General features: G+C 36.1%; 1 pseudogene; it reads left to right on the top strand.

The window, feature by feature from the left end:
• The first annotated feature begins 53,704 nt into the window (after window positions 1–53,704).
• LOC106027254 (large ribosomal subunit protein eL21-like) lies at window positions 53,705–71,676 on the top strand (annotated as a pseudogene).
• Window positions 71,677–72,089: the final 413 nt, after the last annotated feature.

Raw genomic sequence — 72,089 nt, 5'->3', positions numbered from 1 at the left:
TTGTGGTGTCCATCTCCTCCTCTTTTATGCCTGTCACTCACACAACAGGAAAGGTGAGCCGCACTCTGGTCTCCCCATTCTCACTATCAGTTATAACCAAGTTCACAGGTCTAACTATTAGTTGTGTTTTCAACTCTTCCTTATAATTAAAGCCACAAAAGGGATTCTGATAAGCTTTTATTGTAAACCAATCAGATACACTCAATTGGTTCGTTTTCCCTCCATTTTGGTGCCAATTTGTTTATCAAAAATGAAAATCTGACATTCCTATTGATTTAAAAGTGAAACAGGAATATTTCTTTCAATGCTTACTAGAGAAACACATTTTATAGCAGATACACAAATATATAAGAATTTACAGGATTGGTTTGCAGTAGCCTGGGTGTGCAAGAGTGCAAAAGTTCTGTCTGGACACTGGGGATTTGAACGATCCAGTTGAAAGCCTGGCATTCAGTGCAGTGCCCCATGCACTTTGGTCTGTATCAGGAGACCAAATGATCTGCCATGAAAGCTGAAGGGTCAGTGTTGGAGGTGGAAGAGTCTGCACCAGAAGCCAGGAGGCAGTGTCCAAGGTGAAGGTGAAGACTGGAGCTCCTCCAAAGAAAACACAAGCAGTCCCTCCTTCTTCATTTCCCCTTTATACCAGTCTAGTGACAGTCCTCCTTAGGGTGGGTCCTCCACCCCCGAACTACGCTAAACCAATTTAGTTGCAGATTTCTTAGGTTGACACAATCAACTACCACAAGCAAGAACCAAGTTTTCAATACCACTGTTCCCTTTTCTTTCTTCACACAGTTCCATCCTTTCTATCACCCATAGGGAGCCTCTGTGTGATAGAAATCATAGTCAGTTACAAGGCAAAGGCTTTATGGCTCTATTCAGGACAGACTTGCTTCCCCTCGCTCTTGTTAAAATGAAAATTCTGGGAAGGATTTTTAATGGTCCAGCCTAAGGTGGCAAAACCTGAGTGGCTGGGAGAGGTCAAGGCCAGAAAGCACAGGCACAGTTGCAAGGGACCCATCTTTGGGATGACGTTTCCACTGCCTACAACCACACCCTGAGCCATCCATGCAACATGAGTGCCTGAGAGCTAAATTTGAGTGAACTGGGAGAAATCCAAACATAGTAAGAAAGATGAAAAAAAATGAGTCATCAGATTTAAAAGGTCCTAGGAAGAAATTCTGAAATCTCACTTTCGTCATATTATAATATTTCCAAATTTCAAGAATAAATGACAAGTGAACTAGAAGAACACAGCACTAAATTTGGACTATGGAGAGCCGTTCACAGAATTATAAAGAATTGGTACCATATAAGACGTGGGAAACATGACACTTTTGGACATTTAGAGATTCTGAGAAATGTACCAACTATGTTTGTTTTGTAAAAACAACAAGCACAAACAAAGAAAAAATCAGCAGCAATAGACATTGCCATTCAATCAGGCAAGTAACAGCAACAAGAGATAGGTGAGTGCAGAGCTCAAGAAAAGCAAAATAAAGATACCATAATGAACAACGTAATCAGTAAAATATATAATTTGGTCTTAACAATTCTTTTTAATGGAGTTGTAAAGTCTAATGCTGTTAGTAATAATGAATTAAGTATCCTGAGTTAAAAGTAAAGTTGTATTTACTTTAGTCTATTTTCTGTTGTTATAACAGAATATCTAAGACTGGATCATTTACCAAGAAAACGGATTTTTAAGCCTCAATTTCAGTGAAGCCCTATGTCAAAACTAGTAGAGGAAATAAAATAAATGAGGAAAACTTGTCCTATCCTTGAAAAAAATACACTGGTCAAAAGAAAAAATCAGCACATACATGCATATATAAGTTAGTAAATAAAACATAATGTATAAATGATGATGAAAAAGCAAGATACGGTAGCACAAACCTGCAATCCCAGTTACTTGGGAGGCTGAGGCAAGAAGACTACAAATTCAAGGCTAGCCTAGGCAACTTAGCAAGACTGTCTCAAAATTTAAAGAGAAAGTAGAATGAAGCTAATAAAAATAAAGGAAAGGAAATACCACAGTAAGCCACAAAAAGAAAAATATCAAACACAATAATTTCCACTGATAATATAGATTTAAGACCTTTTATAAGCTCTATTTATTGATAAGCAATATTTATAAGCAATATTTATTGATATTTCCATTAAAACTTTTTTCTGTATCAAAGAAATTCAGAGATGTAATTTAACGGATACTGCATTAAAATTTATAGGTCAACAGCAAATTAAACAAGGAAATGAAGACTCAAGTGTTTACCGTAGCTGTTAAGGTGAAATGTGAAGTTCTTTCAGCCTCTAACCTCCCTATGATCTTCCCCTAAACAAGCTCATTTCTGAGCCTCTCTGCTATGCAAGTTGTATTCCAATGAGCCAGACCAGCTCTGACATACCAAGCTCCTCACTGCTGGACCAGTCGGCTGCTGTGACCCTAGCTGTGACCTTTCAAGCCAGTGTCTCCAGCAGGCTTCTCTTGGGTCCCACACAAGGATCCATTGCCTCATTTTAAGTCTCTTAGTACATTTTATTTTTTCTCTAAGGCATTCCTCAAAGTTTGTAAATATTCAGCATATAGTTCATTATATGTTGTAAACTCTGAGAATGGTGACTATATTGTATAGTTTTTAAATCAGTGGCTACACTGATCAGTAGCCACTGATTTAAAAACTGATGCATACACTACACATTCAGTAAGTTTGTTGTTGAAAGATGCCAAGCATATGGTTACTATATATTTTCATGATTTATTTATCATACCAATACCTTAAGATTTCTGTTGTAGCATTTTTCGTATGTGTTTATAGCTGATAGAGTAAACACATCCCACTAGTCCTTTTTAAAAATTCTCTTGATGACTGTCATATTTAGAACCAACTTGTCCAGTTCCAAAGACAAGCAAACAGAAAGGACAGTTGGGATTCTGATCATAATTGTATCGTGTATGTCTATATGCATCTGGGACAGAGTAATATTTGTATCGTGTTGTTTCCTGTCATAGCCAACCAGGATGTATTTTCTCATGCAGCAGTAACCTCCTGGGTGTATGTACAGTATTTCAATGGCTGAGAAAATTTAGGGACTTGTGTTATTCTTATTGTAGAAGAGAGACAGAGAGAGCAAAGTAACATCGTTTCCAAGAACAAGGCACCAAAATCCCAAGGAGTGGGGTAGGGGGCGATGCACCTGGTCTCAGGAGAGTGCTACCTTCTTCCCATTCTGTGCTGGGAGTCTTCTCATTTTTTCCCGTCCTTGTGACCCTGGTACCTGATGTGATCTCGTCACTCACACACCAAAGCATTCGTGTGTTACAGGGGACGCATTCAGGCCAGGCCTCTGATGTGCTACGTGCACCCCCAGGTAGGGGAAAACTGGTTTACTTTGCCACCTGAAGTTTTATCTCCAGAGGGCTGCAGCGCCCCTGGAAGCAGCCCATTTTCTTAATAATGGAGATTCTGTAACACAATTAGCCAGGAAGAAAGGCAGTAAAGGAAAGGCAGATGTCTGGCAGTTCCAAGCATTCTGCCTTAGGATGCCTCCAGTAATGAGTGGAGGAGGGAGCAGAGTTGGACAGTTTTCTGCTTCTTTTTAATCTATTGCTCACTTTATTTTAATACTAGACATCCAAATATTTAATAATATCACAACTTCAAACTCAATTTATCCTTACCCAATGTCCTTCAGAAAAACTGAGTGCCACAGAGGAATCTTTCCTTACCCCACCAGTTGGTTTCCATTTGAGCCAACAATAGTTTATAGTCAAAATAATCTTTGAGAATACTTCAAATTACTCTAGAGTATACAGTTGCAGCACCTTACATTAAGTTCAAGTCACTTTTTTCCTGCAATATTGAAACAGACTGTTGTTTCTTTTCCATATTTTTATTAGTGTATATTTAATAGTGTAATTTAGATTAATGGTTCTCATTTTAATATCAGGTTGATGTTTCTTAAATTGAACATCCAGGGAAGGGGTTGCTATGTATTTGGGAGCTCAATAATGAGGTGCGAAATATATATATATATATATATATATATATATATATATATATATATGTAATATAGACTTCATGGAATTAAATATAATTCAAATTGTATATGGTAAACAGATGTATTATGTGGTTCCAATATTTTTATGTATATCTTATTTTCTTATTAAATTTATTCCCAAGTACATTACAGTTTCTATAGGAATAATAAAAATGTCTTATTTTTATTTGAATTTTTGCTAGTTAGCATTAGCGGATAGGAAAGTTGTTCATTCTCAAGTAGTTTTTGGTACTCCTAAAGCTTAAGAAATTCTGTAAGCTTTATTAATAGATTTAATATTGACACTCTGGTATTTTTTAGGTATACAATTGTAGAGTGATATCAGCAGTCAATGATAATCCTCTTCTATTCCAGTATTTATGCTGCTCTATTTTGTTTTCTTGTATTATGGAATTTGCTTGAAACTTCAGAATGCTAGAAGAGAACAATGCTAATAATCATATTGTTTATTAATCTAATAGGAAATATCTTAATCATTTTTCCACTATTGTACTTTGTGCCCCTGCTTTCTGCTACTTTGCATCCAAATTATCTTCATCACACTCAAAAAGTTCTCTTCTCTGCCCTATAATACACATAAATTCAATGTTTCTTTAGAATCGTGAATGACCACTTTTTGTTTAAGAAACCTACACGAGGACAGCTAGTGTATGCCAAGAGTTGAAAAAGTATATTGATTAAATTGTTTATTTGCCACTTTCTTAGGGTTTCAGAAGATACACTCATGTTATTTTTAATAATAGAGAGTTATTTTAGGTACACTCAGGAATACAAAATAGCACAGGGCCTCAACAGTTACTCCTGTGAATTCCCAGGCTGGGACAGATAGCTCCTATCACGAGGACCTGAAAATATCTTTTAGAATTTCTCGGAGTATAGACTAATTTTAATTTCTTTCACCTCCAAAAGTATTTCTATTTCTTGAAAGAAGATATGATGGGAGAGGTTTCCAATCATCCAGTACTCAGCAGAAATTTATTGCAGCCAAATCAGTTGATTGCTCTCTTTCATTATGAAGTTATGAGCTCATGTAAGTATGGTCTGTGATTAATACTCAAATCCCTGATCCAATCAATTTAAGTATAGCCAACTTATGTTTTTCTCAGAGATAGTGATTTATCAAAGTTTGGGCAACTTTTTAAAGAGATGTGTGCACGGCAAGTTTGGGTCTTCAGGAAGTAAGCATTCTGCCCACTGTGTTAGGCTGGATGACAGATATTATATAGGTACTACAAACAGGAGGTTATGAGCTGGACATTTTTTTAAAGAAAATATTTTTTTAGCAATTTATTGAATTGTGCAACAAGTAATAGTTTTCATAGTTACTTGTTTGATGGTGTATTGTCTTTTAAAATCATCTTTTGAAGTTAATTTCTTTTTATTAGTACATATTTTGATAAATAATTATATTCACCTTGGGGACTGGTACTTATACATATCACATCTTAAACGAATATTTTAAAATATTAAACTAAGTATTGAATTAAGATAGGTATTTACCATGTGGACTAGATTCCCATACATGAAATGATTTTAAATGACATTTAAATTACAAAACTAACACTTTTTGATTTAGTTGAAATGTATAATGTTCTGCCCTTTGTTGCATTTATTTATTTATTTATTTGTACCAAGAATCAAACTCAGGGCCTTGTGCTTGCCAGCTTTGTTGCACTTAATATACGATGTGTGATCAAAATATACAGTTGATGTTCACATAAAAATTTATTATAGTAAATGACATATGGCCATTAATCAGTCTGGAAGCAATCTATTTCAGACATCTTTATTTCACCATTCTTGAGTTCTGAAAATCTTCTTTCATGAGTATCCTTCCATGGCAGCCTTGACGTCTTGACTTGATTTAAAACATACATGACATTTTTTTTTCAAATACAATTGTTGTAATGGGTCCTCAACCTTACTCACCGAATTTGACACTATGTAACTTGAGGTTTTTTTCTAAAGATAAAATGATCATAGAAAGTAAACGTTTTGAATCAGTTGAGGACATCAGGTCAATCTGCACAGCACAATGGGCTTGCAGAACTGCTTCTGAAAGTATCAAGAACAATAGGATAAGTGTGTTCAAAGTGAGGCTGAGTATTTTAAGGGGGATTAATGACAATGCACCTTTCACAGTAACATTTTTAATTATACATTCACTACAGGTTGTGATTACATTGCATATTATATAAAACTAGCACACTGAGATATTTTAAAAATCTATCTCAGTTTCTACGTCTGTGCCATTTTTGTTACCAGTGATATATTTACTGTCTCTCTATATGTTTTTCAAAATGCTATTTAAAGTAACAGAAATACAATAATATGCATAATATTAATCAAACAACCAAATATCTGGTCTCTATATGTAACAATATAAATATTCTTTTAGCATTTATAATTATATTCAATGTGTAAAGATTTCTTACCCCCAATCTTGTTCTTTTAACTTATTTGAAAGGTTTGCTCACTGATTTCAACAGTGTCTTATTTTTCTCTTGTTGCTGAAACAAAATACTTAACATCCCAAGTTAAGAAAGGAAAGCTTAGGGGCTGGGGATTTAGCTCAGCGGCATAAGCACCTGTCTTGCAGGCAGTCTTGAGTTCAATCCCCGGTACTGATAAAAACGAAAAAGACAAAAAAAGAAAGGAAAGCTTTATTTAGCTCACAGTTTGTGGATGTTTCAGTCCATAATAATCAGCTGGCTCTAAGCCAGAGTGGCATAGCTAGGGAGTTCAAGGCAGCAGAAGACAGCAAAAGCAACAAGAGCAAAGAAAGGGAGGGGCAGGTCAAACCTCTTTTCCTCCCTTATATTATATACTGGCTACCACTGGCCCTGTGGCTGGTGTAGCATGCACACCATCTCCATGCCCTCCTCTTGTACAAGTTCAGGATGTTTACATAATGAGGACCCTGGCCCACTGCTGAGTCACTTAGTTAGACTTCTAAAATTAAGTTAGCACAATGTATCAACCATTATAAATCCCAAGGAAAGCCAAATTTAACACAGTACATTTCTACAATCTCTAGATCTTTACTCTCATCCTTAAATCTACCATGCAGGAAAGTGAGTTTTACTATACCCTAATCATTAAGGACCACCACATGACCAGAAAATGTGACCTGAATCATGAAAGCACTGTAACCTCAGCACTAGAAAAACAAAAAACTGCAGAACTAGGGAGACTGAGCTTTCCTACCTTGAAAACTGCTACTAATTGCAATCCAAAACCAACCTCATATTCTTGTTTTTTAAACCCCCCATCACACATTGCTACTTCACTAACCTGTAATCTTTTTCTAAGGTGGAACAAGTGACATTGTGTGTTCCTATATCACTAATGACTAGTTGATTGGTACATAGACTTTGTTCATTTTAATATCATGGTCATGTGTAAGGGATCTAGATTTGTGATTATGAAGTAATGTCTACAGAACTGAGTCAACTCTGTCAGTCCACTGCTCTGCTCTTCATTCAGGTTACAAAGCTGAGTTTAAAGAGTGCAAGCACTTGGTGTTCTCCTTAGTTAAGAGTCCCTCTCAGTGACATAGCATATTCTATTTCTTCCATCTAATATTTCCTTCTTTCATTAACATAAAGATTGCATTGAACCAAAACCATCCATTAATATTCATTAAAATCTGTAGACTTTCTTATGTAAGACTTTGGTTGAATTCTCTTGGTGACTATGCATATACCTGAAATCCTGCCTTCATTTTACCGTTAGCAATATTATTAATACATATATAATGTTATTAATTCATCTTTCCTCCCATTACTACTTACTACATGGCCACTGAGGCAATACAAGGTAAGACTTTGGTGAAACCATTGTTCTCACAGTGGACAACCTGGGTATATTACTTAAGGTTTCAAATTTAAAGAAAAACTCAGAATAAAATTGTAACACATGTCATATCATGTAACAGACCTTCATTTATAAATCTAGTTTGGAATGTTAAAATAAATTTGTTGATAGTCATTAGCAGGTGTTACATGATCAATGATTCTAGGTAGTAGACAATAGACAGCACATGGCACTCAGTCTTGAGAGAAGGGAAACAAAAGATGTGAGACATACAACTGTCTCAGCTAATGTCCCAGAGAGTGTACCTGAGCCACGTGAAGGAGGAGGATGCTGGACAGAGGCTAAGGATCTCCATTTGTTGAGGGATCATTGTTGATAGTTTAGGAAGGTGCAGAATTCTTAGAACAAAAAAAGTAGAAAAAAGAGAGTATACATAGAATTGTGGAACTGGAAAGAAAATCCTATTGGAGACCACTACGAAGCAGCTCTGAGCAGAATTTAAAATTAACTAATTGGCTTTCTGTGTTAATCTGTGAGTCTGTCCTAGACCTCTGTCCCTTGCCTGGTGACGGGAGCTGATTCATAGTAAGTGAACCTCTATGAATCACTGGTCCTGGCTGAGGCCTGTGGTGGCCTGTGAGGCCAGAGATACCTCAAAGGGCAAGAAGGCCACAGCTGCGGACACTTGGCTCAAACATCAATTATGTAGATAAAGACTGCAGCTACAGGAATTATTCCTACCGTCTCACTCCTACCATGTCTTCATGATAAGACAGTTCTACTAAATTGACTTGATTCATCCCTTGGAGATGTCCTTGAAGTGACTCCCAAGGTCCTGCTCATTGCCTGGGCTTTCCTCAGTTTCCCCACCCCTTGTTGGACCTATATAAAGTGGATGGTCTAGAGAAGTCTTTGTCTTAGCCCTTGGAGTCTTGAGCTCAGCTAAAGGGTTTTGACCCTTCTGGAACCCTAAAATCATACCACTTGTCTCATTTTATTTAAACCTCCACCATACATTGGTTTGGGAGATCAGGGATCTAGGTCAGAACACAATAAATTCTTTCACATCTTCAACTGCATGGTAATCAACACATGCTCCTAAAGATTGGAGAAAACTGCTAAAAAATGTTAAAAACTCATACCAACATAAGAATTTAAACTGCAGCACTGTCATTTTCCGGTCTTGTGATCTAAGACTGTTCTCTGTACTTCAGTTCACCAACAAAATGGATGTACAATACTACTAACATCAGAGAGGTTTGATGGAAGGAGGGAAGGAGAAGAAGGGAAGGAGATGATAGAAAGAATTAAGATGTTTTTGTACATGTACCAACACTCCACAGAGACTATAATTATTATGTACTGCAAACATGCACAAATAAAAAACTACCAAAAAAAAATTGGGGCTGGGGATTTAGCTCAGTGGCATAAGCGCCTGCCTTGCAAGCAGACAGTTGTGAGATCGATCCCTGGTACAGATAAAAAAGAAAAAGACAAAAAAAAAAAAAAACTACAAAAATAAACACACTGGAAAGTAAGATCGCAGTATGCTCAGATTTAAGCAGTGGCTACTAAAAAACAGAAAAAAATATGGGATGTTACTCTTACAACTCCATGAAGAGAAATCGATAGGGACTTTATATCTTTGATCAGATGAAAAAATACCAATGTCAGTGTGTGGCAAATATTTCTTAAAACTTGTTCAAGTATTATTTTGATCCATTTTCTGTGGCGTTCAGTGCAACAAATCTTTGTAATTTAAAAAGTAAAAATAAATGTACACACATAGAATGAAAGTAAAAAGCATATGATGGGACCTAATAATTAATAGGTGCTCACCTGAAGAAAAAAAAAAATCTCTCTCACACAAGTACACACCCCAAAATAATGTAGAAATTAGAATAATTTATCATTCTATTAGCCAGAGTCAAAAAACATAATTCATGGGGCATTGCATAAGGTATTCAAAAATATATTGCCTCAGTGGTGAGGAAAAAATAGATCTACATTAAGTGCTCTTCCAATTTCACAAGATAAAGCTTAAAACCAAGCCTTGAAAGATTGAAATAGTTTTAAAGTAATTTAACTAAATCCAAGAGCACAATTCAAGAGTATTTATAGAAACATAAAAATAGCCTATAACCACTAAGGTAAAAGTAATGATCCAACAAAACATTACTAGGAATACAAAGAAGGAGGAAAATATAACCCATAATGAGAAGAAAATAAACCAACAGAAGCAGATTTTAAAATGACACAGATGATAGGAATAGAAAATAACAAAATAATTATATGCATATTTCATGCATAGAAGAAAAATAGAGACTGTTAACTAGAGACATGAGAGCTATAAATATCCAAGTAGAATGACTAGAAGATTACAATCCTTAAGAAAGAAATGCATTGAATGAGATCAACAGTTTTTCAGAGAATATAAAGGATTAGTAAACGTGAAGACAAAGCAATAGAAGCTATCCAAAATGAAATACAACAGGATAAAACAAATGAATCAGTGAGTGGAAAGAATTTCAAACAGCCTACAATACATGTAATATCATGTCAAGAGAATAGGATAAGGAATAAGAATTAAGAAAAATATGTATGTTTTTTAAAAGCTCAGTGGTAGAGCATTGCCCAGCACACTCAAGGTCATGGATTCAATCCCAATACTACCAGAAAATACTAAACAAATAAGCAAAATAAAGTTAATTTTTTTTTAAATTTAGGAAAAACCAGAGATTCAATTTCAATAGATGCCAGGGAAAAGTACCTCAATTTTAAGTAATATCATAGTTAAGTTATTAATAAGCAGGAAACCAGTGACAAAAAGAAATGTAAAAAGTAGCAAGAGGGAAAAACTTATAAAAAGGAACAGAAATAAGAATGACAACAAATTTCTTGTCTGAAACAATGCAAGTCACAAGTCAATGGAGCAGTATATTTAATATCAGCATCAAAAAACTGTTAACCTAGAAGTTTTTACAAAAAGATAGAAAAAGAGACAGAGACTAAGACAGACAGAGAGAGAGGGAGGGAAAGAGAGAATACAATGGCTTTCAAGAATGAAAGTAAAATACAGACTTTTGCAGACATACAAGATCAAGAATTCACCATCAGCAGGTCTGTCCTACTAAAAACTGTTAAAGAAAGTGCTCCAGACAGATGGAAAATGATAAATGATACCAGATGGAAATTTGACTCTACACATCTACACAAAGAAATGAAGAGCAATAGAAATGGTAAACTTGCCAGGCGGTGGCTCAGGCCTGTAATCCCAGCACTCAGAAGGCTGAGGTGGGAGGACCTTTGTGAGTTCGAGACCAGCCTAGGCTGCAAGGTGAGCTCAAGGCCAGCCTGAGCTGTATAACGAGACCTCATCTCAAAAAAGACAAAAAAAAAAAAAAAAAGAAAAATAAATGGTAAACTTGTGGCCAAATCTATAAGATTTTAGGAGGGTTACTTTATAGAATGTCTTTAGAAGGAAACTATTTAAAAATAGAGACAGTATAATGTAGTAGCTATCAAATATGTAGAGGAAAATGTATGGCAAAAATAGCATACAGGCCACAAGGGGGAGAAGGACATGTAAAAGTCTAATGTCTTTATACTCTACACAAAATGGTAAAATACGAAAGTAAACCGTGATAAATTAAACATTCATACTATGAACATTAGCCAGCCATTATAACAAAAAAGAAAAGGGTATAACAAACCAAAAAATATAAAGTGGAATCATAAATAATCATTAATCAAAATAAGGCAAAAATGGTGGGAACATTGAACAAAGCAGCTGGGACTGGTGTAGTCCATTCTAGGGACGACTCCGAAATCCAAAAGTTAGAGACAAGGGTGTTTACCATGGCCCTATCTACAGCACCATACTGGAATCGGTCTGACCAACTATAGGGAAATGGTTCATAGGTGCGAAACCAGGGGTTTGTGAAGAAGATGCAGCAACACAGACAATGCTGATATTTAAAGGTGGCCTGAACTGAAGAAAATATAAACATTTCTATTATGCAGTACCTCAGTTACAAAAGTCATGATAGGGAACGAGTCAAGAAAAAAATCAAATGGTGCAACAAAGGTAACCTTTTTCTACATTTTTAGAATTCCAGAATAAGCTTTATCCTTGCATAGTCTGAGTTTTTTTTTTTTTTAAAGTAAAACTCTTAAATGTTTTACTTAAAAGATCCTGTGCTAGACCTGATCACATATTATCTCTCATGCCTTGCTCTAACAGCCTTACAAAAAAGAAATCTGTCCCTATGTTTTTTAGCTAAGGAAATTTAGGCTCAGTGAGTATGTGCATGTTATGGCTCACAAACTAACAATTACTGTCAGAGTGTTGGCAACCAGTGCCTAGATTTAACTCCTTCACCTGTGTAACAGAAGCCAGGTAATCTGATTCCACACATGAGAAGCATTTATCTCAGAGCTAATAATTTGTAAAGATATGTAATTCTCTTGTAACTCTCTTGGTACGTTTACTTTTTCAGTTTGGAAAATAAAAGATGTATAAGATTAACTGATAGAACTCATTAAATTTTTTTACAGTGCCAGATATAAGATATAGTTGGTAAAATAGAAAAATAGCACATCTAATAACATGAAAAATGGCAACCATAAAAAGTTTTATAGGCATTATCTTCTCAAAGAAGAAAAGATCTTAATTGATTTAGAACATAAATCATTTGGTTGATGGTATTTAAAGCAAAAACACTTTACTTGTAAAACAATAATAAAAAATAGTAATTTGCTGTTCAGAAAGACCCTATCTAGGCAGTCTTATAAAATGCCATCATTAGGACATTTGCATACTGGCATTCATGTTTACTAAATATGTGCAGCATTGATTGTTACCCTTGATCACAGAATAATGTGATATTTACACTACTGTAATTGAAACTAATATGAAGTACTTTAACCATTCATAAAAGCAGAGAAATCTAGTTTTAAAATAGGGATCAAGCTAAAAAGAATTAATTGTGTTCCAAGTTGAAATGACCTAAAGAAACGAGCTAATGATGGAGATACTGTAACAAGAAAGCCCATTTACACTTGAAATTTATTAATATGTCGAATCTTCTAGCTAAAGAATTCTGGTCGGATGCAGGGATAAAGCAAGACATTGTGTTTGTTTTTGTTTCTGAACACTGGCTGCCTGGTGAACAGACACAATGCTTCCATGCCTCTGAAAAATCTGAAGCTACAAAGATGATTTTCAAAATTAAGGGCAACTCACAGCTGAAAATTATACCTTTGGGCAAAGGGCCAATTCGGGCTGCATTTCACTCCGATTTGGAGCTATGCCAAAGCCCCTCATTCCCATTTGTTCAGTTTTATAGTTAACAAACAAAAAGATACAGCAGAGCATCACTGAAGTACGGCTGTGTAGAAGTCTGTATTTAAGGTCTTGCTAAGATGCGTGTTAACATGGAGAGGTGCATGGTGAGAACAAGGATCACTGGCCATTTTCAAACAACAGAGCAGAACCTGGCTGCGGCAGGCATGCTGCGTATTAGTGGAGCATGTCAGGGTCACAGGGCGCGCAGTCCGCGGGCAGGCAAAAGGAGACACGAAGGGGTTGGCAAAGCCAGGCTGAACAGGACCACGTTGTGAGGTTTGCAAAAAACAAAAACAAAAATAAAAAAACCGCACAAGATTCATTAAAATAGCCTCAGAAGGTGACAATACCCATTTCTAAAATAAATGCATGGTATAATTTCACCTGATTACCATCCTAAAATCATGGGTTATTTTCACCTAGTTCTTGCATAACTGCAAAGGATCAATGTAATTGGGTTTGACAGTTTTCACAAATAAAATCACCCAAATAACTTTATTAATACTACCACTGTTTTGCAGGCTTTGGAAAAAAATACATATTGGCTTGATTTTTCATTGTGAACCTAATCAGAGGGAAAAATTAGTGTTTTATTGTTTTCAAGTAAAAGGAGGTATTCTTTTTGAAATGGTACAAATTTGAAACAAACTAGAAAATACCAACAAGACAAAATTATTCTGCATTAGTCATCCTTAATATTTTATGGTGTCAATATCATACCATTTATATATTTTCATATAAATATTAATATGCAAGAATAAAATATTTTATATCTACATGTCAGGCATAACAGAATATATAAAATATGTTATATGCAAAGCATACAGAAAGCTATCTGTATACATACAAATATAAAAAGGTATTTTTCAGCAAAAATATATTGTTCTACTTTGTATTGTATTTTGTTTCACTCAGTCATACACTGGGAATAACTTTCCATAGGACTACTATTTTAAGTGTTGGTTAAGAAAGCCTGAGTATCCCCTTTTGAATAGACCTTAAATGGAATACCAGTAACACCATTTTAATGGAAATTACTTCCTCCTTTAAGCACTAAACGTAATTCTTAATACAAGCACCATACAAGAAATTTAAATGTCTGTTGTCCTTGCTATATGTAGCATGGTTATTAAAAATATCCCTCTATGGATTGATATTTTCAGATCTATGTTGGAGTCTCAGTTGTACCGTTGCATGATCCTTGAAAAATTATTTAACTTTTTTGAGCCTAAGTTTAGACTAAAATTTTATAAAGTCTAAGCCAGGTAATACAAAATCCCATGCAGTATTATTGACAGCTAGTACCTATATATTCTGTGCTATTTTAAAAATCACTTTATTGATACTGTATATTCTGAAAAATCTCATAGGGATTTTTACTTGAAGTTGTCATCAATCTGGACCATAATTGAGAGAGATTGTCCAACTTCATGGTAGTTTTCCCTTATTGCTTCAAGAAACCCTTCATATATTTTGGAGAAATAGACTTAATTCAAGATTCTCCCAAGTCTCATGCAAGTAGTAAATATTCCTTATTGGTATTTTCTCTAGACAATTTTTATTTGTAATAGTTTAAGAAGGAATATTTTCCAATATTTTTTATGCTCATAATTGGTGGCATAGAATAAAGTTAATATATTTTATGGGCCCTGTTAGTTTACTTAAGTACTAAATTGGTTCAACATGGTCTCATTGATTCTCTTGGTACAAACCCTTATCACCTATAAATAATATTTATTGTATTTCCTCTTTTACAACAAATTTTTATGTTTGTTTTATTTCTACTACACTGTTAGACTTGACAAAAATGTTCATTAATACTACAGATAGTGAGTACTTTTGTCCTAGTCTTGATTTTAATGATAATACTTGTGTGGACTTAGCGTTATTGGTTTTATCAGGTAAAGGAAATTTCTCATTGTCTCTAGTTTCTACAGAATTTCAAAAAATCAGCAGAGGTTGAATATTTTCAGTTGCTTGTGTGAACATCCATTGTGAGGGTATTGTGTTATTTACTTTCTGATCTTCGGATTTAATGAGTTAATAGATATCTTAACACTAAGCTGTTCCTTGTGGAATCAAACTTACCTAACTATGGTGTATGATGATTTGGATAGATCCGTTCCATTTGGAAATATTTTACTTATAACTGCTTGAGTTGATATTTATAAGTGCAGTCATTCTTGTTTGCATATTTAACTATCAAATTTTCTACTAATATTATCTTAGATTACATATTTTATAAGTGTATGTCTGTGATAAGTAATAATTAAAAGCATATATCTTAGTTCTTAAGATGATTTAGAAAGTTCTGCATCCTTTCATTTGACCTGGAAAGGTAAGTAATTTAGGAATAGCATATTCTTCAAAGGTTATACACAGTCTCCGGGTTGTGACTTTCTTAACAGATGTTCATCTCATTACCATCTCGATTGCTTTTATGCTTATGCTTATGTGCTCAAATCTTCTCTCCCCGCTGCTCCTGTCTCCTTCTCCTCCTCCTCTGCAAGTTTAAGCTCTGCCATATATTTCCTGCCTTCCTTTTATCTGTAGCTCTAAAAAGTTCTTTTATTTGTCTTTCTCACCTCATTTTCTATCTCATTATATTTATCTTTCACCTTTCTCCCAACCATGCTTCCTCCTCCAAAGTTTTATACTTCATTTGTTTTCAGTGCTTTCTTTTCTTTAGATTTCTGCTTGTAGCAGGCCAGCCCCAATGCTGGGGTCATTTTCCGTTTCGCTGCTGTGTAGTCCTCCTGAAGTTCTTTGAAGTAAGCCCTGTGGGTAATGCATGCACCTGGGCTCTAGATGACCAGAAGTGTCTCTGTTTAATCCTCACTTTGGGCTGAGGAGAGAGTTCTGGGAGAGTTCCCTCATTTTCTCATAGCACTGTTGTCCTATAACATCTGTTGCAGCTGCTGAGATGTCTAATACAAATCTGACAGTGGTGCTTTACCATCTCTCTCTTTTCCCTATGGCAGCTTTGCCAGTTTTCCCTTTGTCTTAGATTTTCTGCAACTCCACTGTTACACCAGTTAAATACACTTTGTTTTATTTATCCATGTGGAGCTGTCTGTTTCATCACTGCGAAAGCTCATGTTTTTCTTCAATTACGGACAACTGTCAGCCATAATTTCCTTCAATGTGGCTTTTGCTTACATTCTAAAGTTTTCCTTTATAATGCTACTGTTCTCTAAATTGAATTCTCATTTCTCCATGGCTCTTAACTTGCCTTTTATATTTGAAAGTTTGTTTTTCTCTCAGAGTTGTATTTGGAATGATTTTCTCAATCAGTATTGCCATTCAATAGTTCTATGTTCAGCTGAATTGAATGAAGCTCCTTTTGAACCTCCCTATTGAGTATTTTTAAATGATCTTTAGTAAATATATTTTTCTTCTGTAATTCCTATTTGTTTAATATTCAGATTTGTCTATCTTTTTTCACATAATCTAAATCTTGCCCAGAGGTTCTATTATCTCTTTGAAAACATAAATATTTATTATAAAATCTCCTTCTATTTTGCTTTCTGGAAATAATCCTGAGGCTAATCCTACTGATGTAGGATTTTTTCCTGATGCAATTATCAAGACAAAAATACTTTAGTCTTGTTTTATCTTTTTAGATAATGACATGATTCATGTGAAATAAATTTAAAATTAGTATTTAAATTCATGGCTACTTTTAATCATTATGCATTTTCTCAAGCAACAAATGTTAAAAATTAACATCTACTATAGTTATGCTCTTACATCTTCTTGCTTCAGTGATGGGAGATGACCCAATTAGTCAAGACAGGTACATACATGTAATGTGATGGTGTGATACTGCTGGTGGTTTTACATTGCTGACATTTTGAAGTTTTTTGGTTACTACCACATGGCCTAGCTGGGCTGAAACAAGTTCTACAATGCCTGACCTGAAAAGGAACTTCTCGTATTTGAAAAGTTTGTAAGCTATTTTTGGAGGACCAAACAGCCAACATGGTCTCCAGAATCCTAATGGGGGGGTCACTGGGGATATCCAGCCTCCTTGGGTGCTCTCTGGTCCCATTTAACAAAAACTACTACAAGTCCTTCAAGAATATAAAAGATCTTATCTTTTGTTTGGGTCTCCCATATAACCCTGAGTATTGGATTGATTATCAAGTAAACATACCATAATTTCATTTAGTTTACATGAAACTATATGAAACATATATGAAACATTATAATGTTTCATAAAAGCTTTGAAATATTTTACATCCAAATTGACCAAAAGCAAATGAAGCAGAACTATAAAATTAGGGCTACTGAAAAAAAAAAAAAAAAACACATGAATTGCAAGTGTACTGATACATGTAAAGTCCCAACTCCTAAACTCAAAATGGTCATTTTAAATTGGTGATAAAAAGAGAAATGGGACAAACTTACATTCACTTTTTATGACAAGCAGGCAATATTCCAGTTTCTTTGAAGACCAGCTGGTGAGGTAGAAAAACATTTCACAAGTTAGAAAAGAAGATAAAACTAAGGCAGAGAGGCACTTTACCTTTATTTTTTGTGTGTGTCTATAGCATGAAAATGTGGAGGATGTGAAGATCCTATTAGGCTGCCTGACTCAAGCACAGGGATCATTGGAAAAAGCCACAACTATGCATATCCCACTATGAAATATTTTTTATTTGACTTAACTGTTTAATTCTGATATAAGTCAAGTTCAATTTCCCTTCTTCGCTTTTTCTAGTACAAAATTGACAAAGCAAATTAGGAAACCTTTATGTTAATGACAGCTGAGCATTAAAAAAATAAAGCTCTGATCACAGGGGCTCATTATTTCCCTGGCACATATTACAATGAGAATTGCTATAAAATTGCAGTGCATAGCTTGTCGCTAGTATTTGCGTGTGTATGTATGCGTGTGTGCACATGTGCTGTGTTTTAATGGAACTGGTTAAGCTATAAACAGTTAGAGATGGTTTAAACACATTTTTTAGGCAGAAGTCATATTCTTTTGAACAGCATAAAAAATTAAGAACATTCTAAGAAATGAGAATGAAAGAAAATATTAGAATAGGATAAAGCAATAATCAAAATACATCAGATAGAATAATAATAGCCAACAAAGCAGAGTAAAAATTAAATAAACAGAACCAAAGCTTCAAATCATCACCATCTAGTTATCCAAAAAACATAGCCTGAGTATGCACTCCACCAGATACAGTTCTGGTCTCCAGGGATAATGCAATGGACAAAAGAGATGAAAATCCCCTTCCTTGAGGAATTCATGTTTTGTGAGGTTGAAAAGGAAACTAATGACAGACTTTCTATTGTAGAATACATTAGAAACAGAAAGGAAGAATGAAGCGGAGAGGTGCTTCGAGAGTTGGAGGATGTAATTCGTCCTCACATCCAGAGCAGCTCTTGGCACATGGAGGAGAGGGTAACAGCTAACACCTTAGGCGCGTGCGTGAGTTTGACATGTAAAGTGTCACAAACTTGCTGTTGCCTGACTTGCAGCAGCACTTCTTGGGTATAAGGCATAAAGACAAGGCCCTTTACCTCAGAATAAAATCTTGACTTATTTAGTTTTCTGGAAGTGAGTACTTGAATTGAATGAGCAGCTGCTGGCTAGCAAAGAATTAGCTTCTGCTTTTTTCCCGCCTTTTGAATCTAAGGGAAATAGTATTTGTACTCTAAGGGATATAGTGTACTGTTTTTGCCCTCCTGGCATTCTTTCATCCGAGTTTTATACTCACACTTTGATGTCTTGTGAAGAATACATAACTGACTTATGTCAACATTGGGAGGGAGACAAGTGACCTACCCTGGTAATGATTTTTCCGTTATTTGGCCAGAAAACTTAGCTCAGGTATGCTGATCAATGTACCAGAGAACCCCCAAATTCTGCAGGTGCTATGAGAAAGATGTGTGTTCTCTGCTCTGCGTGTTTGGATCTGGCATGATAAAAGTCTAGTGATGTCAGGGACCAGGAGGGAAAGGTCTGCTAAGAAACGAAGCCAGCGAGAGAAAAGCAGAGCTGAGCAGTGGACAAAGAGGGTGACCAAAGACTCTGTGTGGGAGCTCAGTCTAGTTAGGTATGAATTTATTTATTTTTATTTCAATAAGCCAACAAATTCCTTGTACTTCTTAAATAACTTTTCTTAAATAAACTTTTTAAACTTTTTCTTAAATAAACTTTTCAGTTTATTTACTATTTTATTTTTCAGAAAATATCTTCTAAGTGCCCACAAGTACTTGAGGACTGTTTTAGGTGTTGGCGATGTAGCGGTGCATGCAGCAAAACCTTGCCCTTGCGGACCTTACATGGGTGAACAGGTAACCCGCATGCCACTGAGCACTCACTTCTGTGATCGGGCCCATTAAGGAGAGCAATACAGGGCAATAGGATAGCAAATGTTGAGGAGCAGCTTAGAAAGGGAAGCCAGGGAACGCTCTTCCGAGTAGATATCTAAATAAATGAGGGATGAAAACGGCTCTAAGTATTTGGGGAAGCAGAAGGACAAGAAGTTCAAACTAAGGTAGTAAAGTGCTTCATATATTTGAGGCAGATGTGAGGAAGCCAATGTGAAGTTGATAGAATGAAGAACATTTCTCCCACTGATTGACCAGACTCAACCTTCAGATAACATAGATAAAACTTAGGGAAACACGGGGCAAGACAGAGCCATCCATGGAACAAAACGATCATAAAACTGTCTCCATCTTTAGTTTTACAGCTAAATCCCAAAACGAGCGCCCTCATCCAGTTTTGCCTGCCGTGCTGGAGAGTTCTGCGGAGGCCACTTTGGCACACTGTTTGATGAAATAGCTACCGCCAGTTTTAACTGCCTGTTTGTTACACGGCTGCCAGTTTAGTAACTGATTTTTTAAGCCACTTGTTTATTCATCCTTTTTTTTTCCTTTGTCACTTACCTATAAAATATCAGAAAACATAGTATTCTCAGAAGAGAATTTAATCTTTGTTTTTTAACTTTAAAATGAAAGAATAAAAATAATTATAGAGAATCTCAAAACAGCATCACAGATTAACAATGATTAATATATTGTGTATTGTTGCCTTCAAAGTAGTTGCTCAGATGATAAGATACATGCATAAAAATGATCAAACTATGAAAGCACAAGCAGTTCTTTTTGATGAATTAATAGAGATCAAATAATTACATATATGATAGATAACTACCTATCACATACATACACACACATATTCTTTTCCTCAGAAGACAGTTTGGCAGACGTATTCTTAAGAATTTTATGAGACACAGTATGCAATGGAGATGTGCTTAGTAAAAATAAGTGGTATTGGTTGGACTAAAGATGATATAATAAAGAACTTTTTGGAAAAAATGTCAGTGTTTATGTGTCAACTTCAATACTCTCTAAAAGGAAAATTCAGCAGCAAACTGTTCCTGCTGACTTCCTGAAACCACGTCAAACAACAGCAGGAACCCAACCAATGTGTGTTATTGTCCTGTGGTGGACTGACAACTGGTGGTCAACTTGTAACATCAGCTGAGCTAAATCACCAAGGTGCTGAGTGTGGATGGCCCGCCTGGGGATTGTTGCTAATATAAAAAAGAAGAACTGATGAGGAGGAAGTGGTGTTGTTGGTTCTCCTGATGGTTGTTGGATCTCCTCCTGTCATTGATTCCTCTGAAGGAGCTTGATGAGCTTCTTTCTTGATATAGACTTGGTTGTTCTCATTGTCAGAGGAGCTCAGGACCTTGTTGTTGCTGAGAATGGCGGTGGTACTTTTCGAGGAAGCTCTAGTTACTTTAAGCATCACTTTCTGACTTCAGTGCAGAACCTTCAGCCTGCTGGCACAGATCCTTCATCTGTCTGGCACAGTCTTTCTGGCTTCCACTGCTGACCTTTGAGCTTTCCCACTACGAATCCTTGAAACAGACTTGCATGAGACATTACTGTGGCTTTAGGACTTGAGTTGAACTCGTGTAGCATGTAGCTGTAGGACCCAAGCACTCCACTGAATTATTTAGGTCTTATTGTGTAGGCAAATTTCCTGCATTCTTTTGTGTTTGACTCTTTGGGTGACTATTATAAAATAATACTATAAATTATGTACCCTGCATTAAATGGTTTTCCTTGAAAACCCTAACTACAAGTACTTTTCATTAATAGTAGCATCTATAATTCATTCTCTGCATTTTAATCTGTAGTCATATTCTCTTGGTCAATTAACTAAAGTTACACTTTAAAAAATTGTGTCTTGTTAAATGAGTTGAAGTGTATGGAAGATTTCATTAAACAGATAAAAATGGCTGCCTCAAAAATGGTAGAGTCAAAGGTACAGAATCAACATAGAGTCTACAAACAAATGATTGGATAAAGGAAGTATATATATATATATATACATATATATATATATATATGCAATGGGATATGATTTAGTCAAGAAAGAGAAGTGAAATTCTGTCATTTGTTGCAAGGAGAATGGACCTGGAAGACATTATATCAACTAGACACAGAAAGAAAAGATTCATGTTCTCACTTATTGTGAAAGCTAAGAAGTGGATGTCATAGAAATACAGAATATAATAGTGATTACTAGAGCCTGGAGAAGGTGTCAGGAGAGAGGATGGTTAAGTGGTAGTGATACAGTTAGGTCCGAAGAATAACTTCTAATATTCTATAGTACAGTAGGATAGTTATGATTAATAACAATAAATTGCACACTTCATAATAGCTAGAATAAAGGATTTGGACAATTACCAATGCACAGAAATGATAAATGTTTGAGGTGATAGAAATGTCAGTTGCACTGATGTGGGCTTTATGCATCATTTTGTATGTATTGAAATTCCTCACTGCACCCATAAATATGTATAATTATTACATGAAAATTCAATTTTAAATACATATTTTCAATGATGAGTCAAAATACCAGCATCAAAAATTGAAATCTGAACATCATGTGTTCCTGTGTGCACAGAATGTTTATTTTTATTGCCAGATAATATACGCTCATTCTAGATATTAATCTATACATAAATCATATGTTCAGCTTATAAATATTGGTCAATATGAATAACTTACCCACCGGTCAAACAAATTTGGAAGACTTTCAGTTAAAACACAGTTAAATGGTCCATATTCAAATGTAAAAGTCTGATAGCCCTTCTCATAATCGGGATCAAGAAAGAGTGCCCTCTTTCACCACTGCAGTTCTATATTTTACTAGAGTTCTAAGCAGAGATGTTATAAAAGATAAATAAATGATAACTAAATGGCATACAAATTGGAAAGGAAGATGAATCACCAACTCTGTTCAGAATGACATGATTTAATATGTCCAGAATGACATGATTTAATATGTTAAAAGTTCCACAAAATCCAGCAGGAAGCTACTAGAGGTAACAAACAAAATTCAACCATGTCAGGGTACAAGATCAACACAGAAGTTCTGTTTCTATACCCCAGCAATGAACACCCCCAGAGGAAAGTTAAGAAAGCTGTTCCATTTATAATAAAACACATAGAAATAATCTAAGCATGGAAGTAAAAACATGTCAGCTAAAAGAAATTGCTGAGAGAAATTAAAGAAGATAGAACCTCCTCTGTTAAGAATAGGAAGCCCTAAGTTAGTGTTATTAAGATGCCAATAATTTCAAATGAGAACTACAGATTTGGTAATTACACCAAACCCTTATCAAAATTCCAACAATCTTATTTTTTTTACTAGAGGTAAAACTCATTCTAATTCACACAGAATTTCAAGAGCCTCTGAATAGTGAAAACAGTCTTAGGAGAATAAAATTGGGGGTCTCATATTTCTTCCCTTTTAAGTTTAGCACAAATGTATTATTAATTAAAACAGTTCAGCTTTGGGATACCACACAAATATAACCAAGTGTAATAGATTAGAGAGCCCAACAACAGTTAGTGGGAAAAGACTGTCTTTTCAACAAGTAATTCCAGGAAAATTAGATAGTCACATACAAGATATAGATCTATATCTATAGATAGATAGATAGATAGATAGATAGATATTCACCATATGCAAAAATTAACTCAAAATATATCCAAGGCCTAAACAGAACAGATAAAACTATAAAACACTTAAAGCATTTGAAACATTTTCATAACATTGAGTCTTGTAACAACTTCATAAATTTGATACCCAAAGCACCAAGAGCAAAAGAAAACATCGGTTATTAGACTTGATCAAAATTAAGAAGTTTTATGCATCAAAGAATATCAATAAAGCAAAAAGTTTAGTAAACATGATAAAAATGTGTATAAGTCATAAATTTGCTGTGGATAAAACATGCAGAAAAGCCAGATGTGGCACACATCTGTAATCCCAGCACTCAGGAGGCTAAGGCAGGAGGATCATTGCGAGTTTGAGACCAGCGGGGACTACAAAGTGAGCTCAAGGCCAGCCTGAACTACACAGTGAGACCCTGTCTCAAAAAGACAAAAAATAAAACAAAATAACAACAAAAAATGCAAAATACATAAAGAATACCTTGTAACAAAGAACAACAGAAAAGAACAAAAAACCAATAGAAAAAAAAAGCAAAGGACTGAACAGAAAATTCTCCAAATAAGATATCTGATTACCCAATAAGCACTTAAAAAGATGATTAATACTATCAATAAGTAGAGAAAGGTAAATCAAAATCACAGTGAAATACCTCTCCTTCCCATTTATATAGCTACAATAAAAACCTTTAAAAGGAAAATGGCAAACTGACAGGTGTGGGCATGAATGTAAAGAAATTGGAATCACTATTAACTCTGGTGAGAATATAAAATGGCTCAGCTGTTGTGGAAAATAATTTGTCAGTTTCTTAAGTGATTAAATGAAAAACCAGATAGCTCACCAATTCCAATTCTAGGTATGTATCTGTACATATATCAAAGAGAAATTAATGTGGAAACGCAAAAAATCATTTTTCTTGTATGAAGAATCTAGACAAAGTCATAGAGAAAAAACGTGGAAGTTATCAGGTGCTGGGATACCAAAGAAAAGAGGGAGACACTGCTCTGTGGTCACAAAATTAGTGTTGCGGATGATAAAAAAGCTTTGAACATAGATGGCAGTGATGGCAACACAATATTGTAAGTTTATTTAAAATGTCACTTAATCACACACTTATAATTAGTTTTTAGAAATATATATATATATATATATATATATATATATATCCACAGTAAAAGCTGTAAAATTAGTTGTTTTTTTTTTAAATTTGGAGTCTTTTTCATGAACTTCCAACAAGAGGAAATATGAGGCACAGTTTTATCTTTAGAAAATTTCCTGTGAGTTTAGCAGAATATGCTCTGAGAAATGTTGATCACCTATAACAAATCTGTAGAGGAGTATGTTAAACTGAGCCTTTGACCATATGAAAGATGTTCACACAATAAGAATATTGCAAATTAAAACTATAATGAGATGCCAATTTTAGCTACCAAATTGGAAATACAAAAATTAAAATAACACATTGCATTGTTAGGCTGTAGGAAAATAGGCATGCTCATACAATATTTGGAAGATAAATTAGTGTAAGTTCTGTAGAAGACAATATGGCAATGTATATCAAAACACAAACTACATTCCCTTTGATCAAGCAATTGGATTCTGGGAATTTAGATAACATATATTTTCGTGTGTGTGAAGTAATGTGCATATAATATTACTCACTGTTTTATGGTTTGCAATAGCAAAAATTGAAAACAACATAAATATCCATAAGCGTAAAGAAATTTTAGAGCATTTATGAAATGGTATACTATGTAGCTGAGAAAAAATAAAAGAAAAATGCATCCCACTTTGGCATTTGGATATTACAGTATAGCAAAGGAAACTTCCCACTGAGAAAAACTAGAATAACTGGGTTAAAAACAGAAGTTTGAAGGCAACAGCGAGGTATGAAGGTAGCCAAAACTTGAAAGCAAAGAAGAAAACCAGATGACTCAAGGAGCTTGCCGTTTCACAACAGATACAGGCAACAGAGGCAAACAGAGGCTCCGAAGAGGCAGGCTGAGCGCTGCTGTCAAAATCCAGCAAGAAGGAAACGTGGAGTTCAGAGCTGCCGCGACATCCGCAAGTTGAGGTGCTAAGAGAAAAGAAGCAGAGATAAACGAAACTGACAGAATGAAGCTTCCTCCCTTGAACTGGGGATTCCTAATCAGCTTTAACTGGGAGATACTTAGTGGAAAATGTCAGCCAACAAGTCTGAGCTTTTGGTAGCTTCACAGTGCTGGAGAGATTTTTTTGAACTACAAAGCCCAGGACCTCTCAACAAAGAGACCGTGTGTCAAGCACTCTGAGTTTTCATTGGCCATCCCTGCGAACAAAATTCAAGGAAATGGCAGAACTAGACTATCCATTCTAAAGTTAAAAATACAGGCTTTCTTATTGTTGTTGTTCTTGTTGTTGTTGTTGTTTTTATTTAGAGAGAAAAAAAAGCAAAACAGTAAAAAGGGTAGAAACAATGCAGAATTTCAAAAAAAGTAAGAAATCACTAATTGATAAATTACATATTGTTATCTTACAAGTAGTTGTTTAAGTCACAACATCAAAGCATATTCCTCAAAAAACAAGGGTTGGATGTTGCATTCAATCCAGTTATTCTTCTCCTGGGTATTTTCCCAGAAAAAGTGAAAAGGTCATGTTTCAGTGATATACGTGCACCCATGTTTGTGGCTGCAGCACAATTTGTAATAGCTAAATCTTGGAAACAATCAAAATGCCATCAACCACAGAATGGATGAAAAAGATGTATTTTCATAGAATGGAATATTACTCAGCTATAAAAAGGATGATCTTGAGGCTTTTATAAGTGAATAGCGGCAACTTGAGACTATCCTCATAAGTGAAAAAAATCAGATTCATATTTATAAAGATCATATTGTCTCTCTAGTATAAAAAATAATAATAAATTGAAAGAGTAATAAAATCCAAAATGTATAATAGATATTGAGATAATGAAAAGGAAAGAAAGTGCTCTAAAGGATACTTTATGTATGTTTAAGTGTGCAAGATAGATAACCACACTATTACGTTGTTTTAATTTTTGACACAGGCTTGTCTTGCTATGTAGTTCAGACTGGCCTTGAACTTGTTATATAGCCCAGGCTGGCCTTGAACTCCCGCCTCAACCTCCTGAGTCCTGAAATTACAGGTATATGCCACCATGCCCAGCCAGAAAAATAGTCTTAAAATCCCTGGATGCCTCAGTGAAATAGGATGAGTCGCCAGTTTGGATGTGGTTTTTTTCGCTAAATGTTCTTGTGTTTACAGATATGTATGTGGTGCAGCACAGTTAAACTGATACACAATGGAAATTTTTAAAAACAAGATAAATGCTATGCTATTCATGAAAGAACAAAAATAAGACTGACAGGTATCTTTTGAAAAGAATCATTGGCAGACAAAAGACAATGAGGATTTTTGTTTATCTTTTTGAAATAAGGTATCACTATACAGTTCAGGCTGAACTCACTTTGTAGCATAGGCTGGTCTCAAACTCACAGAGATCCTCTTGCCTCAGCCTCTCAAGTGCTAGGATTAAAGATGTGTACCACCACACCTGGCCTAATGAGGTTTATAAATGCTGAAAGACAATAAGCACCAATCTAGAATTCTTTAGTTTGAAAAAAATTGTTCTTTTTTATATCTTCTTACTGAACACATACTTTTATCATTATAAAATTTTCAAAAATCTGAAAATTCTTTCAAAAATCATTTTAGAAAGCCATTAAATTCTTGATATTAAACCTTACATGACAAGAATGAAAAAAAAAAACATAGCCTTACATATTTTCCACAAATACAGATTCCAAAACTCTAGTGAAACATTAACAATTGAATCCAGCTTCCAAGAGGATTTTATTCTAAGAAGGTTGGTTTATGGTATCATATGGGTCTCAAATGTCCCCCTACAAAGGCCCATGTATAAGAGGCTTAGCGACAAGGGTGAGGTTATTGGAATGTGGTGGAGCTTTAAGGGGATTCACGCAGGGAGAGCTTTATTTAGGTCACGGAGAGCGGCCCTCAAGAGCTACTGAGGAACTCCGCCCACTCCTTCCTCTCTGTTTTGCATTCCAGCCACGAGGTGAGAGGCTTGCTCTGCCTAATGTGAGCCACTGTGTGCTTCCTCGCCAGAGACCGGAAGTCGTGGAGACAGCTGATGATGCACTGAAACCTTCAAAACTGTGAGAAAAAAAATGCCTTCTAAGTTAATTATCTCAAGTATTTCTGTACAACAGAAAGCTAACACTGTTGAATATCCAAAAACTAATTCACTTTTAATAGAAAACCATATAATCATCTCTATAAATTTTTAAAAACTGAAAAGTCTAAAATAGAATCAAATTTTATGATATAAAAAGAATATCTAAGCCCAGCACGGTGGTGCATACCTGTAATCCCAGCTACTTAGGTGGCTGAAGCAGGGAAATCAAAAATTCAGGAATTGTCTATTAGCTTAGCAAGTGTCTGTCTCAAAATAAGACATAGAAACTAACTCAGTGGTAGAGCATTTGTCCAGTATGTGTGAGGTCCTAGGTTCAGTTGCCAACACACACACACACACACACACACACACACACACACGTAAAACAAAACAGAAACAGGTTACACCAAACCTCAAGATTACACACAATGATGACATGAAAAAGCTTTCCCAGGGAGCCTAGTTGTGCTAGAAATCCTAACCAGTGCGATGAGATAAGAAAAATAAATTGTTGTAGAAGAACGTTTGGGAAAGAAAGGGGAAAAAATGTTGTTACATATGCGTATTACTCCATGTGCAAGTAGGAGATAGTACAAATGTTAGAAATATAAAAGGATATGGAGACAAATTGTTAGAGTAAATAAGTTAATTCATCTGTGTAGATGGTTGTATAATAAGATGAAAGCTACAAACGACCTGGAGAATCGTACATGACTGCTTTTTTTGTGCCACTCAGTTTCAGAGTGGTTGGTGATGCAGAATACCCAGTAGGGCCTGGGAAATCTGTGGTTTGCTATTTGTAGCAAGTGTGTACAAAGTCTGTTTGCTGCCTCAGATGCGGATGACATAATGTACACTCAGATACAGTATGTGCATTCATGATAATATTATGCTTGAGAAGCAATGAGCTGCTTAGCTATGATGTTTGTGGTTTTCTTTCTGTGTATGTACTTAAAATGTGCAAATGAAATGAAATAAAATTTCTATGAGAAGGGGTACTAATTTATTAAATACATTTTTAATAAAAAAAGAAAAAGCATAGGATAGTACCATTTGTCATAAAGAGTATGCGGGGTTGCATGCGTATGTGTATGTGGCTTCACATTTTACTTCACTTATTTAAATATACATTTCTTGCATCTTTAAGTATACAAAAGAAGTACTAGGGCTTCTAGGAGGGAAATGGGTAAACGGGATGAAATGAGATCACAGAGACAATTCCCACAACCAACCATCTTGTACTTCTTGAGTTTTGCACCACAGAAGCTTATTACTGATGTTTTAAATTTTAATAATAAAATTATAACTGGAAAAGACAGTTCTCTTAGATACTGTCTTGTAAAAGAGCCCATAAAAATTTGGACAAAGCAAATGTCAAGAGAAAGATTAGTTATGAGATCACATAGCAGAATTTGGTACAGGAAATAAGATGTTATATAATTTTCACATTTGTAATCCGTCACCAAGTCTGGAATCCAGAGAAGCCAGTCATATGATTTTAATTGTTTTACATGGGAGTTACATGGGCTTGTCTTAGTTTATTGGGATAAAAATGCAAGATTTTAAGGCCAGAGAAAGTCACTTCAACTGAAATCATGGTATTGGGTCCCAGCCTCTGTTGAGAACTTTTCTTCTTTGATGACAAAACTGTTTCTATTTTCAGAGACTCCTCATACTGAAATGCTGAAATTTTTATTTCCATTTTGATGTCTTTGCCCTTCCCATACCAAAGATAAAAAATAACAAGTAAACAAGAATAAGAACAAAAACAAAGAATTTTATGGTCTTCAGGCCTTTCTTAGTTCCTATTTCTTGAAACTGAAAAGTATCTCTTTTCCAAATAATAGGCACCTGAAATTCTTCAGGTGAGTCTTTGGTTATAATTACACAGATTATCCTGGTATCTATTAATTACCAAACAGAATAATTCATTGCAAAAATCAAAGAAGTCCTATAATAAAAATGAAGTATATATGTTTATTTCTTGAAGGGCTATGATGATATTTTAACTACCATACAAAAATTAAAATTACTCTAACGTGAAAGAGAAGAATTCCACTGTTAGTGGAAGTACAGAATGGTGCAACCACTGTTGAAATCAGTATGGAGATTGCTCAAAAAATAGAGGAATAGAGGTTCCATTCAACCCATCAATTCCCCTTTTGGGTATCTTCCTGGAAGAATTAAAAACATCTACCACAGTGATATATGTGCATCCATTTTTTTAGTAGTACAATTTGTAATAGATAAATCTTGGAAACAACTCAAATACCCATCAGAAGAATGAATAAAAAAAGGTGTGGTCTTTATACAGTGAAGTACTGAAGAAGGGTAAACTCAAGGTTTTTACAGGTAAATGAAAACAACAAGAGACCATATTTATAAGTGAAATAAATCAGATTCACAAGAGTAAACGTCAGATTGTTTCCCTGGTATGAGAACCTGAAAGTGTAAGTAAGGTCCAAAATGTACAATAGAAACTGAAATGGAAAGAAACTGTTCAAAAGGAAAGAGGAACTGAGGTGGGGGAAAGGAGCAAGGAAGGAGGGGAAAATGAAAAAACAATACAAAATAGTTCAGATGGTTGTACACCTAGTTTCTCATAGTTCATTGAAAAGGAAGGCTTGTGCTAATGTCATTTGAAAAATTTTTCATGCCTTAATCTTGTACTCTGAAGATAAGATTATACAATGTATTAATTTTTATTATTCAACTATTATTCTGTTTTAATATTTTTTCATAAAGTAAAAAAAAGAAGGAAGATTATTTAAATATAGTTTAATTCACAATATAAAGTGCTTAAATAATTTACAACATAAAGTGCTTATGACTTCCCATAAAGTAAGCTGTGTTGTGGCAAGAAATGCTCAAAAGTCTCACTGGCTTATCGACATTTCATTATAAACAATTAATTTCTCATTCATGTAAAGTTCAACACGTATTGAGCAGCTGCTGTCCTGTATGTCTTGTTTTCAAGCTCTGGCCATGATGAGAGGGTGGGTTGTACTGCATCAGAGCTACATAACCAGAAATGTGGTTTCCAAACTGACCACGGAGTGGACAAGAGGAAGGAAGGTAACACACTAGTCCTTAACTACCTTGGCCTACAGACCTCTGCTGCTCACAATTGACGGGCAGAGTAGCCACACTGCTCTGTGCTAACTATAAGGGAAGCTGGGACGAGCAGGGGTACATGGGTATGTACTAACATCTCTGCCACATGCCTTTAGCCTGCCTGGTAATTGGGGAAAAGCAAGCAAGACTTGTGGTAACTCAATCTTATATTCTCCCCACCGGACAGGAACTATCAATATTTTCATTTTACTGATAAAGAAAATGACATGGAAATACTGAATTTAAATAAGCTTCCCAGAGTCATACAGTAATTAAATTAAAATGTTAGGATTCAAATTCAAGTGTGGCTTCAGAAGTCTTGCATTTCTCTCCTATACTCTATTGTTTCCCACATACAAACCAAAGCACAAAGCTAAGAAGTCATTTACCCCACTGGCCAGTCCTCTTAATGAGTTAGAATAGACAAAAGCTAGGTGGATATAGGCTTTTTTTTAAATCATAGAAAAATTTGTATACATATGTTTTGTTTCAAGTATTCAGCTAGCTTTCTAAATGATCAAAACCCTAAACTGTAATTGTTAAAGTTTGCTCTTTGCTTCAGCTATTAGATAATCTTAGCCTTGAGGATTCTTGAAGAATTTTAGAGGTGAAATCCATGGTGTATTTTTTCAACAATAGCCTTTCCTCAGATTGCTACTGTGAGCAGCATAAATTAGGTGCTAAATCAAAGAGGTAACAGAGCTGTCTTAATGAGGACTCAATGAGATACACATTTAAAAGACTTCAGATGTTATTAATTTCTGTACCTTCCATATATCTGTGGAAAATTAACCATAATCACAATTTAAAATAACATTTGATGAATATTGAAAACCAGAGCAGATATGTCACTAAATAGAGGATGTCGTCAGAGAGTCATTTTCTGCAAATCCAAAACAGATAAACAGATTCTATGTATCTACTGTAAGTCTTAATTTTAATTTATGTACTATTTCATTGTCATCAAATAAAGTTGGCTAGTAATTTCCAGGCAAGAAAAAAATGTTCAACATTTAATTCCATGTAAGAGATTGGGAACCAATTGCATATGCTTCAAAGAAGATATTTACATGATAAATACCTTATGAGTCAGTGTTCACTGAAAGATTTTACTAAAACTATGAAATTTATGATCTTTACAACCTAAACTGGTCTTAAATTTCAGGGGGAGGAATGAGCATAGGACTATTATTTATTCATTAAAAGATTTTAAATGAAGAAGTTAATCTTGATGCACTCCGCCTAATGAATCCATACAAAAAAAAATTGTCATACCTGGAACAGGTGTTTCTGTAATTATGATACATTAATTAGAGTTTTTGCAATACATACTGATTGTCAAATATTGGTGCTTTTTTCTGAAACAAATGACAAACTTTATTGTGGCGTTAACTCTTCTACAGTTGGGGATCCATCAAGATGCCTCAATGGTTCCTTAAGCAAAGTTCTTCAGGACAGAAGGTATTTACATAGGCTTTGCTGTAGAGCCAGGGACCGGATCTTCGCCCTTGCTTCTCCGTGTTGCTCTTCTCAGTAGAGAGTCAATCTTTCTGTCGAGGAACTCTTCATGGGCCATTTTCCAGCCCTTAGCTCATGTTCTGCTGAACCTCACAACTTAACCAGTTGTTCCTCCTCTGTAAAATTTTTCTTCATTCTACAAATGTTTTTCCTCTGCTGCTATTCCTTTAGTTCTTACCCAGTTGTTTTAAGCAACTGTCTTAATGGATTATAGTTGAATTCACAGAAGTAATAACCATGATGTGTATCATTTTAAACCCAAGACTTTTGAAACATTGAGTTCTGTCATACTATAGGTGTTCAGTAAATATTGTCCAGTGAATGAACATGTCCAGTTTCCAGTGGAAATAAGAAAACATATTATACTTATACATAGAGAAAATGAAATCCTCTACATTTTTAAATTCAATTTTGAGTCTAGGAGATCACTAAAAATAAAAGGTTTATTGATCTGTAAAGACTGTAGCCAAAAGATGAAGGGATAAATCCCCTAAACCACCAGCAGCATGACCACATAACAGTTGAAAAAATGTCCACCAAACCTAAAGGGTCAAGGTGTTTTGTAATAAAGTTTTAGGGAAAAGCAGGTCTTTGGCTTGTTGAAAAATTACCTTAAATGCTTCCACAAATGATTCCATTTGAAAGATGCCCATTCTGGTTTGACTATTGTCTCCTTTGGAAGTCCTGTAATGTTCACAATGCCTAAGTTTCATTGGTCTTGTTCTCCACTGTTTTGTCCGGCTTTATAATATCTAATGAGATGGACAATTCCTTTTAAGGAAACAAGAGACAATGTTGATAACCATTGTTGATGACCTTGTACTCTGTTCTACATCATGTGCTATGTCTATCCTTGGTTTGGACTTACAGCTTTGTTTTGCCATATTTGACTTTATTCTCTCCCCCCCAAGAGAGTAATGAGAACTGAGGAGTAATAAAATCCAAAATGTATAAATTTTGTTATAAAAAAGAGAGGGAGGGGAAAAAAAAAGAGCTCTAACGGATATAACAACAAGTGTGTTTAGGGATGTTAAATAGCTGACTATATTAATGTTTTTGGATCATTGAACACAGCTGTTTGCAGTCTCTCCGTTTGAATGTCTACTTTGTATTCTTTGATACTGTGATTTGAGCAACTATTTCCAAGATGATATTATGTAATCTATTAACAGGTGATTTCTTACTGTTATGTTTTTTTTTGTAGTTATGTATTATGTGTAACCTTACACTGCTTTGTTTTGTTTTTTGTTTTTCTCTTTTTCCTCTTAAATAAAAAAAAAATGATTCCATTTGATTCTAAAAGGCTAGCAGGAGACTTTCTCCTTCAGCTAAGCCAAATATCAGCCTCACCAGGAGATTGTAAGAGAAAAAAGAAATAGAAAAGTGACCAAGAACAAGGCTCACTAGAGGGATTGATCTGATGACCTGCCCTGAATGAGGGGATGCTCCCAGTCCTAGAGCCCAGGGCCTGGTTCTAGGTGGGAACCTGGATCTGCCATGGGATCTGCTGCCTAATGCAGGAACCCAGCTTGGCCATTTAGAGAAACTGAAAACTTACCTCATCGAGCAGACCAGGAGAAATCTGAGGCTTTCAGCTACAGAGAATTTTTAACTTTTCCTCTGAATTCTGTAGTTGAGTCTACATATCGCTGCACAGTGGGCAAGGAGTTCCCCCAAACAGGGGACAGGGACCTCAACTCAGTCCACTGAGGAGGTGCTCAAGTATCATCACAGAGACTGACATCATCAGAGGGATTGACAGTGAGAGGCATTAATAGTTTTATTAGGCAGAATGAGAGAAGTACACACTCAGAGTGTGAGGCCTCAAGAGAGACACACTGTAGTACGGGGTTGGAAATATGTATGGTTTGGAATGTATGCTATAAAATGGATCATCTAAGATGTTTTTTCTAAAAACATTCCGTGAGCCCTTTGAATCTGTTTCTTCATCTTAAAGTCAGATTGCTGCCCCTTTCCTATCAAGTAGGCCAATCTATACATTCATAGTAATTTTAAGAGATTTGGATATAAAGATCTGAAAGAAAAAATAAATATATAAGCAAGCCTGGAATGTACAACTATAGATAACACGGGGTAACTTTGTGTCCTAAAGTTGCAGTGTTCTTAAAAAGTACAGCTTTAAAATCAGACCTTTCTTTGTCTCCCTTTTACACATCTTTATTTCTTCTGTCTACCTTCTATGGAAAGAAGTGAATAGGCACACAAATTTGATTAACAGAATAGGCGTACAAATGCGTTAATGTACATACATGCACAGGGCCAGACAGCTGAAGTTTATATACCCTCTTTCTAGAAGAAACTGATATGGTGGATACTGTAGGCAATGTTAGGGAGTAGGAAATTACTTTTAGGAAAAAAATGAGTGAACTCAAATAAACAATGGCTTCAAAGTTCTGGGACTCTATAGGTGACCTTCGATTCTCAGTCTCTTTCCCTGTGATATGAGTTTACCCTTCCTTAGTTAATGAAATTTCAGTAAAAGGATCGAAAGTAATTGTGTTCTTCCATGTCGATTTAATCTTCAAGTAGATCAGGAAACTGCAGAGGTTTTCTGTGTACTTCAGGAAACAAAGTGGATCAAATATATTTGAGAGGCAGAGAGGCAAGGAACGGTCAGAGAGACCTTGGTTCTGAGTGTTTTCCAGCTCTGCTGTCAAGGCACCAGTTTGAGGCATTGTTTTTTGAACTCCAAAAAGTTGTAGGTCTGAAGGTGTCTTTCAGAATCCTTTTCTTCCCTACCACCTCTCTTTGACCACCAGGAAAAAGGATGCCCATTAGAGACCACTATTACATATCAGAATTTAGCACATCATTCTTTTCTTGTGATTATCACCTCCTAGGCTAATTCTCCAGTTCCACCGGCAGCCTCACAATCCCACATTCATACAAGGGTTGATACATGGGTTCATAAGTGTACACTCGTGTCCAGATGCCTTCATATAAAGATGGGGCAGCACACAGCTTGCGAAGTACTTGACCCTTGGGAGCAGCTTGGGCATGGTCCCTCTTGGTAAAAGAAGTTCACTGACACCTCATGTCCTGCAGGGGGACAGTGGCTGTGGTGTTCTTGAGTTGTTCCATCCCTATTCTCATCCACAATTCCTCCCTCCAGTATGTTTATTATTCAACCTTTGTATCTATATTCAGGGTGCTTATTTAGACATTGCATATCATAAGAGGTTTTTTTATATTTAAAATTATATTCACGAGGTTATGCTGTTTATCATTTTTATACCACCTCATAAGTAAGCAAAAATGAAATATATTTCCATTGCTATATATAAATGTATTGTTATCATTGCTGAATGCATATATCACACGCTATTTACACATTCCCCTCATGCTCCAGCTCCTTTCCACAAGCCATGCACTATGAATATAATCTAAACCCATGAAGTTGGTTCATTCCCAACTCTGAAGTCATCCTTAACAAAGAAACACTTAGCACAATTTTAACAAGCTAAAGTAATTTAAAAGTGATTTAAAATAGCCTCTGTATATTTTTTTCTTTTTAAATATGTATTTATATATTCTTTAAGCATGTCTCTCTTCAGTTTTTAACTTACCTTTATTATTCCATGCTTGCAGTACAGAATGATTGCATTGATCATCGGGAGTTGGTACATGTACACATTTTAATTCTTTTTAAACCCTGCCTTTAGAAATTTTTGTCTTTCTTACTGGTGATCCGACCCCCGCCCTGCTTTCCTGGGCTGTTCTTTCTACCTTGTTCTTTCTTTTGTTTCTAACAGAAAAACGTTCTTGAGTTTCTGTGTCTCCTGCATTCATATCCCTAGCACATCATAGCCAAGAGCCAGGTAGGGAGAACAGAAGAGGAGGAGGAAAAGACTAACAGTAACGTTGCTGTCCACCAGGCTTTTATTATTTCTGAAATATATGACTGTTGCTATTTACTGTCTCTGAGCTCTGGTTTTTCCAGGTGAAAATCACTGCATATGATCATTAGTAACATCCATTAATTTGTTCCTGGTGATTTGAGATTAACTGGACACTTGCCCACTTGACATATCCTGTAAAACAATGCAACCCCTTCACCAGGGTCCTGGAGGTCTCCATTAACACTTACCTCTACGTAACACCTCCAGGGCCATCTGTGATTCTGCTCTAAAAATAGGGCATCGCAGTGGTCTTTCCCAACAAATTTTAGAACGTATATATGCCAGCTTTAGTCCTCTCTCTGTGAGGATTCTCTTGCTGAGATACTCCTGAAGAGTCTCTCTCTCTCTCTCTCTCTCTCTCTCTCTCTCTCTCTCTCTCTCTCTCTGTGTGTGTGTGTGTGTGTGTGTGTGTGTGTGTGTATGCATGTGTATGTGTCTGCTGCAGTCTCCAAAGTGTTGTCAAACCAAGAAGAGCACCTGCCTAGTGGGTGCATAAAGCACCTAGCATATGCTCGGTATTTCTGAAATGTGAATGAGTGAGTGGAGCCCTGCACAGAGCCTTTCTGTAGGTCTTTCTCTGGGCCACTTGGACAATGCCTATCCAAAGTTCTCCTTGGACAGCAGCATCCTGAATCATCCTCCATCCTCCCCCAGTAGGGACTTGGCAGCAACCTCCTCTGCTCCTCTGGTTAATGCTCTCTTCCAGTGTAAGTCATTCATTGTTCAAAGAAAGCCTCCTTGAGTGGAGTTTATTTGCAAACCTTTACCTGTAAGCCCATTGTCTTCTATCCATGAGGCTGTTTCTGATCCATGGGAAATATTCCCCTATCCCTATTCTTTGGGAGAAGCCCAGCGGGCTTTCAGCGCAGCTTCTACTTACTCTGCTGCTAGGCAGATGGCTCCAATCAGTCTTTAAATTTGAGTTTTCTAGGAATGCAATCCACCACCTCCCTCCACCTCAGGTTGCAAGTGCCAAGTTCTTTGGGCTTTTCTCAGGATTCACTGGTATAAAGAAACATGCCCTCCTTTGGCTCACTGGGATGGCAGTAGGTATGACACCAAACTCTAACAAATGTCTTCAAAATTTTACCACTAGCCCTCCTCCTCAGCCTTCACTCCTTTATATCTTTAAAGTGTCACTAAAAATATCCAGACACTTTGTTTTGTAAGTCCTGGAATACTGGGACATACTCATACTAAAAAGTATTCATAGTTTTGTCTGAAATTCAAATTTAAATAGGCATGGTCTATTTTTTCTTGCAACATTACAGAGCTGGTTAGTCCTAGTATTGAAATAAGGGCTACTAGATACCTACTGTTTTTTCTGTGTGTCTCCAAAAAACAGAATACCATTTAAAATTTTGTAATGTTATTTGGTATTGTGAATTTATTTAAGTTCATACATGGGATAGCATCCTAAACTATATGGTATTTATCCTGCACTGCTTATTTTATTTATATCATTCTTTGCTTTCCACTCTCAGTGTTTATAAAATTAAGCTGTTTATTTTTAGTTTTTATCTACTAGAAAGGATTCAATAAGATTTAATTTTTCTAAGTTCAAACGTTTAGGGACCATATTAAAAACGTTTGCATAGTAAAGGCAATTATTAATAATACTAGACTTCAGAATCTCTCAGAAAATATTTCACCCATGCATAGTTCTTTCTCAAATATTCAGAATAATTCTAAGTGCCCTGGCCTGGCTTTAGGTATTCCTTAGAAAACTTTTTTTCTGCGCTAACATCACTGCCTCTCCAGAGTAAGGAATGAAACTGTGGTCTCTTCAATAAATGGATCAGATTTAAATGGCACCTGGCCTTTCTCCATACTATATAGCTTTGAAGATTCACAAAATTCATAAAACCTGTGAAAACTAGAAAAGTGACCTTCTTTCAAAAATGGAGGAGAATCTGACTACTGCCGCCAGAATGACTCATAAGTCCCCTCTCATAATGGGGGAACTCTTGTGCATTGTTACTAAAGAGAAAGAAAACACCAAACAGAAACCTGAAAGAAGGGGGAGAACCTTTGTTTCTCCTCCACTATATGACATTTAGTTGAGAAAACATGAATCACACCTACCAAGAAACCAGCCGTCTAGTCCTTCATGAGCTCATGGCATTTTTTAGGGCAGCCAGATGGCAGTTTCTCATTTCACTCACCCCCGCCTCATCCCTATCTACATCCAGAGATGACAACTTTTTAGAAAACACCTGGACAAGACTTAAGTTGTGGGCTACCAGCATAGTAATCTCCATAAATAAAGCACTATGGGCTGAGGGAAAGACAGAAATAGAAACAGTAAAAACCAGGGCTAGAGTTTTCCATGCAGTCCATCTGTTCCATATGCTAGCGAACTGCAGTGGACGTAGGAGTGGATCCCATTTCTGTCTGAGAGAGCAGAAGCAGACAGGAAATGTGTGAGGCACTGGACTCCCCAACCTACCTGCCATCTGCGCCTCCAGCCAAGAGATTCAGCCACTACACAATGGTCAGAGAAGAGGGTCTGGAATGTTCTCCCATCACTTCCCCTTTGTGGAGAACTGACCCAGAAACTAGGAAAGATTATGAGAAAGGGGACCTGATCTTGAAGACTAGAGGTTGGGGGAGGTGCTTCTAGAAATATTTGCTCAAAAAGGGAAAAGACAAAATTAATAATTTATTTGTATTTCCATAGATGGTGAAACACAATAGAAAAAGGTCAGTAAGAAATAGACCTACATGCAAACAAGACAAAAACTAAGTAGTCTATGAATGCGAAGAGGTACCACAAAGCAATAACAATCGCAAAAACAGAATTAAGCCCTCATTTAAAGTAGAAATAGCCAAACTGTTTCAGCAGACTGAAAAAGAAATGCGGACACATTAAAATTTCAATACAGTATAAGGAAGGAAGGACAAAGAAGGAACTAGGAAGAGAAGAATGATGAATATAAATAGAAGACCTAACTAAAGTTCTAAGTGACGTTTACTGTGGAAATATTGGTGGTCCAATTAGAAAACTGTTGGATCAAATTTCAAGAGTTTACTTCACACATACTGGGCCAGTGTTAACAGGAACAGAATAGGCTGAGATAAGATATTTGGGATTCCTAAAATTCACAGGGGCTTAACAACTGAGACAGTATGGAATTGTTCCACATGAGCAAGGAGGCATAGTCGGATGGATGGATGGATGGATGGATGGATGGATGGATGGGTGGTTGGATGGACTGTATCTGAACTACCCTCCAAAGTTTCACATGTCAAAGTTTAGTCACTGTCTGTGCTGCTACTGGGACTGGTGAAACCCTTAGGAGGTGGGTCCTAATGGTAAGAAATTTGGTCACTGAGAAGATGCCCTTGGAACCTCAATCCCTTCTCTTTGCTTCCCTAACTGCCATGAAGTAAATAAGCTTCCTTCCATGCACTTCCTCCATGACATACAGCACTGCCAGCAGCCCAAAGCAACAGTCTCAAGCAACCACAGACTGAAAGTATTGAAAACTAGAGCCAAAATAAACCTTTGCTCCTTTTAAGTTGGTTATATCAGCTATTTGTTCTAGTCATGGACAGCTAAGATGATTGATTGATAGATAGATAGATAGATAGATAGATAGATAGATAGATAGACCCAATCAGATAATGAGCAAGAACTGTGTGGACTGAATTGATAGAAAGAGAAACACAAATGACTACTAAGTGCTTAAAAATGCTTAACTTCATTGGAAACAACAGAAATGCAATTCAAAGTGACACATTGATTTTCTTATATCATATATATATGCTGATGGGACTAAGAGGAAAGGGTGGGGTCATAAATGCTAGTTTGGAATTCAATCTGAACAAATTATGTTAGTAGCCTTTAATTCAGAAAAAAAGAGGAGAAGGCACAAAAGATGCAAAAGTGAAGACAGCAGGACATGAAAAGAAATAAGGGGTATTATAAGTGAGCAAATGTTATGTGACCCATGCTCCTGACCCTTTTCTCCTTTTTCTTGGCCATAGCAGTGACCATCCCTCTATATACTTTAAAATGTATTCATTTGTGGTTTCTGTTTTTGTTTTCTGCATCTGTATCTCTTCTCACTGTTAGGTAATCTTCTTGAGAGCAAAGACTATTCATTCTCTGCTTGTGTATATATCTCAAGATTCTAGAAGAAGGCCTAGCTTAACAGTAGGCAGTCAGTAAGTGTTTTTATTTTATCTGCATGAATATTACACATTTTTTAAAAAATGTGTCTAGTGTTTCGTTAGGTGAATGTGTAAAAAAATATGGTACATCCATGTAGCAGTGTATTATTCAATGATAAAATAGAATGAGCTATCAAGACATGAGGAGACAAGAGGAAATGCATATTGCTAATTTGAAGAAAACCAATCTGACAAAGTTCCATGCTGCGTGATATCAACAATACATCCTGGGAAAGGCAACAACATAAAGAGAGTGAAAAGATCAGTAGCTTCCAGGGGACTGGGAAGATAAATGAGAGGTGAATAGGGAGCACACAGAAGAGAATTAGGCCAGGGAAATCTTTCTGTGAACTACTGCAAGGGTAGAGACACGATATTAAACACCTACAACACAGTGAACCACGCTGAGCAGGGAAGTATTACTGCAGCTATTCAGCATTAATGCACTCTATCAGTGATAACACATTTACTGCATCGGTGCATGATGTTAATATGGAAAAATTATGGGAGGCAGGAAAAGTATATGGGAATTCTCTGTACTTCAGGTACAGGGTTTTAGAAAGATAAAACTTCTAGAATATTAAATTTATGCTTGGAAAAACAAAGCATCTATATTTTCTCTTAGTTTTGATCTTTTTAAATTTTAAAATAAAAATAAAAATGATGATACAGAATTTCAACACAAAATAATAAGCGATTAACCATGGTTAATATGTTGTGTATAGTTATCTTTAAAGCAGTTGTTTGGATTACAAAATGTAGGAATTGGGACTGGGGATTTAGCTCAGTGGCATAAGCCCTGCCTGGGAAGTGCTAGGTCATGAGTTCGATCCCTGGTACCAAAAAAAAAGTAGGAATGAAAAAAATGATCAAACAGTGAAAGCACAAACCATTCTTTCTGATGAACTAACAGAAATTAGTAGTTTAGTTTGGTTATCTCTTATATATGTAGATATGTATGCATGTAACTATATATATGCATGATATATCTATCTATCTATCTATATATATATATAGATAGATAGATATAATATATATATATTATATATATATATATATATCCCTTCTTTCTTTTCTCCTTTCCCCCATCCCAGTTCTCTCCTTTACAGCCATTTCTTTCCCTTCACTTTCACAACACTTATTGAACATTTTGGATCTTATATACTCTTTCAGATTTTTACACTAGTGAGACAATACAATATTTACACATCGGGTCTGATTTATTTCACTTACAAGTATTTGATTCTTTTACATTTAAATCTTCAGTCTATTTGAACATTGTATTTAACATGAAATTGGAAATCAAAAATTGATTTTAAAAATTCTTATCCAATTCCTACAGCAATATTGTATTTACATGTGCTTCTATTTTAATCAATATAAAAATCTTTAGGTATAAAAAGATTTCTTAATATCCCAATATTACTTGGGTTATTCTTATACATACAATCTTCTGATTATCTATAGGGGCCTAGTTCCAAGGAACCCCACCAAAACCCGTGCTGATCAAGTTCTTTGTATAAAATACCACCATATTTGATATATTGACCATACTCTCTTATGTGCTTTAAGTCATATTTATACCATTCCTAGGTGCCTGCTATAATGTAAATGGTACACAAACAGTTCACTTGTCAGACTGTATTGTTTAGGCAGCAATGACAAGTAAAAGAAGATTAGATGTCTAATAAAGATGCTATTTTTTCAAATGTTTTTGATCCATAGTTGGTTGAATCTTTGGACATTAAGCCCCAAGATACAAGCAGTAAACAGTATAGTGTATTTTAAGAATTACAGCTTTTAATATATTCTTTAAAATGTCGTTGCTAGATTCTGCTAATTGTTTTTCTTTATTACTATTTTTCTTGGCTACTTTGTCTTCCAAGTGAACTTGAGAAATATTTTATCAAATTTAAAACCGAAACTTTTAGCAGCACTGCATTTAATCAATAGAAATAGCATGCAATATTAGACTATCTCATTCACAACTATAATAGATCTCCTAATTTATGGATCTTCTATGATTTAATTTTTTGAAAATTTAATTCATGAATTGTGAAACTTTTTATGAAATTATTTCATTTTGTTAGTATGGTAAATAGAGCTCTTTTCTGCTAATATACTCTAAATTTTTCCACTGCTTATGGAGAATATATCATGATTTTCAGTGTTTTTTCATGTCACAGTTCTCTTTGGTTTAGCAGGTTTGCAGTAAATATTTGTGGTTTCAAAATTGACTCATTACCTACAAAATAACCATCTTCAGTTTTTATTTTTATGCTTTTGCTACTTAATTTTTGTTTACTTTTTCTTTTTGTACTTACCACATTGGGTTAAATTTTACAAGATAATGTGACTAAGCATAGAAACAATGCATACCGATTTTATTTCTTAATAAAAGTAAAGCCTGCAATATAATGATTTCCAAATTGTTTTTGCAATAGAGAATTAGTTTCTACAGATTCCACACATTCACACAGACACACACAGAGACACAGACACACACACACAGATACACACACACATCACAAAACACATAATATGTGTAGCATATATATATTATAATGTATATGTGTAATATATATATGTATATATACATATATCAATCTTTTATTTACATTCCAATGAAAACACTAATTTTTGAGAGATAGGAGAAATTGAATATGCAGACTTTTCTGCTTTCCCAAGTCTAGAAGTTTTCAACAGAATCTCTATTAATATATCTTAAAAGTGTTTTATGAAAAACACTTTGGGGAAATGGTCATTGGTTCTTAACATGACATTTACTGTTGTTTAGAAAGATAGCTCCTACCAAGGCAATCACTCATTTATTTAACAAATACCTATGAAGCTCCCTAACATGAGCTCAGTGAAGGTCCAGCAGTAACATTCCTGTTTATAGACAACTACGTACAAAACAACAACAGCATGTGGTAGGGTGTTCAAGGAACACAAAGAAAAGGAGAGAAGTAGTACTGATATCTGGTCTAACTTATAAGTGTTTAACTTGACAATTTGCTTGACAATAGAGACGAATACTCCAGGCATAGGAGGATGTGCAAAGGGAATTACAGCACTTAGTTGAGAAACTGAAAGATTTCAGAAGTGAATTGCAGATGATCTTACCTCCAGTGAGAGCTGTGCTTTAGAAATAGTCTTCTTGCTACATCATGGAGACAGGACTGGAAGAAGGGGGTGCAATGGGAGTCAGAGACACCAGTTAGGAAGATGAGACAACCACAAGGTGAACCAAAAATATGCATATTTGAAGAAGATTAGAAAATGAATGTAACTCAAACAATTTCTCAGGCTCCTTTAGGTTGGATGACCACACATACTCACTTTGGTAGGTAGCAGATGTCCTGGCTGTCTTCCCACCTCTCTGTAGACAGGCCTTCAAACACCTTCAACATAACTTGACATTTATAACTTCCCATTTGCAGTCAATATACAGGATAGAATACAGAGCCTTTTCACTGTCGACTAAAATTTCCATTGTGTACCTTCCATTTCGAATGAAGAATTATGTATCATTGTTGTTAGTTAAACTTTATAAAATGTCCTATTTTATTCTATTGCAGCAGGATGTGATTATTATATTGTATGTTTCTTTGTTTCCAAGAAACTCATTAATAACTTTTAACTCAATTTCAGTGAGCTTTCTTTGCTTGTTTCCTCTCCCTTTAACACATTTTAATGTTATTATTTTATGTTCTTTCTACTATTGTTTTTTTAAGATGACAAACTATAATTTTTATAGAATGTATTTGAGATCAAGGATGGATCAAAAGATTGTCACACATCTCATTTTTTGTGAAAGAAATAATAGTAAAAATTATTTAATAATAAATATTCCCATTTTAGATTGGAGAAATTAATTGCCCACATGCACATCTGTTATACTTTTTTAAGGTCAATTTTTAAATAGACATCTTTCTAACATCAAGATTTACATTGTTTCATTCCCCAGTACCTAACTAGAAGGAAGTCTTGAGGAAGCTGAACTGAATCCATCAATCTGTAAATGTAAAATATAATTACTGTTAAAATCATAAGAACAGTAAAGACTAGTAGACTTAAATTATTTAGCCCAAATCAAAGAAAGATAAAAGGTGTATGAAAGATAAAACATCCAGATTGCTTCAGTGACAAGATTTCTGACAGACCTGTATGGGGGACCTGAAGAATATAGAAAACAGTCCCATGATCTTACTGAAAGACTCAGGCACACTAAATAGACTTTAACATTTTTAAATTTGAGTTTATTAATCTACATGCATAGTATGTGATTACATTAGAAAGATAGCTCCTACCAAGGCAATGTGATAGTATGTGATTACATACTTTACATTCTGTTATGGCAAGTATCTAGAGGTCCCCACAAAGTCTCATGCAATCATAGGTGAAGCTTTTTCAGAGGTGGCTGGGTCTAGAGGTTGTGATGCTGGGATTAAGGGTGTGTGACTACTAAACCAGTCCCCTGATTGGTTTGGCACCACTCTAATCCCAGTGCCCTAGATAGAATATAAAAAGGACATAAAGAAGCTACTAAGGTCCCTTGCTTTGCTACTTTCTGCCCTGCATGATCTGTTTCTCCAATGCCATGTCCCTCTGCAATGCCACCTTGCCTTGGGGGCAGCCAATTATGGACTGAAACTTCTATAAACTGAGAGCCAAAATAAGTCTTTCCTCCTTTACTTCTGGGTGTTGGGTATTTTGTCCCAGCAATGAGAAAAGTAACTAAGATACATTCCTTGTTGGAGTTGGTAACTGCACATAACACCATTTCTTTTTTCATCTCTGATCCCTCCCCCACTTTCCCTCCATCTTCTGATCCCATTCCCCTTTGCAATCTAGCTCCCTAATTCCTAGGATCTAGTTCTCATTTTGCTCTTTATTTTTGCTCTAGGTTTCTCATGAAAGAAAAAACACACAATATTTAAGCTTGTGTGTCTGATCTATTTTATCTAAAATTGTGTTCTCAAATTACATCCATTTTCCTTACGATTGATTGAAGTTTATCTTTCTTTACGGTAAAGTAGTATTCTATTGTGTATAAACACCACATTCTCTTGATCCATTCATCTATTGATGGATATATGAGCTGTTTTCAAGATTTGGCTATTATGAATTGTGATACTATAAACACGGATATGCAGGTATCACTGTAATATGATGTATTCAACACTTTTAGGAAGTTACCTAAAAGAGGGACAGCTGGGTTAAATGGAATTTCTATCTTTAGTGTTTTGAGCAATGTTATTACTAATTTCCATAGTGGTTGTACTACTTTATAGTACCACCAGTAGTGTGGAGGTAACCCTTTTCTCCAGTAGCTTCTCCAGTATTTGTTATTATTTGATTCCTTTATGATGGCTACTTTTCTGGAGAAAGAATAATCTCATGGTTGTTTTAATTTTCATTTCTCTAATGGCCATATATATATATGCCATTTGTACGTCAAAGAAATGTCTATTTATTTTACTTGCTCATTTTTTAAAATTTAGATACAAGCAGGCTAAAGCACATGGTTTCCTTTCCTTCTTCATGTGAAGTAATGATTTCTCCCTGTTGCACAAGTCTACCACCTTGGCCATAAGTGCACACATCTACACTGTGTTTTGCTGATAAATGTCCCTATCGTCCACAGGCTGTCACACTAGTCTCCTCCCCATCTGAAGGTTTTTGATTACTTAAACATTCTGTTCAACAATTATCCTTCATAGACCCCTTGAACAATGGAGTGATTGAAGTTTCAGCCTCTGTTAAGATTCGAGCCTTTCCATTTGGCAGAGTTGCTTGTTAGGTTCTTGGGAGAAGACCTGTAATCATCCTGGAAGACAGAAAGTTTCTTGTTTCATCTCTTGTCCCTCCCAAGCCCAGGTGGCTTGACTAGCTGAGTGCAGTTTTCATTGGGCTATTCTCTGAGCACTAGAAAAATGATATGTTCAAGACTTTCTACAAGAGACTCAAGCTTTGTCCACCTTGAAAATAGAAATAGGAAAATAGTTTTAATGGTCCAAGGAACGGTAAATAAACCACAAAAAGAAAATGGAAAGTAAGTAAATGATGGCCATGAGACATGGTAAGACATGGTAACACAAGGATTGTTCAAGTTCCCACCCCTAAAAATCATCCAGATTTATAAAATTCATGTCTGAAGTGGCATTAATAAAGAGTACTTTGGAAAATTTCAGTGGCTTCAAAATACCTACAGTTTGCTCATATAAGAATTACCACGGAAAAATCTAGATATCTTTGATGAGTCAGAAACATCAAACACCCCTTGCCTTTCAAACATCTACTCATATCTATGCTCTTCTCCCTGTCCAGTGCACACATTCTTTCTCCTGTCTCCACTAGAACACACAAGGAAGAATCAACTGGTCAGTACCTTAGGATGAGCTGACATTGGCAACAATGTAGACCCATGTAGCGGTAATGTTAGCATCCTTTCCATGTAACTTTAGCTCTTAACATCTCAGTGTTCAATGGCATAGCTTCTGACTGCAGTCCCTACCTTCTATTAGACAAAATCTTCTGATGGGCTGAAGTCCACTCTGCTCACAGACCCAGCAAAGCAAATCAATACTTAACCCTATCATTAAGAAAAGACTTCAGCTGTCAATGATACTTTCCCAGGTAGCATGGCTCTGAGGCACATGGACTGTCCCACCTCCTGGTATTTTCCAATACAATTAGATTCCAAGCACCTACAGTGGCACTCCTTTTCCTATCTCATTTCTCTTCTTCCCCACTACTTTCTAGGGAAGTATTACTTAATCTCCAAATAAAATTCTAGCACTAGAATCCTAGACTCAGGACCTGCTTCCAAAGGAAGCCAAAATAAAACACTCAGTATTATCTATCACCTTGTGTTTCACTCAAGGATAGAGGTATTTATTTGCTGCTGTTTGACTGGACAGATGATCTCCTATATTTAGGGCAACCACTCGTGATCCTGTTGGCCCATAACTATGAGGATTCCCAGGACTTGGTTTTTTTGGTTTTTTGGGTTTTTTTTTTTTTTTTTTTGTCTTTTTCCTTTTCAGGGAACCAGGGATTGAACTCACGACTGCCTACTTGCAAGGCAGACGCTTATGCCGCTGAGCTAAATCCCCAGCCCCCCAGGACTTATTAAAACCAAGAAAGTTTGGGGCAATTAGGATGTGAGATAAGTCTTCCTCTGTGTTGCCTGCATGCACTTGTGACTTTATATAGCCCTTCTCTTACTGAAAAAGCTACGTGGTCCATCAAAAGCTCTTGAACAGACAGGAGGCTGACAGCTGGAATCAACCAAGGACAGGACAGATTCATTAGCATGCAGGTTAAATAACTGGAAAAGAAGACAAATTTCTCACCCATTCTGCATCATAGGTATGCTAAGGAAATGGAAGAGAGAGGCTTGGAGCCTGAGTAAATCATGTGACTGGCCATCCTTGACTTGAGATAGGGACAAGTGGTTGTCATTTCACAGTTATTAATGTTTCCTAGCTGTGCCTCACACAAGCATTTCACATTTTGCTGAAAGACCTGCAATGCTTCATAGGATGTGAATAAAATTATGATGATCATTAAACCAAGTGTCACTAAGTGCAGTGTTCAACTCTTAAGCACACAAGGTATGTTAAGATCTCTTGTGGCATTTACTAGCCGACTTTCTTACTAATTTCTGAAACAAGCTCTCAAGCATATCTTTTCTAATGGAAAAATGTAAGCATAAACAATGCTGTCACGATATATCAAGACTCTGTAACCAGAAACATCAGTCCAAATCTGAATGCTGAGCTATACCCGAAATGGTCCAATGTTTCCACAAGGAGGCATGGGTTGCAATGATGTGTAAAAACAATCTGTAAACCATAAAGCATCATGTAAGTTGATTAACCCATAATTCATCCATTACACATCCTTGTGACAGTTAAAACTGTAAAATTTTACGTTAATGTGCTGAAATCACTGTAATGTGGACTGTAAGCAGGGAGTTTTCTGTTTTTCTCACTTAAACTTGGACTTAGAAACATGACCCCTCATATAGAAGCAGACAACCAACAAATATTTGCTTCATGAATACCTACCTCTTCTAAACTTGGATCTGATGCTACCTGGTCTATCTCTTTTAACCTTGAATCTGTGCATCAAGGGCTAGCACTTCCCTAAGTTTCCATAAGACTCCCCTGGAAAGAAACTTCCTTCCACTGTAGGTCCAAAAGACAGAATATGTTTCATTACGGTTCTTGGGTTGTGCTATAATCTGCTACATTACAAACGCCTTGAATTATTTTTCCACCTTCTAAAGGTCAAGACTATATTGAATTAATTTGAGAATTTGTCTTTTCAAATTTGTCTTCTTGGGAAAATAGTAAGCTTCCTCCTTTTGATAATGAAAAATTACTTCACTTTTGCTTTGGCTTCCAGAAAGTCCAAAAAAAAATTTTATACTTATTTTGTCCAATTTGAACTTTCTCTTTAATTCTTTGAATATTGTTTTTAAAAATTACTTTTTAAAAGACATGCCAAATCTTCCTAAGAAATACAATATAAATATGCATGTATTTTATTCCTTACATTTTATAACATGTTGGTAATCATTTCTATTTTAATATTAGTGCCTATTAATTTTACAGAATATTGAGTTCCAATATTTTAATCTATTTTGATCATATCAGTTCCCCATTAGCCTCTCTAACACTCTCACCTCTTCCCATTATTTCTATCTTCTATCTAAAATTAGTCTGTTTTCCACTTCCATGTCAACTTGTTTTAGATTCTACACATAGTATTAAAAAAAACATGTACTATCTGTCTGAGTCTGGTGTATTTTAAATGACATGATGATGTCTAGATGAATCCATTTTCCTGAAAATACCATTACAATAACTTTAAAGTAGGTATATGATTTATAAAAGCACTGATCTAGAATTGTGGTGATATCATCTTATTTTCTTTTGCAAACGTTTAAGTTACTACATGGTGCCTATAGAGCAAAAATTTTTATGAACTCAAATTTGTATGTACAAACGGACAGAGCAGTAAGAACTAAGGCAATGGGAAAGCTGTTTTGAATGCATCACTATGGTATAACAATCAGAAACCTAGCCTCCTGCACTATCTAATAATTTGAATTCTATTTTCTCCACTGGTAGAGCAACTGAAGTTCCAAACTCCACATGGTTAAGAGAACAGCCAAAACATGCGGTATATGATGTGTTTGTAACTAATATTTGGACTTTACATGACATGATTTAGAACAGTGTTTGGCTTTTGAAAACTGCAGACTATACTGCTTACAGAGCACCCTTCAGCAAAAGATGTATAAGCCTTCAACAGTGATGGTGTTGCCATCCTCCCTGTGACCATCTTGGATATTTCTGAGCTCCAGCTATAGTCGCCACCACCGGTAACCAGGTGTATTAGGCTTCTTTTTTTCAGTTGTGTAATATCTGAACCTGAATACTTTATAAAGAAGTTTATTTAGCTCATAGTTTTTGGATCTGGTTCCCAAACATGACTTCAGTCTCTGGTGAGGGCTCCCTTTGCTGCATCACAACATGACAGAAAGGTAGGAAGGGAAATGGTTGTGTGCAGAAGAGATAACATGGCAACACAGGAAGAGAGGGATTGAGGAGGAGCCAGTGCTGTTCTTGGCATAAAACATACTCCACGAAAACAATATTACTGCCTTCTGAGGGTAACAGCCCCCAAACGTAAGTGCCTCATAACAGGCATTTCATCCCTACAAGATCCTACAAATTTGCATTTCCACAACGGGAACTAAGCTTCGAGCACATGAATCTTTGGAAGATAGACTGTACCTAAGATATAGTATCAGATGATCCAGTGCTCTGAATGGGACCAACAGGTGCCTGCCCAAGTCCACCTTCCCTTGCCAGTCAAGGTTAGAGCAGTAGAAATTTCCAGTGAACTGACTCAGATACAATTTGCCATCAACTTTATGATTGATGAAACAAGATTGAGGAGATGCTGTAGGGTCTTTTTCCCACACATCTTCTCAGACCAGAAGCTGTAGAAAAGTCTTAGAAATGGGCTTAGTCTATGGGGAGAATAAACAGACAGACAGATTTTAGTCCATCTGAAGTATGAAGATGATGTAAGGATGTGAGGGTGAGGTAGCCCCATGCCACCATATTGGCTGTTCAGACTGACCCCAGCTGACTGATCCTGCACCTGTACCAATAAGATAAATTCCCTTTTACTACAGGTCGCAGATTTTTAAAAAAAAAAGGTCTAAAATATTGTCTTTAGTGTACCTTCTTCCTAGGGCATGGATATTTCTTCTCCTCTGAGGAAGTATGGTAGCAGGGGTGGGTTTCCAAGTTAACAAGTACTTCCTTTTAGCAAGAGCAGTTGTAGATCTCACTGTCATCATTCTAAGTTGCTGACTCTGCTCCAACAGGCTGTTGAGTGATGAGCAGAGCACAAGGGGACAGACCAACCCCTAGTCACACGGATTCTGCCAAGTGTTCTGAGACAATTTTATTTACAGTATATAAAAGCTTAGTAACCAAGTGACAACTGAGATTCAAAGAGGGAAGTGAGAAATTCAGCTCACACCTGGGTGGCAATGCCTTTGGTCAGACTTCCAGGTCACTCATTTCTCTCACCAAGTATCAGTAAGCAAGGGGTCAGCACATCACCAGAACCCCTGGTGTTCAGCTGCAGGCACTCAGTGCTAAATCTATGCTACTTTCTCTTACAAAGAAATCCACTGAGGCACAGACATACCTGATGCCAAAAAAGGGAATAAAAAGATAAACTAAGCAGTAGCTTCAGCATTATAAAAAGACTCACTACAGGATTCCTTTAAATAGCTCCCCTAGTGTTTTTTTAATGTAGGTTGATTTACCCCCAAAAAAGTTAATTTACAAGAAACAATCTTTTCAGGACTATATTTGCTCTGTAAAGCAGATCACATATTAAGAGGCCATTGACCCATTACCTGAACTTAAAAACAGGCAGTAAAACTTTTTGAAAGCCTACATGTTACTGTTGTGGGCTCTTATAGTTGTTTATTTGTTGTTTCGCTTTTCTCTCTAATACAGAAGGATAGATGCACATGTATACGTTTATATATGCCTAGATCTACGCCTAAAGTGTTATGAGAATTGATTTCATTATGTGTGATAGTATGAACAACTACACTGAAGAAAACGAGACATCATGGTAGCCACTGATGAGTGTTTCAAAGTCCAATAATGCTTTTATTCTTGGTTTTGATTGGTTTAGTCTATTTTCACTTATTTGATTTCAATATGTATGGAGGTATGGACAGCTATTTTGAAGAAAACAAGAGACATTATAGTAGCCATTATTGAATAGTATCTGGTCTTGAAAGTTCTTAAGGCCGTCATTCTTGTGTTTTGATTGCTTTTATATTACTTTTTTGCTTTTATACTACTTTGATGTGTATTAACTTATTGTGTGTGAAGGTATGAACAATTATTTCAAAGAAAACAAGAGACATTATGGTAGCTGCTGTTGCTTTCCTGTTGTCTTGCTCTGAAACCCTGTGTTATTTGCATAGGTTTTTCTCTGTTCTACTTTGTTCTGTTTTGTTTTGTTTTATTCTCTTTAAAGTTAAAAACAAACAGGCAGTAAGGATCAGGAGACCCAACTAGCAGGAAGTCAGGAAGAGAGTGCTCTAAAGCAGAGGGCCCCTGGCAGGTGGCTTTCTCAGAGCTGAGTTTCTTTCCTATCAATGAGGGGACCCTAGGCCTAGCCCTGTTTCTCCTGACTCTCTTTTTATCAGTTCTTCCAGAATCCACTTCTCTGCCTCCCTCCTGCAGTGTGCCTCATCCCCAGAGTAAACTAAGAATTAGATTCTAGGGGCTGGGGATTTGGCTCAGTGGCATAAGCACCTGCCTTGCAAGCAGGCAGTCGTGAGTTCAATCCCTGGTACCCATAAAAAGGAAAAAGACAAAAAAAAAAAAGAATTAGATTCTATGGGCCCTGGACAGCTGAACCTTCACCATCACGATACATGACATGTATCATACATATTGTAGATACAATTTTAGTTAATTATACTTTTATTATATTTAATAATTCAATGATCTGTTTATAGTTTATATAAATGCGTGTTAGTTTTCCCTCCTACACCATGAGTTTTTTGATACAGGGACTGTATCTGATTCATGTCTGTATCTCCCTTGGCTAGTACAGTGCCTGACAACAAATGTGGGTTGAACTATTCTGATTTCACAGGTAAGAACAAGAATATAATTGTTTGCATTATGGTCAATTGTTAAGATCTAAGCTAAAATGTCACATCAAGGGTGCAATTTTAACACACTAGTAAGATTACCCGTTTTCTTTCAAATTTGGTCCCCCATAAATACTACAGTATAATTATTTCTTAACCAAAATCATGAAAAGAAAACTTTCATATTTTCTGATATAATGTTCCACTATTAAGGAAGGCATGCCAAAAACCGGTATCACCTCACATGGGATTCCAGCAGATAACCCTTTGCAATTCTAATCCCTTTTATCTTCAATTAAAAAAAAAAAGCTGAGGTCAAAAGTTAAAGTAGAATAATATTGCTGTGCACACATTTTTTCTCCCTCCCCAATATTTTTCTCCTCAATGCATGCAATTGGTAATTAAATATATTTCTGCTGGTCTTGTGGCCATATGCCTACAATATGTAAAAATACATTTGCGCTCCCCCCACCCATTCCTTTTGTTCCCAGTGCTGACTGCTGTCAGAGTGAGCGAACCGTCCAGATTCCTGTGTGCTGGTATCCATGGGCTCCGTCTTGCCAAGCTGCCAGTCTGGGCCGTCACACCTTACTGCCTTTAAAGATTGCCCTGCAGAGATAGAGGGAAATGGCAATTTTTACATGATGCAGTCTGGCGACCCAAGAGATTTGAAGTCAGAACTGGTGCCAAGATTTACCCAGGAGAGCAAGCAGAGGCAAAAACAGAGAACCTGGTCCAAAAGAAAAAAATAAGAGGCAAGCTGGGGGATGGGCAGCCACAGCCAACTCTCTCTGGGGGCTCTCTCAAAAGGCCTGAGCCGAAGGCCATCCAGGGGGTGAAGGCTGCGATTTTAGGACTAAGTGGGTCCCAAAGAAAGTCAAAGGGAAGAGGTCGGCTTTTTTTTTTTTTTTTTTTTTTTTTTTTTTGCATGCCCTAAATTGTAGTAGATTGCAGAATGTAAATGAGACAATTATTACACCAACGCTCATCAAGCTGGGCTGGAAAGACTTCAATAGCCTGATGAATATGCATGCAAATTTGTTAATTAAGTTAATTATTCTGCTGAAAATTCATTTGTCTTCCAAGGACATTTTCCCAATGATTTTTACATGCTAGCGCCATTAGTCATGCTCCATGCTATTTAACATTACTTTTTGTCCACTTTCTTTCCCTCCACCCTTTTTAAAAAATATATTTTAAAGTTTTAAAAACAGTTGATTGGTTCTTTTAATTGACCCCTGCGTTGTTGGAAGATGCCTAGAGCCAGCTCAGTAGGCATTCTCAGAAATACGTTTCAATTAAATATTTCCTTGATATATAAAATGTCGGCGAAATGTCACATTGGTGGGGAGGAGAAGCGCTCTACCCGGGATCATTAAAGCTAGACTCTGAATTTTTCTCCACAGTGACTGTACGAGGTAATCTGTCCCTGCTGTGGGCGATTTCCTGGGCTCCGATGTTATTTGATGCGCAGATTTACCTTGCTGAGCAAGCCTGGAGATTCTAGCCTCCTCTCCTCCACCGCAAGGCGGAAACTCGGCGCACGTGTGAGTTCAAACAGGAACCAGGAGTGTGGTACTTTTCAGTCACCCATGAGGGCCCAAAGCGGTTACCATAGCAACAGCAGGGGACTAGTTTGTTTAAAATCCCACCGAAATGGCAAATTGAGATACTTGAAAGAAACCATCTAGTTTAATTTTGTTAGCCAAAAAACTATAGAATGGTATTTTTTAAAACCTGCATGTTGCTTTGTAGGGCAAAGCATATTTATTTAATTGAGGCCTCTCTTGTGGGCCTCAAAACTAGAATCACTGGAAATACCCTGAGTTCTTTTTAACCAGATTCTTGATCTCAAAGCACAAAGACATACGTGAAGCTGTTTAGATCTCCCAAGAATCTATGTACCGAGATTATAGCTTGTTCAAATTCCCAAATCTGAACATGTAGCCTGATAAATGCAAGTGCTCTTAGTGGTATAGTAGGATAGAATATTTGAAATCAAGGCTATTCCAGAAAATCAGAGGGATGTGGTTGCCTAAATAGGTTAGAAAATCGCAGTAAAAAAGAAAAAGGCCAATCTAAGCATTGCTCATGGGAAACAACCGTATGCATTCTTGAAAGTGTCTCTGAAGGTCACTCATTTTCTTTAGGAAAAAGATAAATTCCTATTCTCTCCACCTCAAGGTCAGAAAGAAATTCTTCCATATGGTTTTAGGTTATTGCTAGGCTTGATCAGACTTCATCAAAACCATTATAACAGAAAAGAGGTACAATAATGAAGAAAAAATGCAACTGAAGGAGTTGAAGAAAAATTAATTGGCATGCCATATCTTTTCAGCTATCCATATATATTTTATACAGTATGAATGGCATTATGTGTCACATAGATTGTAAACCAATTAAGATGATATTTTAAACTCTGCAATTTCTATAATTCCATCTGTTTTAGAAGGTTTAATTAGCAAAGTTACAAAAGCCAAATATATTTGAATATCTTGAAAGCAGGCTGAATGGCAAAAAAAAAAAAAAAAGAAAAAATGAAAAGTTCCCATAAATATTTAACTACACAATCATGTACATTTCATGAGAATATACTTTATATGTACTTCAAAAGGATACATGTGAATTTTTCTAAATTTTACCAACAATAAACCACATCCAAGAGAAATTGCGATCATATGTCGTTAGGGTGTGTAAATGAATTCAGTTGGTTTTTCTATTTTTCATCAAACTTCCAGAGTTTCCCTCTGATGACAATCTCATACCTGTCATGTAACCTCAAATTTGGTCCCAATGTGACAGCTACATAGAATTAAACATTACTGAACACTGTCTTTGAAATGTTCTTTCCATAAGCTTGTAAAAGAGTTCTGTCATTTTGCAAGTAGAAGGGAGTATTTTTCAGCTATAGTCTAACATTTTTCAGGCTGCCAGGAACCTATTTTGGAGAAATAAGACTACATGGAGATGTGTCATCCCTAAAATTTAAACACAAAATTTAAAACCAGAAATTTTAAAAATTCAACCCATTTTTCCACTATTAAAGGAAAATATTGTTTTGAATTTTTTTTAACAAAGGGGACAAACAGGCTCTTGCTTGTGTCTTGGTCTAGATGTGATGCTGAGCAGCTACACATTGTTCTGTGCCTTGTATGGCCCCAGTCACCAGTGACTGACAGACAATAGTGACAATGTGAATCATAATAATCTCCCTTCTTCAAACACCCTCCATAACTACTGTGACTCAGTGGGTGTCCAGCATTGTCTTTTTTTCCTACTGAATCTCTGGTGTATCAAAAGGTATAATTAGTATTTATGTGCATATCTTTTTCATTACCGGAAATATAGTGAGTATAATTTATTGTTAACTCTACTCATATTCCACATTACTTGAGCAAACAATTTTTGTTTCCAATTGTATTGAATTCACCAAGTAAGGAAAAGTGGCTAGTGAAAGGAGAGAGGGGAAATGTTATGGTTTAGTTCTGAAAGGGTCCCCAAAGCCTCCCGTGTTTGGAAGATACTTGGATTACAGAAGCTGTATATAGTTGGCTTGCAGCTGGGAGAAGAGATCTGAGCAGAGGAGATGGTTTACCAAGGGTGTGGTCAGTTAGGGATCCCTCCTTAGAGCCTCTCTTCTGTCTCTGCTTCCTGGCCACCATGAGGTGCGCACCTTTCTTCCATCAGACCCTCTGATCATGCCTTCCTGCCCTAGAGCCTGTGGGCAAAAATATGAGTCTAAATAAGCCTCTCCTCCTTTAAGTTGTGACTACCAGATATTTTGTCCCAGTGATGAGGAAACTATAGCAGGAATCATCCCATGCTGAGTGTGCTCATCACCCTGGAATGCTAACATTTATTGAGAGTCTACAGAGCACATGTTTTAATGCTCGCATCTACCATCCAAGAAAGTTACAGTCATCCCCTTTGACAACAAAAGAAAGTGAAACTCAAAGAAGTAGAATTTGTGCTTTCTCAAGTAATGAGAAGGAAATGAAAAATTCCAATAAGCAAGCAGCAAGAACAAAACTGGGAGCCAGAAAACAAATCCAGATTGTTCAGTATAACTTTTTAAGTATTCTAATGCACCTGGCTACCATTACACTTCTTTAAAAACTCACCTTGGAAGCCATGCTATATCCAATACTTCATGTATTTATTATACAGATGGTTTCCAGGACCTCTTATAGACACAAAAATCCAGAGATGCTCCAGCTACTTATCTAAAAGGGCATTTTTTCGTATAACCTGTGCAACCCTCCCATATACTTTAAATCATCTTTAGATTACTTATAATTCCTAACACAGTGTAAACGTGATGCCAATAGTTACTATGCTGTATTGTTTAAGTAGTACTGATAAGACAAAAATTAGCATATGTTCAATACAGACAGAATTTATTTCAAATATTTTCAGTCTCTAGTTGAATGATGGTCAGTGGTGGAACTACTGCATGAAGGGCTCGCCGTATAGCAGCATCTAAATCTACTCACTAAATGCTGCCTTAGTAGCCTGGGCAGTGGCACATCTCTGTAATCCCAACTACTTGGGAGCCTGAGGCAGGATGTCTAAGTTTGAGGTCATCCTCAGCAACTTAGTGAGACTCTATCTCAAAATTAAAAATAAAAAAGGACTGAGAATACAACTCAGTGATAAAGCATTTGCCTAGCACAAGTGAGGTTCCCTCTTCCCCGCCACAAAAACAAATTAACCCCGACAACTACCTAGACCGCCCATCATTTTTTTCCTCTCTTTCTCTTTTTTGTTTTTCTTTTTCTTCTTTGTTCTTTCATTCTTTTGTCCTTCCTTCCTTCCTTCTTTCTTTCCTTTTCTTTTCCTTTTTCTTGGTACTGAAGTTTGAGCCCAGGGCCTTTGCACTAAGCTATATGCCCACGCCATTGTTTTTAAGTGTTTTATTTGGAGACAGGATCTTGCTAAGTCACTAAGCTGCCAAAGTGGGGCTTAAATTTGTGATCTTCCTGCTTCCATCTCCCAGAGTACTGGGATTACAGGCATGTGCCACTGTTCCCAGCTTCATTTTATTGCATTGTGTTATTATTTTCTCTCTTTTGAACTTCCTATCTTTTAATAGAACTATCTAATCTGGTATAGTTTACATTTAAACAAAAATGTAAATTATCCCAAGAAGGTTAAATAGATTTTGTTTGTAAATAGTTCCACAATTGCAGATGTTATTTGTTCCTATTTGAATCACCTGCACTTCTCTTTCTCATTTCTCTTCTACTTCTCCTCCTCATCTGCCATGAAGCACTCACTAGAGGACAGAGCTACCAGGAGTTGTACACAGGGGGTGTATTGTATTTCCCCTTCTGAAGTGAGAAGGAATAAGTGTCCACATAGCTGTCCTTGATGCTATGATAAATGAGATATTACTGCATAAAACCAACATAGTGGAAAGCAGAGGACGGAGAGGAGAGAGAGAGAAAATCAGAAATTTGATGTCAGCTCAAGTAGTTTGGTGATGGTGATTCTCTTTCTCTCTCAGAATTGGATAATTATGCCAACCAATATAGGCTTCAAGTAAAAATCAGAACAAATAGTGTGCATCAGTTCATATTTCTTAATTCTGTAGTACTTTTGAAACAAATTTAAAGGCAAAAGGTGATTGTCTCAAAAAGATACATGTGCTGATTTTAGGATTTTTCTACTAACCCAAATTTAATTATCTGTGTCATTTTTGGTTATAGATCTCTACTTTTGTAACATTTATAGTGAATCATTCACTCTGTAGCAATGTGTGAATTTGCAGCACAGCACATACCAGAATTGAGTTTATATGCTAAAGACACTGGCCATTAGACCAACCTGGGTCACTTTACAGTCCATTTTCTATTCAGCTACACATTGAGTGACGATCATGGTGGACTACTAACCAGATAATGGTGGACTACTAATCAGAAAACTCAGTTCAAATAATCCACTTTGGATCCTGAATTTCTTATTGCCTGTTTATAAGGATGAATATAACTCTTTTTAAAAAGTTTTACACTGTGCCCATATTTCTAAAATTCTAAAAGGGTTAAAATTTTTAGAAGTCAGTATGGCTGTACTTCACCAGAGACAGTTGAAACAGATTTTGTGATGATTAAAGAATATAATTATATGTCATTAGAGACTGACTTATGTATTAGAAACATGGTAGGGTTTCACAACTTTGAGTCAGATTATGCATTATACAGCTTCAACGTCTGGCTCCGCTCTTTTCTGGCACTGGGTGCGACTTTGGGCCCATTCCCTGAGCTCTCCGTACCTTAGTTTGGTCTTATTTCTACCTCTCAAAGTTGCAATTGTTGAATGAGTCATTCACTGTGCCTGGCACATAAACTAGACTCAGGAAACATTATCTATTATTGGGTTTTTAATTTGCTTATAGAATAGTCTACTACAAAACTTTTATGCTATTATGCAGTAGAACACAGGTTATTTGGTGGAATCAATGCTAACAATGGGCAAAATCCTGACCAAAATGATTCATGTTTCTTTTAAATATTCATTTGTAAGATTTACCAAATAACTGACCTCATTCAAATCTATTTGTCTACTATTACCATCTATTACTAAATGTAATATTATTATTCACTTGAAGACAGAATTATAGCTAGCAATCATGAAAGAAAAGATCTCATAAGAATAACAAGGAACCAGAAAATAACAATTCAATTTGCAAGACAACACAAAGAAAAATAATTTAAGAGTGATAAATATCAGCAAAACCTCAGGGGTCAACACAAAAGACATAAAGACTATTTGCAGAAGCAATAGCAGAAACTTCCCAAGCAAGGGGAAAGGATCTAGCATACAGATAAGCAAAGCATGTAAGACTTCAACTTCATCCATAATCAAAATAAAGTTATACCCAGACATATAGGAATCAATATCTCAGGAATTTAGCACAAGAACAGAATTTAAAAAGCTGTTAGAAAAAGAAATAGATCATCTATATAGGAAAATCCATCACAATCACAGAAGACATCTCAACACAAACCATCAAGTCAAGAAGAATCTGGAGTGAAACGTTTTAAATCCTGAAAGAAAGCAACTTCCAACCCAGATTGATATACCCTGCAAAACTATCTTTAAAAATTGATGGAAAAATAAGATACTTCCATGATAAAGTAAACTGAAGGAACTCATGACCACCAAACAAACACTACAGAGAATGCTAAAATATATTCTAGAGAAAGATAAAGATAACCATGGTTCCAGGAACAGCAGCAGAGGAGGATCTCCAAACAAGACAGGCAATTGAATGAAAGGGAAAAGTGGAGGGCCAACAGCAGGAGGATAGGAGGATAGCACAGGAGAGATGAATCAGTACGTGCCAGTTAATATAGATGGCCTTAATTCACCAATATAAAGAAACGCAGGGAGAGTGGATCAAGAAACAAGATCCATCAGTGCACCGTGCAACAAAAACACTTAACTTGAAAGGAAATTCATAGACTGAAAATCAAAGGGGAGAAAATAATTTTTCCATGTGGCAGGAAACCAGAAAAAAGCAAAGGTAACTTGCCCTTCAAACACAGAATGGATAACAAAGATAAGGTGTTTTAATATAATGGAAAGCTACCCAGCTATAAAGTAGGATAATCTCAAGGCTCTTGTAGATAAATGGATGCAACTGGAGATCATGCTCATTGGTGAAATGGTTTGGACTCATTCAGATGAACACCAAGTTATCTCCCTAGCATAAAAAACTGAAGGAGTTAGTGGAATCCAAAAAGCACAATAGATATTATGAAAGTGATAGGGGAGGTAATGCCTGAAAAGGGAAAGTGGTAACCACTGTTAATTTCCTATTATATTGTTTTGAATTCTTGTATTGTTTTCATAATTTTGTTGGTTTGGTTTTATTCTATCTTGTTTTTCCTATTATCTTTCTTATCTTGCCTATAATGGTTTCATTCTTTTGTTTTGGTTGGTTTTATTCTATTTTGTTTTATTTGATTCTATTATGTGTGTTCCTATAGACAGATACTTTAAATAAAACAAGAGACATTATGTTAGCCATTGTTCATTACCTGTTATCTTGTTTTGAAGTCCTATAATGCTTTTATTCTTTTGATTGTTTCTAGTCTGCTTTGTATTGTTCGATTTATTATGTGTAAAGGTATGGTCAGCTATTTTGAAGAAAATGAGAGACATTATGTTAGCCATTATTTATTTACTGTTGTCTTGTTTTGAAGTCCTGTATAGCTTGCATTGTTCTATTCTGATTTGCCTTATTCTATTTTCTTTTGTTTTATTCTCTTTAATATAAAAAATTCAAAAAATAAATGAATTTGGCTTTAAATACTTTTCAGGTTGGGACAATGATATTTTATAAATTCAAGAGCATTTTCAAACATCATGGAGCACTGAACTTTCTGTGTATGTTTGGCTATTATAGCATTAAGGCATTTACACTGAATATCAAGTGATTATCTTAAAAATCCAAAAGAACCCAACTTTCTGTTTTCGAGATCATAATGATATTACAATTTGACTTACCCAACCTGATGTTGTTATATGTGTATACAGGTATATAAATATTTACATTTGCATATGCATAAACATGTTGTATATAAACATATGTATGTAATATATACACATATATATATCATATGTGTATATAAAGTAAACTTGTTACCATAATGGAACAAATTAACATATCTTTCATTTCGTAGGTAACCATTTCCTTCTGTGACAAGAGTAGTTACAATCTATTGGCTTAACAAATATCTTGAATAAAATATATTAACTACAATTTTATGTATATTACTTTATAATAAAAATTGTACTGTAACATGAAAGTAGTCTAATGAAGCAATCAAAAGCCCTATAAACAATCCTTGAAAATCAGTTTCAAATAGGATTTATGTGTATAACCTTAACTAGGCAGATTTCTATCAATATTGAAAGCTATTCCATAATGGCTCCCTAGCATACTTTCTGTGTGCCTATTCACATAATATGCATGTAGAAGCAATTAATTAGCCAATAAAGTATCAATTTAATATGTTGAATTTATTACTCTTATTATAATATCTCTGATATGAATCTGTCAATAACTTGATAATAATTGCTCAGTCAACATTTTAAATAAACCTTTAAAGCAAGTATAAAACATGAATATTTGGGAAATACAGATTATATTGTGAAATTGAATGAAATTTACTATTCTCTGTCTTTTACAAATAGAAAATCAATGACTAGGAATTCTTTGGTCAAATCAGCTCATAAAGCTTGACCTAAGTATGTCTTTATATCTCCTAAATAAATTTTAAAGCCATGCTCTCAACAGATAGTGTATATTTAGTAAGCTTATTGTAGAAATAGAAATTCAGAGCCATGACTAGTAGAACAAGAAAAACAAAATGAAATGACAATAAGCTTTTACAGCAAAAACAGAACCCTAGCTCTTCTATATTTTAATAAATACAAAGCTCAAAGCCAAGAGAAGCAATTCCCAAGCGCATTTGCTAGTGCTCAGTTGAATAACCACACTAACCGGTTATACGTGTCTGGTTAAGAGTGTGAAAGAATCTTCTCTCCACCTGTCTCCCAAAGTGTAACAGGTGCCCTCAATGAATGCTAAAGACTGCCTCTAGAAGAACACACATTACTAGATTCAGTGTCATGATTGTCATAACATTCTCTGCGCCAACATCTCTTTCCACATCAGCCTTCTCAATATTTTGATAGCAATGAGGAATTGTTATTTTGGCAATAATTTATCATAAATGGAATTTACATTAAATCATTCTATCCTTTCAAACTATGTACAGTCTACAGGTTGTTGTTAAATCTTTCTTTAAAAAATGGTAACTCTGAACTTGGAGATCTATCTACAAGCATTGGTCACTCAAAAACAAAGGTGTTAAGTTACAGTGGCACAAGCGATGAGTATGTATATGCTTACAGATGAGTTTGAGTTTTGTCTATGTCAAGTGCATCGGCACTGCAAGAAGAAAATGGTGAAAAGGTTACCACAGCTGTCGTTAGCAGTAGGGGAGGAGATGGATAATTAGGTCAGTTGAGTTCACATACTGCACTAAAGAATGGTCTGCTGAGTACCATGCTCCTGTCACAGTCTGTCCCAGATGAGTAAACCTGCACATTTCAAAAATCTGACATTCATCAAAATCAAAGCCCACATTTTATTTTGATCCAAACAATGATTCAATGCTAATAAATATGATTTGACCACCAAGTATATGGTATCTGAGTCTTGACTTTTATAGTAGAATAGCTTGGTTTAAAAAAAAAAAAAGATATGACTTCTTTTCCACTATAGATAGGTTTTATTTATTCATGCCAATTAAAGGGGGAAATGTGATATTGAAGGAATTAATGTTGGTTTGACAATGTCTCACTTCTAAAAGGAATTTGAAAAGAGAAAACAGCAGCAACAAAATAGCAGACACATAAACCCTTATCTCTCACAAAAATTTTCTGACTTCCATACTCAATTAACATTTCCTGAAGACACACATGTTTTTCTTCAAAGTCTATTTAAATGGTTCAAAAACAGCAGGACAATGGCCAGACCCCCTTGTTAAAGGAAACAATTTCTTGGTAGTACAGGTTATTTTAATGGACATATCACTTTAACCAAAGACACTGCATCTGTTCTGCTTTCTAATTGCAAATGTATGAGGAATACAATTCACCAATGCATCATAAAAAAGAAAAACATAAGTGATTTAAATGCATATGTATGTTCCTTACTCAATACAGCATGCAATCTGCTATGTTTTTTACATGTTCTGGGCACAAATCAGATAGAAAACCTGTTCGGTACCAAAATGTGATTTCTTCTCCCTGGATGAGTTTGGTACCTTGCGGTATCAGTGGTTTACTAAGTGGTACACAGTGTGCACTACAAAGCCAGGGAGTGTTTCCAGCTAAGCTCTTTGGGCACTGATAATTGATGATCGATTTGACATCACCATCATACCCTCTGATGAAGGCTGAGTACTAACATACATTAATGTAATGCAAGAGATTTTCAAAGATACATAGAAAATATTTTCTTCATGAGAAATATTTTTATAATGTATCTCCACTGACCTTATTCTTAGGAAGGATTAGATGGCATGTGCCATTCCCAAATGATTATTTGAGGAATTGTTTATGGTTTTTATGCTAAACGTGGAATAGACATAGGAAAATGATACTATTATTTCCTTCCTGCAGGAAGATAGATTTATTTCTACTACACATAATCCCCTTTCAAGGAAAATTTACATGGGAATTATTTTCTGGATTTCTGAGTGGAGTGAAAAAGTAAGAATTAGACTAGAGCTAGTGTTACAAGGCAAAATTTCATAGTTTAGCAAACTCGGACAAAGCAGCATTCTGGTGTGCCATGATGTCAACCAAAATTGAATTAATACTTGTATCTCAGGTGCTATGAATATGTCAAATTATTATGCCTTTTCCAACATCAATTTAGAATTTAGTCAGTTTTCTACTTACTTTTTAGCAGAACCATGAAGTGTCAGTAGGATGTGGCTAGACCTTTGTTCTCCCTCTGCTCTGAATTTATTGTCCCAGTACTTGTATATTTTACCTTTGAGTGTGTTCCATTACTGAGAAGAGAAACTGAGAAATATTAGTTGATCAACAGGGTTTTGATGGTAGTGGTAGTGGTTGTACAAGGGGTTAAGCCCAGGGTTTTTGCACTGAGCTACATCTCTAATTCTTTTCATATTTTTATTCTGAGACAGGATTTCACTGAGTCATTAAGGCTAGGCTCAAACTTGTGATCCTTCTGCCTCAGCCTCCCAGGGTACAGGGATTATAAGTAAGTGCCACCAATCCCCACTCAACAGTATTTTTTAACTGAACAAATTAACCTGAAAATATAAGTAGGTAATTTGTTACTCTTGACAAAATTCTGCATCCAATGAGCTACTTTGTATGAAAGTAGTAAAGCAAGTGTAAATGTAGCCTTTCAGTACGAGAATAATTTTCTCATTTTGTTTATTATTGTGTAATCTCAAGCTCTGTTATCATTTCCCTGCGAGGGTCCTAGAGGAGCATAAAATGAAATAGTATAAATATTTTAGATATTTTATACACCTATAGATATTTTATACACTTTTATTTATGACCTAAACAACTAAGTCAAAACCTGATTTCTTATCCAACAAATAATTATGAATAAAAACTTGAATTTGATGCACCATTGGATGCAACTAAAGGTTCATATGCATTAAATGCATACACAAGTACACATGCACACACACACACACACACACACACACACACATACACACACACAAAGAGTCAGGTTTCTGTATCCATGGGTTCTGTATTCACCCACTCAATCTATAGTGGATGGGAAATGCTAAAAAACATCTGCATAAAACTATTTACATAATATTAGAAATTATAAGTAATCTAGAAATTATATAAAGTATATGAAAAGACATACATAGGTTGAATGCAAATAGTATGCCTTATTATATTAGAGACTTGAGCATCCAGAGATTTTGCCATTCTTGAGGAGTCTTCAAATGACCTGTCCTGGGATGACTAAAACTGAAAGGCAATTGATAATCATGAGGATAAATTTATCCTGAAATAATGTACCACTGAGATACAACAGAGAATTGAGAATAGAAGTATAGGCCTCAAGGTTAGTCAGTGCTGTTCTAAAGAATCAATTTTGTTTCTTTTTTGTGTGACATTGGGGTTGTCTGAGCTACTGTTTCCTCATCTACAATAGACAAATAATGTCATTTCATGGAGCTGTTAATGGTGATCAATCAGGCAATACTGCAACTCACACTACCTCAATCATCATAAGTACTCAATAAACATTATTATTATTATTGTTGCTACCACTCCTGGCATCAAATTTCACCACTGTTGAAGATTGTTAAAGTAGATACTGTTATTTACATGGGCAAGAAGAAAGTTCTGATGGAGTGTTTGTCAAACAAGGGACCTAAAGAAAATCATTTCTCCTTTATATGCACAAGTGAATTTCTTTTTATTTTAATATAAAATTTCTATGTGCATAGAAATGAAGAAAGACCAAATGCTCTTTACATCTATTTGGATTTCTAACTTCAAAAGCAAAACTCTGTGGTAGTCTAGGGTAGCATGTGGCTCCTCTCACAGCCTCCTCCCTGGATTCACTAAAACAGTATCAGGTACAAGGGCATCTTTAAACAGCAGCTCTCTGGCACCTTTCTGGCATAAAGGGCATGGGTATATGGATGCACTGAATACTGTCCGTCCAACATCATCCCCAGCCTCTCCAACCCGTTATGATGCTTCTATGGCAGAATGTTCAGACAGGTGGCCTCTCAGAGTATCTCTCTTCTTTGAATTACCACACTCTAAGTCACCTGCCACTGTCACCTCAAACCTAATTCAATGAAAACATGTCTCTGCTCAAAAAAGCTGCCATGATTTCCCAGTGAGACAGATACAGAAACAAGTCCTTTGCCTAAGTTCTGGGTCTTTTCATCTGCCCTCCAGATCCACTCTCCACTTCCCGCTCTGTTGTGTATCCACCAGAAGACTTCTCTGTGGGCATGGGCACTAAGAGTTCTTAACAGCTGGCACCCAGATGGATTTTAACCAAAGGAAAGCATCAGGGTCTTGACTGAAATGTGGGAGAAGAAGAAGGCACTATATCCTTTCTTGCCAAAGTATGATTTTAAAAGTGACTGCATTTCTCTTTGCAAGGCAAGAGTTGCTGCTAAGCATTCTGCTCCCACAAATGCTTCTGGTTCCGGAACAATCTTTCCTCTTGCCTATTCAAACATCATATTAACTGTGGCTCCCCTCATTAAGCCTTACAATTTTATCCTGTTTAAGTGTATCATCTTGCTGTGGTTTGGGTATGTTTTGTCCCCAAAAGTTTGATTTGCTAGAAAATTCTTTGTGTAATGTAAATGAGAGCAGATGAACTTTTAACTAAAGGAGGGCCTAGTAAGTTATTAGATAGTTAAGTCAGTGTGGCTTTGTCACCATCAAGGATCAATTCTATGGAAGTGGGTTAGATCTTAGGGGATGAATTAGTTTCCAAGAGAGCAGGTTGCAATAAACAAGGTCACCTCTACATGTCCGGTATCTGCTGCACTCACAACTTGCCTTCTGACCCATGCTTCTGTTGTGTCACCATTCGACATGCTGTGATGCAACCAAAAGGCTCCTCACCAGAGGGGCCACTCAATTTTGGACATTCAGCCACTAAACTATGAGATAAATATATATCTTTTCTTTATAACTTAGTCTCGGGAATCTTATTATAGCAACATGAAACTAAAACATATCTGTTTCTTCCCAAGATCTTGAATTGAGCATAGTTTTAGAAAAAAGACTCTAAAAATGGGAATCAGGGATTGAGTTACCCATATATTTCATAAAAGCACAAGCAAACTCCCGGCCAGGGAAAAATAGACTCTGGCAATTCATGTCATGTGCTACTAACATGAATGCTCAAATTCATCATCATCTTCCAATTAGACCTTTAGAAAGACCTGGATGACATTTTACCAAGGCACCTAGAAATTATTGGGAGCCTTGAAAGGCTCTCAAATGATGATGTCAATACAGGATGCAGTGATGGAAGCGGATATTAGCTTCTTGATATCTTAGAAAAGATGGAATCACAGGACTATAGAAACCAGAAAGTACTGCTTAATCATTATGAATAATTACCCAAAAAGATGGGGAAGGAATCTGAAAAGACAAACATGAACAGGTTGCCTTTGTGTGAATGAGACTACCATATATTTTACAAGGGCTCTCTCTACCCACTTTCTTGGTTTTTCTCACAATGCAGCACAGGGCCTTGATTTCCTTGATAGTCTGAAGAATATCAGACTGCCCATTTGTCACTGGTATCACACTGCTTGAATCTGGATTCAGGGAGCAGCAACAGTTCCAAGTATAAGGAGTCTGAGTATATGACACACTAGTTCTTCTAGTGTGTGAGACAAATATTTCACCAGTCCCACATTCCACAAAGAGGCATAAAGGTTTGATGAGCCTCTTCGGAGTCTAAAACAGCATAACTACACCTTTCTGGCCCACATTTTGGGCTACCCATGAAGCTTCCAGCTTTAATTTTGAAAACTTTTTTCAGAAAAATTGGATTGCTATTCAAATTGTTACCCATTCAGTCCCATCACCAATTGTATCCAACTGGACTGAAAGTGTTTAGAGCATGTAGCAATGCTGAGTGAAGTCTCTGGCTAAACTTAGCAAGAGAAGCACAAACACTTCTCTTCAGACTTTGAGTATGGTTGCGGCAAGTTTTTGAACCATAGCTATCCATCAGGAAGGCTGATATAGAATGGCTACTGAACCCAGCAAGTACTGAACACCTGGCCATGGGAAAGCAAGTGGCTGCCTACCATGAACTTTATGTTATCAAACTGACCATATCCTAAAACACCATATGTACAATGGCATTCCACTGCCCATTGGAAATGGTTCCACTAAGATGGCCCTAGGAAGTCTGGGAGGGACATTCTGCAGAGGTCTCAGTTACTCATTGTCAGAGGAAGAGAATACATGGGCTGGTCTACTGACCTGCTTCCTAGACTACTGCCATTAACTATACGGAGAGCTGGTTATGTCATAGCCTGTTTAGGGGTAGTCCTGAAAGACTGGGAAAAGAAAGTCCTTCCAGAAAGCCACACTGTAGGCACTACATCCATGTGCCCATCTTATGACCAATGAGACATGGTTTCATATACCAATTTACCCTGATAGACAACTTAGTGCTTGTATCCAAAGAGGTGACAGTAGCTAAAGTATTTGGGAAGAACAAGAACAGAAAAAAGGTAACAAGGAATTCTGTAGAAATAGGCGGGTAATTTCTAGGAATGGGTGCAAAACATGAAGATATTTGAGATTCACGTAGATTTCTAATACAAGGCATGCTGAGAAAGAGGGTCTCAATAATCTGGTGGACAAGGTGCCTTATTTGGTACATGTCAGTTTTTTCTGCAGCCATCCCAATTCTGTCTCAATAGATCCACATGCAAAGTAATCATAGTGGCAGAAATGGAGCCTACAATTAGTGTAACAAGATGGACAATCTTTCACCAATGCTTATTTTGCTTTCTACATTGATAAGTAACCCAAACAGCAATAGGCAAAGACCAAATCTGAGCTGATACTGTGACACTGTCCTGGACAGCAGAGCGGCTAAAGCAATTTTCATAAAGTCAAATAAATCCACGTGGGATACTGTTCTTTATTCTGAATCTAGAATCTTCTACTTTTTGAGTGTGAAATATTTTATTTGATTACATAATGATGGCAAGAAATAGTAGGGTTTATCTCTTACATTACTGATTTGTTAATGTTCATACTTGGCAAAATAAAATATGGCTACTTTATAGAAATTTCTGAAAATTTTATTATCTTTTAAAACCTAAAGTTTAGAAACTAAGTATTGGATGTATTACTTAAGAGCACTGTAGCCTTTGGTATAACCCTAGGAGACAAGTCTAATCTCAACTGCATCTCTGGATGAAATGTACTTACCATTTCTGGGTTTCAGCTTCCCCCCCTGACCACATAGAATTTGGAAATAAATTAAATGAAGTGTCTCCTAGAAAGTGTTTCTTTCAGTACATAGCACCTAATGATAACACAATAAATGATATTATTAGTTTCTTGTTTTTTAAAATTTTTATGTTTATTTATTTATTTTAAAGAGGATAAAGTAGAATAAAACCAATAAAGACAAACCAGTGTAAGAGAGACAGGACTTCAAAATATTACAAAACCAACAATAGTAACCATAATGCCTTTTGATGTCTTCAAAATAGCTGCAGATCGTTTGGGACATTGTAAAAATCAAATAGAACAGAATAGAATAGAAACAACAAGACAGAACAATGAATGCAGTAAAGGACTTAAAAACAAGCCAACAGTAAATCCCAAATTGCTACCATAATATTTAGCTGCTCATGCCATTGGATTTGACATAATGAAACAAAACAAAAGAAAATAAAACCCAATCCAACAAAACAATGGAAGTAATGTAGGACTTCAAAACAAGATCATAGGGAATCAACAATGGCTGCAGCTCTCAGAAGGAGATTCCCCCTTAGATGTCACACTGTGTACTGCTATTCTCTGAGCCTATGATCAGACCACTGGCCCTAAACCTACAATGTTAGTGAGACACCAAAGACAGGCATCCAATTGCATTTTACTTCCATAGCCATCACCACAGTGTGTGTTTCTCTGGATAAGCTAGTCACTCCGGAGGTGAGGGGGCGGTATTTCTTGTTTGCCAGTCTAGTTCTGGAGGGGGATAAGGTCTGGCTGATCCAGTCTGGCGGCGGCCTGCCTGAGGCTCTGCTTGCCAGACTGGGCTTGCTTTCTGGTGTGGCCTTCTTCTCTCTACCCCCAGTGCATGAATGGCCTGTTTTTGATTGACAAAAAATATTTAAAATATTTGTCATGTATGAATATATTTTAAAAAAAAATATATATATATATATATGTATTATAGAATGGCTAAATAAGTTAATTAACATATTTATTGATTGTCCCAGAGCATATTTTATCTTTTCATTATTATTGCTATTATTACTATTATAATTATACCATATTAGTCCAAAGCATAGTAGAAAAGAAATTATTGAAAACTTTTGCACACTTTGGGCAAGTTAGTAGCTTTCTATCATTGTAACAAATACTTGAGATAAATCAATTAAAAGGAGGAAATGTTCATTTTGACTTATGGCTTCAGAAGTTTTAGCTCATGGTCAGTTAGCTCTATTGTTTTGGGGCCTGTTGGAAAGCAGAACATTGTACAGGGACCTCTCAGTAACTTTCTCACTGCTGGGGCAAAATACCCAAGATCTACAAATTACTTGTTGTCTTACTTGTTGAGGTTTGAGTCTATAATCACGTGGTTTCAAAACAGGTTGGCATGGCAGATGAACATGGCAGAGGGGAAACAGTTCTTGAAATGTTAGGCAAGAAGCAAGACTTGCTTCTACTTTCCATTTTTATTCCACCCAGGCTTCAAACTATTGGTTGGTGCCTTTCACACCCAGGGTGGATCTTTGTCTTCAGTAAACCCACACAACCAGATCCAGAACTGTGCTAAACCAACCAGCACACTGATCTAGTATTACATATCTATGATCTAGTTACTCCCACCCACCCCGCACATATGAGTGCATGATACTTTGGGGGAACATCTAGATATAAATCATAACAGTAATGAAGCAAAGCTTCTCATCTCATGGCAACTAAAAAATGAAGAGAGAGGAGAGACCAGGATCCCAATACCTCCTTCAAGGGCACACCCTCAATGACCTAATTTCCTCCAAATAGGCCCTACCTCTTAAAGGTTCCCACCACCTCCCAGTAGAACTATAGGCTGGTGATCAAGCCCTTAATGCACGGAAATTTGGGGCAACATTTAAGAATCAAACCACAGTAGTACCTGAGAAGCTGTTTCTCAGGGGCTGGTGTACTCTCCCAGATTAGGGGTAAGGATCAGGCAACTTGGATACCAAGGTGGCTCTCATATTGCTTCTAGAGCTACTACAACACTTTGTACTTGCAAAGGAGGGGATAGGAGAAGGAAATGTACTGAACCTTTTTGCCTAGAGATAAGATATATCTCTAAAATGGTCCCACACTCTGCACCTCTTCATTAGGAAAAGCAGATGAGCATGGCAGTAGAATGATTCTAACACATTTCCTTTCTTGCAAATTTGTTTTGAAAAATATTGTTAACGATAGTATAAAATTAACCATTTTAAGATGCACAACTTTCCTTTTGGCTGGAGCCACCATCCTTCAGTACTGTGCTAAAGTGACAAACACACAGGGAAAGAGCAAGGGAACCCGGTATATGTTCTCCGGGCCTTTTAGAAAACATGGAGTTGTTCCTTTGGCCACATTCATGTGAATCTACAGAAAGGGTGATATTGTAGACATCAAAGGGATGGATGCTATGCAAAAAGGAATGCCACACAAATGTTACCATGGCAAAACAGAAAGAACCTACAGTGTTACCCAGCAGGCTGTTGGCATTGTTGTAAACACACAAGTTAAGGCAAGATACTTGCCAGGAAGATTAGTGTGCATATTGAACGTATTAAACACGCAAGGGGTTGTGATAGCTTCCTGAAACTTGTCAAGGAAAATTATCAGAAAAAGAAGGAAGCCAAAAAGAAAGTTACCTGGGTTCAACTAAAGCATTAGTCTGCCCCACCCAAAGATGCACACTTTCTGAGAACCAATGGGAAGGAGCCTGAGTTGTTGGAACTTATTCCTTATGAATTCATGGCATAAGATAGGGATGGAGCTCTGCCATTCAGCACCTAATTAGTGGCTAAGTGTTCTAGGCCTTGCTTCAAAATAAAAAATCACCCTGTGTTGTAAAGATGGTTTTCTTAATTGAACAGGTGTGTGGTGACTTTACCTCAGGAATAAATATTCGAAGCAGATTTCATTGTACCTAGTTAATTGTGTCATGTCTTTATTCTTCAGTGTTTTTCTCGCTGAAAGATCTTAGTAAAGTATTGTGTAGGTGTATATTCAAATGGCCAAATATTTATGAAACATTTATATTGGCTTGAATATCCAATAAATCACCATGGGAAAATGATGTAGCAAAATAAATGGAAGTCACTGTATAGCATTTCAGTTAAGTAAATTGTTTAAAGCACCCTAAAAAATAACAAACAAAATGTATAACTCCATGG

This window comes from Cavia porcellus, unplaced genomic scaffold (genome assembly GCF_034190915.1).
Source record: "Cavia porcellus strain 051 isolate PalLab524CR breed Dunkin Hartley unplaced genomic scaffold, mCavPor4.1 scaffold_2, whole genome shotgun sequence".
NCBI classification, from domain to species: domain Eukaryota; kingdom Metazoa; phylum Chordata; class Mammalia; order Rodentia; family Caviidae; genus Cavia; species Cavia porcellus.
This window is presented reverse-complemented; position numbering and strand designations above follow the sequence as displayed.